The sequence below is a fragment of the Odocoileus virginianus genome, chromosome 34 (assembly GCF_023699985.2).
Source record: "Odocoileus virginianus isolate 20LAN1187 ecotype Illinois chromosome 34, Ovbor_1.2, whole genome shotgun sequence".
NCBI lineage: Eukaryota > Metazoa > Chordata > Mammalia > Artiodactyla > Cervidae > Odocoileus > Odocoileus virginianus.
Window position 1 is genome coordinate 23135120 of NC_069707.1, and position 72089 is coordinate 23207208.

Genomic DNA, 72089 nt, shown 5'->3' on the forward strand with positions numbered 1-72089 from the left:
CTAGTTACTACATAAAAGATGAATAAAGGGCACATAAATTTAATCAAATTAACCAGAATCTTATTGAATAACTCTACCATATAACCATTTCACAGTCTGATTTATTTTAGGTTACCAGACACTTGATAAACAACAAGAATTTTAAATGTACTTGGCTAAGGTCTGTCATTTACTTGAGAAAATAGAAAAATGAAATCTTAAACTATATCAGATTTTATGGTAATCATTTGAACTCTAATAAAATTCTAATTGGTTTACCAGTGAATTTTTTAGGGTTCTTATTATTGATGATCAATTTCAATTTGCTTTCATGTATTTCATTTCTCCCTTCATCATCTGTCTTTTAATATTGTGAAATCTGGTAATAATAGATTCATTTGAATTTTATGAACCCAGTGAATGTCTTTTTATGATGCCTTTTTCATTTTTAGAGAAAAAGACATTCCCAGCCTCAGAAGGTTATTTCTTTAAGCGTTATATGAAAGCTAGTAAAATTGGTTTAACTGTCCTGACCCTTTCAGTTTTAGTCAGTTTTCCATTTCACTGTCTCAAATAAAATTGCATCTCAAGTTTTTAGTAGCTATCAGAAGTTGAAGTACCAAAGATAAAAACTGAAGTTAAAGAAAACCTCAATATTATATGAAAACAAATCCTATGAAGGATATCATAGAAAAATTGCAATTATATTATCCATTTGGATATAAAAGAGTAAAAAAAGTTTTATTTTGTGACTACTCTGAAGTTCATACTGTAAAACCCCTACTCATTTAATATTTCCACATATTTGGCACATTTATAGTAATAGCTAGGAAGTCAGGATGGCCTAGTGGTCTAAGGCTCTGCATTCAAGTCACAGTCTCCCCTGGAGGCGTGGATTCATATCTCACTTCTGACAGTGTTCTAGTTTTGGGCTGCCCTGATAGCTCAGTTGGCAAAGTATATGCCTGAAGTGCAGGAGACCCCAGTTCGATTCCTAGGTCAGGAAGATCCACTGGCAAAGGGATAGGATACCCACTCCAGTATTCTTGGGCTGCTCTGGCGGCTCAGCTGGTAAAGAATCCACCTGCAATGCAGGAGACCTGGGTTTGATCCCTGGGTTGGGAAGATCCCCTGGAGAAGGGAAAGGCTACCCACTCCAGTATTCTGGCCTGGAAAATTCCATGGACTGTATAGTCCATGGGATCACAAAAGAGTCGGACACTACTAAGCGACTTTCACTTCCACTTTCACATTTTTCATAATAATATCAGCTGTGCACTTAATATGAGATATCACCAAGTTAATCGTATTAGCAGAGGAAGATTTTGCCCAACAAGACAATATTAATGTTTTTAGCACAGAACAAGCACTCAGTACAAATCAGCTATTCTTATTACTCATTTTAGGGCATTGCTTTGTTTTTAAACTGAGATTTCTTTCTTCCTAAATTGAGATTTCATTTATGTACAATGAAGCACACAAGTACACATTCTGGATGTACAATTCAATGAGTTTTATAAATAATTACATCCGTGTAACACACACTCAATCAAGATAGAGAATAATTTGATCTTCCTAGAGAAGTCTTTCTTGCTCCTTTCAGCAGTTCTGAGTAGAGTCAACTTCTCTTCAGACTCCCAGGCAAGAACACTGGAGTGGGTTGCCATTTCCGTCTCCAATGCATGAAAGTGAAAAGTGAAAGTGAAGTCGCTCAGTCCTGTCGGACTCTTCGAGACCCCATGGACTGCAGCCTACCAGGCTCCTCCGTCAATGGGATCTCCCAGGCAAGAGTACTGGAGTGGGGTGCCATTGCCTTCTCCGCAGTTTTCGGCTACTGTTAATAAAATGAATACGGTTACACTCAGTGAAAAGCAAGGAGACCCTTATAGCTAGATTTTAGAGTTTAGGCAAAGAAGTAGTGAGAGACAATGCTGGCAAAGCTAGAGTGGTGTCAATCATGAAAGGCTTTATTTGGCTAAAGGAGTTTGATTTTAATCCTCAAAGGAATGGGGGACCCTTTGAGAAAATAATGTTTCCGATAATCATTTCGGACTTACTACTCAGGTAACAATGAGTAGAAGTCATGGTTTTCTATAAGCTCTACTCTCAAAGGAGGAAAAAGATATTGCTCAGAATTAAAATATGTCAAATATTTTCTCTTAGTTAAAGCATAGGATATAGATGTGTTTGGGGGGAAGGGATTTGGTTTGGGCCCTCATGGGATGAGAAATAACTACCTATGCAAATAGAGATCAGTACTCAGCCATAGACTTAAGAGGATTACCCTGAAGAATTCTGGAATGCTCCCTCCAAGCTGCCTCTTCCTCTCCAGTACATTGCAACACAAATTCTAGTACCTCAACGTCCTCAGATTTGTATCTCCAATCATCTCTTTCTCCTCAACCCATGGAGACTGTCAACTTCAGTTTGGATTTCTCCTCCTTGTACTGCAGTTTGGAAACTGACTCCAGGCAATAAGCTAGAGTCATCATGAGACAAACCTCTATTGTTTCCTTGCTCTCAAGAATTATAGTCCTGTACTGTCAGTTGTCCAACCTATGAAATCAGTAAATATAAATATATAAAAAATATAGTTTTCTATGTGCTTGCAGCAAAAGTATAATTTCACAGCTCTTCATCCTTATGGAAGTAAACATTTTATTTTTGTAACCAGTACTAGGTTGGCTAATATGTCTATTTCCCACTGCAGTGTAAGCCATTTATCATTTCCAACTCTTTTGGGACCCCATGGACTGTAGCCCACCAGGCTCCTTTGTCCTTGGGATTTTGTCCATGAGATTTTGCAGGCAAGAATACTGGAATGGGTTGCCATTTCTTTCTCCAGACCCAGGGATTGAACCCACGTCTCTTACATCTATCTCCTGCATTGACAGGCAGCTTCTTTACCAATGAGCCACCTGGGAAGCCCTATCTAAAGTCTTACAAAATAGTGAATTTTGCAAGTTTCTAGGACTGCCTTAGAAGCAGATTTCAAGTCACATCATGTTTTTCTTAAATTGTTTTTGCATTTATACTAAATATGACTGAACATTTATACCAAACTTATTTTCTTCAGTACTTTGCCTCTGGTACCCACTGGGCAAAGATATTGAAGATTTTCATAAGACAAACATGCCCACTGATCATATTTATACTTCATTTATTTTGAACTTCTAAATGAAGCAAATATATGTTTCTGGAAAAAAATAATATCAATCACACATCCTCCTCAACGTGGTTTCATGTCTACTTTTTATAAAGCATTTTCCAATTATCACATTATTCGTAAAACAAGCTGATGAAGTACATAGAGGTGGTACTTTCCCTCCTACATACAAATGCTGAAACTGATATGCAGAGCTGGCTAAGCATTGGTCCCAGGAAGCAGAATATGTGTAGGAAGGAAGACTGAGTCAATAACTTAGATCTCCTGATGTTCTGCCTACCAATCTTTCAGTTCTCACTGTCAGCTTCGACAGACAGTATGTTCTGCACGTGACTGTATTCTCAGAAGAACTGACCATTCCCCCCATGCTGTCCCCCCCCACCCCCCCCGAACTATAGCAGTAGAGAGCAGGGTCACTGGCCTTCATATTCTGCAAAGAAAGTGAATTTAACCTAATCCAAAAATAAGTATGTTGTACTGTCAAAGCATTTTAAAAATTAATATTCAAAATACTCTACGACTTTATTATAATGGTTCTCAGAGTCATGTTTTATCTTCATAGAAAATGCCAAAGAAACTTCATCCAGATTGAAATGAGAAAATAATGTTAAGCTGAAAGAGGCAGAATAAAATAATATTTTTTTTTTATCTCTCAAATTAGGATTTATCCAACTAATAACATTTCAGTCTTCATGTGCATTTAGCAATACACTGAGCAGTGCATTCTTACTTTAGGGATTCTGATGAATCCTATGAAATAAGTGAGTTTGCTGGTAACTGCACAGCAGACAGCAGTTCATCATTTTTAGTAGTTAAATCTAACTAAGTGATAATATCAGGAAAAAGATCAGACCTATGAAAATTGCAATAAGAATTAAAATGGCTAATTTTCTTAGAACACAGCAAGTGTGTTTTGTTTTGAAGTGTATATAATTAGAGGGTCTTTAATGAAGAGAAAAATGTAGTTTATGTTGATCTCTTTCCTTTGAATGATCCCTCATTTCCTCCTTTGAAATTTAATAGTACTTTGTGTAATTTTGAGATATTTGTAACAAATTACACTCTCTACAGTAATTTATAGGTATTTCTAGACTCTCCCTAAATATAAGAACTTTTCTCCAGGTTGGGCACTTGCTGGATAATCCTTTTTTTCCCTATAACACCTTACTTAGTGTCTGGTTAAAAACATTTGACTACTGAACACATTATTCAAAATCATGCTTAATAAAATCTTTCTCAAAATTCCTCCCTTTAGAACTTTGCCTTCGTAAGAGTCTCTGGAAAGAGGGAGAAATTGGCCAGCACAATAAGTATAAATTTTACAGGATTGCAGGATAGAATCTACAGGTAAGTCTAACATCTGTCTGCAGAGGAGGCAGCTTGCCAACCAGTTTACCCTTGCTTTTCTGGAATGTGGCTTTTTGCTTTCTAAAGTTTAGATATTGTTAGTCAAGTTTTTAGTTTTTAAAAATTTTTCTGGGAGCACAGTTGATTTACGATTTTGTGCTAATTTCAGGCATACAGCAAAATAAAAGGTTTTTACTTTAACTCTTCTTGCATGTGTATACTCAGTTCCTCAGTTGTGTCTGACTCTTGAGACGCCGTGGAACCTGCCAGGTTCCTCTGTCCATGGGATTTCTCAGGCAAGAATATTGGAGTGGGTTGCCACTTCTTCCTCCAGGGAATCTCCCCCACCCAAGGATAGAACCTAAGTCTACTGCATTGCAGGCAGATTCTTTACCACTGAACCACTCTATCAGAGTCTTAAATCTTCTTATAGCTTTTCGGATATGTTTTGTGGACCCACATTAAAAATTAACCTGACCTGTGTGAAGAAGTGAAGTAGGATAAGTGTTCAGAATGCTTCCCATTGTCCCAGAGGATTACAGAAATGAAGAGAGCTCTCCATGAAGAAAGGCATGGCTGTGTAATGAAAAGCACAAGGTCTATAGCAGATAATATTCTAACAGACATCATTTAACAGACATAACAGACATCATCATAAAATCCTAATATTTTATCAATAAAGAATTTTTGGGGTGTATCGAGGACATTGTTTATCTTAAAAATCTTTGCACAATGTAATTATACTCTTAATCGTTCACCTGCTATAAAGACATGTTTACATGCTAAAGTAAACAGGCTTTGAAAGTGAAGTACCAGCAAAACAAGTGTTTGTTGAAAGGGAGAATTAGAAAGATCAAGTTCACTTCTTTTGAGATTTTACTGTAGGTCTGCTCTGGATAAGGTTGAGCATTTCATTTACCACTGGCTTCCCTTTCTGAGCCTTTATTCTCAGTATTTGAGAAGAAACCATATCTTATAATGACATTGAAGCTGCTGTTCCTCTCCTGGGAGCTGTGTTAACAATAGCACATTCCTTTAGCAATCACTGTGAGTGGCAAGGCATGGACGCTTTCCAGGTTCATGCCTTCTGGAAATGCTTTCCGGCATTCTCCTAGCGTCAGGTTAATCTGAAGCCTCTGTTAACACATTGTGTTGTTATTAGTATATTATAACTGCCTCATGCATATAAAGAGATAATATCAAGAGATGAATATGTATTCTAAAAATACAGGCCAAAAAAAAGTAAGGTTGACATTTTATTATAGTAGAATCTAATGAATCAAATTTACACTTGTCAAAAGATGGTAAATGGTCTTTGAAAAACATGGCAAAAGAGCTTTCCAACTATAGCAGAAGTCAGCTGGTGGCTGAAAGGTCAGAAATATCAGCCAAGGTCAAAAGAATTATGAGAATTACATTTTATCTTTTGCTTTTCATATGAACAGTGACTTACCTATCAGGAACTCAGAAGGAAGCTATATTTTGTATGGGTCTTAGTTTAGTTGATGTTATCTGTGAGTTGATATCAATTTCCTTGTTTGCTGAAATTGACTGGACAAAACATCTCTCTGCTTAATGCTGCAAAATGACACCTTAGTCTCTTTTATATTTATGAATACTTAATTTTGGTTGAGTTCATGAATAAAGAAATAGAAAATTGTAATTATTTTGGCTTTTTAAAAAGTTTTTAAATGAAGGCTTTAGCATTCATAAAATGTTCAGAGGGTTCCTATATCAATCGTTGTCACAGCAGGAAACAGATGACATACACAAATTGGAATAATTTGAGGAAATTTGAATAGGGGACTATTTATAAGGAAACCATGATGAATAATACAATACCCTTAAGCTCGTACCACATACAGGACAGGACCCCCCAAGGCCTAAAGTGGCAAGTAACTAGAAGAAGAGGCACAGAGGCTGGTGTAAAGAGGATTGTGTAAAAGTAACTGTGATCTTCAGGTGAGCGATGATGTCATCCCACTGTGCTCTCCTCTCCCTCTCTGAAGTGAGAGGCAGAGGACAGGCACTCGGACCCATTCTCATTTTACGTTCTGTTTTCCTATTCAGATGCTAACTGGTGGAACCCACACTTCATATCTGCTGAACTAGGTGGACTGAGTTGAGTGTAGGATAAAAGAATGAACACATTTAACAGGAAAGAGTACCTATGAAACATGCAATTTTCAAAATCAACTAGGCAGTTGGATATATGATTAGATTCTGGAAACCATGAAAAATATACAGACTGAGCAGATAGATTAGAGAATTAAATCTCCCCCAAATGATTTAGAGTTTATTTCTTCATCCATTTTGGTGTCAGGCATATTTTATACACTAGGAAAAAAAGAGCATTGAAGTAAAAACCTTTGGGGATACCGAGATTGAACATTTTTTTTTAGGTGGAAAGGAGTTACCAAAAAACAGTATGGAGAAAAATAGAGTCATCAGTATTTTCAGATGTCAAAGGTTGACAAAGTAAGATGAGGGTATTGAACTACTCATCAAATTTGGTGACTAAGAGCTGTAGGTAAACTTTACTAGAGAGATATTAGTGCAGAATTGTGGTAGAAGTTCCATAGTGCGTTGAAAAGTGACTGCCGACAGGTGTAGTCATAAATGCAGACTATTGTATAGTCATAATGGTAGACTGTTCTTTTCAGTGGCCTTACATTGAACTAAGAAGAGGATCACACACTGGAGGAGCCTGGGCGCTGTGCATAAAAAGAGAGGTGAGGCTCCTGTAAGGGGGAGGAGGTGGCAAGCACAGGAAAAGAACTATCGGTGAGGCATATTTTCATACAGGAAAGCAAAAGATCAGGTAATGAATTCAGGAGGAGGAATGAACCTTGCAAGAGGAGAAATAAGAGAGAAGGGATTGAGGTTTAGATACATTTACAGGTAGAGATATTGAGAAACATTAACGTCTAATAGTCTAATTGCTCTCTGGCAATGTTTGGAGATTTAATATAGTTGAAACTGTATTATAGGAATGGGAGGAGTTGACCAATTGGATAGGAAAGGGTTTCTGGGGACTTCTGAGAAGTTGTTATGGGCTGAATTGTGTTCAACAAAAATATTGCTGAAGTCTGAACCACAAGTTCCTATGTGATTGATTTTGGACATGGGATCTCTATAGAGGTGGTTCAGTTCAAATGAGGTCATTAGGGACATTTGTCAGGGGACATTTAACTTTAAGGAATCCAATATGTTGTACTTTTCTTCCTTTGTGTGCCATTTCTCAAGGATTCTCTGTTCCTTATCAGTTCCTATTAGGGGAACGAGTGAAGCTGCACACAGTTCTCATCACTGAGATCACGGGAAGGGGTACCTGCTTGGATTCCTTCCAGTAACTCCCTTCAGTGACTTTTTTCAACGTCAGTGGACTTAAATGTATTAGATTATCCATTTTGTTGCAACTGATGGAATTTCATTCTTTGTAATGGCTAAGTAAACATTTTACTAAAGATATATAAGATTGCGTTTCTGCTAATAAAATACCTTTGCTCCACTAGAGACCTGGGTCCCCTGTGTCCTTCTTTCTGTCTTCATTTTCTTCGGAGCATGGAAGCCTGCCAAGCTCACTTTCTCACTCGGGCTTTCAAGACCTCCTTGAGAGGATGCCCTGTGCCTTCGTGAGCAGTACAAGTCCTGTGCATGGACTTTATTGGTTTTCCACGTACCCCGAGAGATACTGCCCTCTCTCTCCTTTTCCCTCTTTCTTTTTGTTGGCTCTGGTCCACCAGGCCCCAGTCTATAAAGAAGACCACAATTAGGATGGGTTCTATTATGCCTACTAAATGCTCTATTGCTTTTTTGCTCAAGTGACATTGCTCAGTCTTGTCTGACTCTTTGCGACCCCAAGGACTATAGCCTGCCAGGCTCCTCTGTCCATGGGATTTTCCAAGCAAGAAAACTGGAGTGGGTTGCCATTTCCTTCTCCAGGGGATCTTCCTGACTCAGGGATCAAACCTGGGTCTCTGCACTGCAGACAGACTCTTCATCATCTGAGCCAGCAGGGAAGACTACTGCTTTTTTAGTTGTAGAATTTTCAAAATGTAGTAATGTCTCATCTTCTGTGGATGAGAGGGTAGCTAAAAAATAGCTGCAAATATTTTGCTACTCCTTCCATTGAGAGGTGGAATCGATTTCTTTCCCTTGAATTTGGAATGGTCTCAGTTACTTAACTCTACCATACAATGCAGCAAAACAAACTCTCCAAAACTTTTGAGGCAGAGTGATAAGCAGCTTTGTAGCTTCTGTCCAGGACTTTTGAGGTACTCACTCTCTGAATCTAGTTACCACAGTCTTAGAAACTGGAGGAAGTTGTGAGGAGATGTTTGTGGGAAAAGGAACTCAGGTTCCCAGATGACAGATCTCAACTAGTTCACAGTCCACAGTCAGCCTCAACTTGCTACCGAGTGAGTAAACCTCCAGCCCTCATTGTTACTGTATGAAGCGGAGGTGAGTTGTTCCTGCCATTTCCTGCTTGAATTGAAGATAGATGAACAAAATAAATGATAGTTGTTTTTCTAAGTCACAAAGTGCTGAGTTGGTTTCTGTTTTTGTTTGTTTTGCAGCAATGGGTAATTGGAACAGAGAGAATGTCTTCTTATGCCCCACAGCACAGGACTGCTAAATACTTCATCAATATGGCAGGTACCTGAATGTTTTTAGGGTTTATTTCCTATTCTCTTGTTCACACGTGACTTATCATCATGACAGAATACCTAACAGTTTCTGCTTACATCTCTAAATAATATGATGTCATCAGTTAGATAGCATCACCAACTCAATGGACATGAATTTGAGCAAACTCCGGAACACAATGAAGGACAGGGATGCCTGGAGTGCTGCAGTCCATGGAGGCACAGAGAGTCGAATATGACTGGGAGATTGAACAACCACAACTTCAGCATAATGGACCAGTGTGATGTTATAAAGAATGTCACATGGCCCGGTGAGGAAAACACAGTACCTTCTGTGAGAGGAAAGAGAATATTAACTAAAACATGTAGGACTTTGCTAATATTTTCTGGCAGAAAGCAGATTTGGGGGATATGGAAATAGGGAAAACAAGATATAAAAGTGGATGCAAGAAAGTTTTGTACTATAAAGCTGCTCTCTCACACCTCGTAATTTAATATCCTGTCATTGATACTTGGAGCTGGTCTTAATACAGTTGTTGGGATCATTTCTTGAAGCTTGGGTAAAACAATGGACCATGACAGTGATGTCGAGATGCTGAGATATAAAATCATACATAATAAAATGAACTATTTATAAATAAGCTAAAATAAGACAAAAACAAATAAATCATTATTAATGGACAGTTTTTGAAACTCATGGGATTCAGTATGTGGACATTTAATTTCCTCCTTTTTTTTTTGAAATTATTCTCTATTTTCTTTTAGTAGTGATCTTTTTATCTGTAATATGAGAATAAGTTCTTATTCCACTGCAGTTTTCAAAAGAGATGATCCCTTTGATTTTGCAGGCTATTTCCCTCAGTATCAGTTTCATTCCACAAAGCAGTGAAGAAAATGTGTCAATATTCTGTAGGCTTTAAATGTGTTCATGAGAAAGCAATGGGTATTTCAGTGTGATCATAATTTTGTCTCATTTCCTATCATAGCTGCAATTGGATTTAAAAACACTAAACTATTCTGAATCAAAATTATTTAGTCAATGATAACTGGATTCTCATTTTCTTGTATCACTCCTACATATTGAAAATATGCATTAAGTTGAAAGAAACAGAAGTGGAAATTAGAAGAGGAAAAGAAATGGAGAAACAAAACACATAGAAAATATCCTGAAATTAAGTCTTCATCTAGTTAAGCATTGAAAGTGTTCACTCATTCATTCATTCATATAACTATACTTTCTTCAGTAAATTCTCATTAGGTGCACCAGACACTGCGGATTGGTACATAAACAATATCTAAATGTTCCCTGCTTTCATAAAGCTACCGTCTAAGTGCAAAGAGAGCAACAGCCTTCTAAACAGCCTTCTTATATCTGTTCTTGCCTTCCAATAGCTCCTTAGTCTTCTCACAACATCATAAATGAGTGCTCCATTGAAGACACAAGTCAGTCCTCTATTCAGAATCTTCCAATGGATTTCTATCTCACAGAAAAATTCTTCTTGATTACTTGTTGCAGACTAACAAATCAACCCAAAATTTACTGGCTTAAAATAGTAGTCAATTATCTCTTATGTTTGGGATTAACTGGGGTCAGAAGGGTAGTTCTTGAGGTCTTTCATCTGGCTGAAGTCAAAAGCAGAAGGATTAGATTCATATAAGGCTTCTTGAAACTGGACACCCAGGGCAACTTCTTCAGTCACAGGCATTAGCTATGAATGGCTGGAGCAGCTATAAGCTGGCCAGGGTCTCTCTGAATATGCAGCTTCCCCGTTGGTTAGCTTTGGCTTCCTTAAAATATGGAAGTCCCAAGGTCAATTTGCTATCTTGGTTAACTTTCAGAATACTGAGCATTCCAAGAGACACAAATAGAAGCAAGACTTTTTAGGATTGTGTAATGAATGCCATGCTGTTGGTTACACAGGGCCAGGACACAGGCTACTGAGCAGCACTCTGCGGGGCTCTGAGGCCCCAAAGCCTTTTTGAGTTGGTCATTTCTTGATGACAGGAAATAGGTTTCATTCAGCCTCCATGACCTTCTGTGAGTTTCAATGAAAGGGAACGTGAAGTTGCTCAGTCGTGTCCGGCTCTTTGCGACCCCATGGACTGTAGTTCACCAGACTCCTCAGTCCATGGAATTTTCCAGGCAAGAGTACTGGAGTGGGTTGCCATTTCCTTCTCCAGGGAATCTTCCCAACCCAGGAATCGAACCCGGGTCTCCCACACTGCAGGCAGACGCTTTACCTCTGAGCCCCAGGGAAGCCCTGAGTTCCAATAAGTGGGTTCAAACCATTGCTAATTGGCCAAGGGAGGGGAAGCTTGAGACAAAGGAGGAACACTAAAAGGAAACAATAGTGCAGGGCAAAGACCTGATCTCCCCTCAAGGAATATATATAATAGTATCTTTGACCTGTTTTGCAGATACTGAAATTCCCACCAGGTGGGAGAAGTTATGGTATGCTGCTGGCAGGCATGTAGACCACAGATTGGTTGAAAAGGTTGATGATGCTCACTCCCACTTTTCTCACTCCCAACCAATCAGAAGAATGTCCACAAGCTGGTCAAGCCATCTTTGAATCATGTCTATAAATTTAACTATCCCTTCCAGGTGGGGACACACAGTTTTGAAGGCATTAGCCCATTGTGGCCCCTTTGGCCTGGCAGCGCAATTAAGTTATCCTTTCTGAAAGTGTTACTCAGTCGTGTCCGACTCTTTGAGAGCTCTTAAACCATAGCCCACCAGGCTCTCCTGTCCATAGACTTCTCCAGGCAAAAATATTGGAGTGGGTAGCCATTCCCTTCTCCAGGGGATCTTCCTGATCCAGAGACTGAAGACAGTTCTCCCGCATTGCTTGGCAGATTCTTTACCATCTGAGCCACCAGGGAAGCCCCACTTCAGCCAAAACTCTGTCTTTGAAATTTAACTCAGTGTCAGGGTACAGAAGGCTTCCTAGGTGGCGCGACTGGTAAAGAACTCACCTACCAATGCAGGAGACGTGGGTTTGATTCCTGGGTCGGGATTCAGGTTCAGGTTAGAGGGGGGCTTTACAAGTGAAATTCCTGGGAATCCTGGTTCCCTTTGGAGACTAACTCTCACAAGCTCAAAGCCCTTAAAATAACCTTTTAGAGTCCTTGTAATATCTGATCTCACTGCCTTATTACTTCAATGTATAATTCTTCATCACTTGCTCATTTTATTCAGCTTTCTTAGCCTACTCAGTGTTCATTGAAAATGCTACCTCAACAATCATCTCAAGAAACTTTAGACTCTTTCTGGAACACTCTTTCCTATTGTTCACATGACTTTTTCCCTCACTTTTACATTTATGCTGAAAAGTCACCTTCTTGGTGAGATGTGTTCTGACCACCCTACTTTAAATAGCTACCAATACTGTCAAATTATGTTCCTCCTATAGCGTTTCTATTTTCATCTTTTGCTTCTTTTCCATGTAACACCTGTCATACTATATATTTTTAAATATACATTTTTTAAGAAGAGCAACATACAGAAGAGCCATAGACCATGAATGTTCAGTCAAATGTATGTCCTGAAGTGAACAAACCAATGAAACATGCACCCAAAACAAATAAAAGAATATTGCTGCAACCTAAGAATTTCTTCATTTACCCACTTCTAATCACTGCTATCCCATCCAGTGGTAACCACTATCTTGATTTATAATAGTACAGATTTGTTTTGTCTACTTTTGAACTCTCTGTTTGGGATAAGACAGAGTTTATTCTTTACATTTATAAAATGTAGCATGTCAACTTTATCATATAAAAAAAAAGATAATGATATTAGCAAATTTTCTTATTAGAAGTTTGCCTGAGAAATTGTAGGGTGAAATAAAGCAACTGTTAGGATATGTACACTGAAAGTAGGTTTTTAAAAATGTGCTTTATGTGAAATACTGTATATGTTTATTTATATATTTTATGTGATAAATACAAAAGGAAAGGTGAGGTAGAAAGCAAGAGATAAAAACAAGAGAAGAGAGCAGGGACGATCACTAGCATGTGTTTTCTGAAGAGGCTGAAGGGGGTGAAATCCAGAGCACAGATGAAGTGCTTGCTTTTAGATCAGATTTATACTTGTGACAGTTAAAAGGCAGGAGCAACTCTCTGCGGATGCAATGAGGTCTAGAGGTGGAATAATGAAGAATCCCATCTGATGGTTCCAGTTTTCTATAAAAAGGAGAAGGCCTGAGCCTATGCTAAGTGTCAAGCGGTGAATTGTTCAGAGGCGAGAGACGGGATTAACCAGGGAGATGCTCTGGGCTCTATGACTGCTCCATTCAGGGGCTTGGTGAGTGTGCACCAAGTGTGGTCCCTGTTTGATGCCTTGTTCTGTGATTTATCCTTGTGGTGTATGGATAAATAGAGACAAGAGAGACAGAGGGCTCATTCAGCATGGTTGTTCATTGCTTTTGCTTGCTTATTTTTATATGCCTATATTTTGTTTTAAGGTAGTTTAGGAATGAGAGGAACAAATTAGGAGACTGGAGTAGTGGGCAACTATATCTGCTGGACTGGAAATTCCTGAGATTTTCTTAAAAGTACAGGGGCATTAAAAATATCTAGGAAAAAATTTCAGATTATGTTTCAAAGAACATAGAAAAGATTCGTTGATTGCATTCTAAAATAGGTGTTCTCTGTCAGCATCTTATTCTTTCCCTTCATAGTATGTAGCATTAATTACCATGTTTATTTGTCTCTGTGTTTATTCGTTTAATGTATGTGTCTTCTAGTATGATAAACTTGTAACTGTAGGTATCTGTTTAGTTGAGCTCCACTGAGGCGCAATAATATTTGTTGTGTTGAATGTATGGAGTCCATGTAAAAATTTTCCTCGAATATTAGCATGAGGGTCTGTTCATGTATAGCATCTCTTCTTGCCTCCTAAAAGTTTCCAATCACTGATTTCAAATCAGTGATAAACGAAGACGGTAGGTTTTGAAGCTTAAGTGATGTCATGCCTTAGAGTCTTCTTTCTCATTTGTAGAGAGTATGCATCAAGAAGAAAAGATTGCCATCCAAAATAATAAAAGTGGAAGCCATTTCTCCATTTCAAGAAAGTGAGGGAACTTAACTCAGGGGAAACTGTTTATGCAAGGTTAGGCGCTGTCTGCTGCTGCTGCTGCTAAATTACTTCAGTCGTGGCCGACTCTGTGCGACCCCATCCCTGGGATTCTCCAGGCAAGAACACTGGAGTGGGTCGCCATTTCCTTTCCCAATGCATAAAAGTGAAAAGTGGACGTGAAGTCGCTCAGTCGCGTCCAACTCTTCGCTACCCCATGGACTGCTAGGCGCTATCTAGTTTTAGTGAAATAAATTGAGAAAAGCAGGAATTTAATTGTCCTGTATAATAAAGAATTGAGAAATGGTGAGCAATATAATAGTCCCCAACAGTTATTTTGTGGGAGAATCATAAAGGAAATTCGATAAGAAATTTTGACTGGAAGAAATGTAGCCCTGAAATGGTAGTGTCAGGCAGGAGGCAGGGGGATCGTGGAGCCTATAGCCAGTTATGAATTTTCAGTGACAGTGATGAATAGTAACTTATGTGAGAGAGGTAGGAACTGATACCTGATATTCAATTTTGAATCATTGCTGTTGGTTTTTGTAATTTCTCTTTCATACTCAGAGAACCTAGATACTGTTACTAACAGCGTGTGTGTGTTTTGCTGCCTTAGGAAATTCAGGTGAAAAAAGCCAGGATTTTCTGTGTAAAGTGATGTTGTGAGAAGATGGTAGCCACAGGATTGGTGGAGAAGCAGCCAGAGGTTCTGCACAAAATTCTAATCAAGAGATTTTCACACTAACAAAATATTAAAATCCAAATACATATTGGGGAGATGACAGATCTTACAGTTAGGAGGGATAGGACAGGCTTATATTATTTTCCTTGACTATTTAAAGATGAGCTTTCTCAGAATACTTTCAATTAGAAGATGCTCATAACCAATTACCACTGTAGAATTTATTGCCAGGAACAAAGAAGATAATACCACTACAGCTGTTAGTATATGCAACACCTTCGTGCAAAATAGAATAAGAAGCACACTCTTTGGTGGATGAATTAGAAAAAGATGTCAATTTGGTATGGCTACATCTGCTTTAGAGGGTACAGTCCCCATCAGGGTGTGCAGATCCCTTCACCTCTGTGGCCAGGAACCTTTGTGCTATGCACAAACAGCACCCATTTAGCATAGTAGCCCTTGGGTAATGTAGTAGGTATACAGCAGAATGGTAGTGATGCAAATTATTCTGGATTCCACTAGGCCAGGTATCATTTGTTTCTGGAAATTAGAGCTGATATGCTGAGGATAAAGACTTTTCAATTTTCCCTACAATGTATCTTAATTTAAGTATGTGTGTTTGTATATGTGTGTATACTCATTCATGCATTTAGTCCTCTGCTTACAAAGTTGGTTGCTTGTATTTCTCTGAAGTTGTTGATGTTCACAGGAAATTTGACTCATCTCTACTAATTCTTTTAAATACAAAGGTATTCTACATTAGTCATTTTAATGGACTTTGTTTTAGAGAGGATCTCAGGGGGTATTTTATTTTATGTTATTCCAGGATAGCTTCTCCTATCTCACTGCAATCTCAGCTGCAAAGATAGCTAAGGCTCCTGAAGCTGGACTGACCTGAGGGCAGAATTCGCGCCTCTAATGTTTCATTATGCTCCAGCCTCCTGCAGATCTCTGTGTGCTACCCCATTGATTCCAGATAATGGATCTTCAGATGGAGTTTTGACTCTTATGCTTCTGTGACCTTGGCATACACCAGGCAGAGCCCAGATATGCACTTCTTTTCTACTGAGCCTATACTCTAAATTCTTGTGTTGCTACTGCTTTAGATACAATGTGGCTACATAACTCCTCTGCAGAATTAATGAAGTTTTAATTGTACTATGGGCTTCCCTGGTGGCTCAGAGGGTAAAGAATCCACCTGTAGTTCAGGAGAACTGGCTTCAATCTCTGGGTTGGGAGGATCCCCAGGAGAAGGGAATAGTTACCCACTCTAGTATTCTTGCCTGGAGAATCCCATGGACAGAGGAGCCTGGTGGGCTACAGTCCATTGGGTCACTCAGACATGACTGAGTGACTAACACTTTTATTTTTGCAATTATACTATTACGTGATTTGACATATATTTTCCAATTCCTTCTCCTAGAGTTATCCCCAATTCTTTTAATTCCTTGAAAAACTGGAATTTTTCAGAGTGAGAAATCGAAACAGCTTTTTCCAGGCATTCGGTATGTTCAACCTTCATGTGCAGGACACAAATTTTGGAAGCAAGTTTAATAATTAATGGGAAATATGCTTCTGGCTATGTATTAAAGTATATCTAAATGCATCTGAAGTCTCATCCTGCAAGGTAGTTGGAAAGACAGTTGTTGAACTTGAATAGTAAATATTGAAAATAGTGGCATTTTATAACATTACAAACAAAACATGATGACAACATTATACAGTTTAAACAAGATAAACAAATTCTTTGTATACAGTAATGGGGTTGATCGTTGTTTATCCAGTATTGGTTTCCTCTTCCTTTTACATAACAGAATGTTAACTTAGTTTATGTATGCATGTCACTCCTACAAGGTCTATACCTCAGGGAAATGTGATCCTAACCTCAATTCCAAGGAGAGGTCAGACTGGACAAAAAGAAATCCCATCTCTCTTCTTCAATGATCAGATCAAAAGTAGGTTTGTGACCCTGTGTTGTCCTGTAAAATATGAGGTTAGGTTTTCTGATATCTTTCAGGGAAAATTTTTTTTGTCTTAAGTCTCTGCAAACCAGTTCTCTTCCTCCTGCAAAATATGAGCAAGGGAATTTTACATACTAGCAGTTATTCTATAATCTGATTTTTACTGGGTCAAACAACCTTGAAATCTGACTTGTCTCTGAACTTGCTTTTATATGAGCTTATGTATTTCCTTACTGTTAAGCCTGTCCAGTTCAGTAGGACAAACATTGAATTCAGTAATGCATGAATAGCAAAACAAACAAATAAACTGAGAAAGATTATGAAAAACAAATAAAGTGTGGTAGAGAATTTAGTTTAGGGGTCAAAGAAGTCCTATTTGAAGGGATCTTGTTTAAACTGAGACCCAAAGTGTCATTTTCTAGGAAAAGATTCAGGAAAAGGATATTCCTTGCTAAGATCCCATGGTAGGAAATTTATTGGCACTTCTGAAGAACTCAGAGAAACTTAGCGTGACTCAATCAAGGGTAATGAGCAAGTAGGGAATTAGGAAACCATATAAAATGAGGCTAGGGCTATCAGCAGCAGTCAGATACTACAGAACATTTAAATTCTTGGAGGAACTGTGAATCCAATCATCAAATATCATAAGATTTTGTAAGCTAAATGGTGTGTTTCTTTTCTCTTTTTCCTTGACTGCACTGGGTTTTCTTTGCTTTGGGGAGGGCTTTCTCTAACTGCGGTATGTGGGGGCTCCTCTTCATTGTGGTGCCCATGCTTCTCATGGAGGTGGCTTTTCTGGCTGTGGCTCCTGGGCTGTAGGCATGAGGGTTGTAGTGGCTGTGGCTCATAGGCTTAGTTGCTCTGCCTGCATTCCATGGAATCTCCCCAGCCCAGGGATTGAACCCATGTCCCCTGCATTGGCAGGCAGATTCTTATCTGGTGTACCATCTGGGAAGTTCATGCCTTTCTTTTTTACATTGTCCCTGGCCTCATGTTAATAACCACTCTATAAGGAGTATCTTGTAGGCACGTACTTGAGCAAGGAAGGTAAATGTTCCCCCACTCTCCAAGGTTCCTACTGTTCTCTTTTTCTACTGGTGAAAACTCAGTGACCACATGTTAAATTTTCTTTTTTTTAATGCCAACTTAGGTAGTCCAATTTTTTTAATATGAGTGCAAAATTTGCAGTCCAATTTTTAGTTAACCTAAATCAGAGTTTACATTCAAATCCTGTTTGGGTAAATACGACAATGAGTTTTGTTATCTATGGTCAGGTATAAGCTTGACTATATCTTTTTTATCAACAATGTATTAGAGGTGTATTCCTGGAGGAAGGAATGGCAACCCACTCAGGTATTCTTGCCTGGAGGACTACAGTCTTTGGGAGTCACAAAAGAGTCGGACATCACTGATAGGACTGAGCACTCTAGAGGAATATGCTTTTGAGGAACCCCCAGAAGAACATGTAACTCAGAATAGTAAGCCTGCCTGATGAACCTGCTTTATCACTGTCTTCTTCTTGTCCTTGCATTTAGTCTGCCATGAGGACACCAGACTCTCCAAAAATAATGACTGGAAAGCAGAGGGAAGTAGGAATTACTAAGATTGGACCTAGAGAACTTGGATAGGTAAATGACTCTTCCCTGAGTGAAATGACCAGTAGAAGTCTAAAATAAGTGGCCATTGAAGAATAGAATATTAGTCCATTAATAGCAGATGAAATTTGTAGCATCTTGGTCTGTTGACAGGCTCCCCTTGTGGCTTAGCTGGTAAAGAATCTTTCTGCAATGTGGGAGACCTATGTTCAATCCCTGGGTTGGGAAGATTCCCCTGAAGAAGGTAAAGGCTACCCACTCCAGTATTCTAGCCTAGAGAATTCCATGGACTGTATAGTTCAAGGGATCACAAAGAGTCAGACCCGGCTGAGCAACTTTCACTTTCACGTCACTGGTCTATTGACAGTGGCTGATATAAAAAGTCTGTATTTGATGGGTAAGATAGAGTAGCCAGAATTCTCAGAGAGGTAACACTTAAAAATTAAGTAGGCAAGAACTTTATGATTTAGGGAAAACCACACAGATAGTGGGGAACAGAGTTTTCTTCCAAAGAGAAGGTGATGTCAGTTTAGAAAGATTGACAAATAGATTGCAAATCAGTCAAGGCTCCAAATCCAGTGTGGAAAATTGAAAGGTAGTGAGAAGCTGAGATTGAAGAGGAAAAGTTAAAATTTTACACAACCTCCTGTTTGTTCTGCCTCAGTAACAGCTTGTTCCTTGCAAAGTCTGGATCATGTAGGTCACGTAGTCTTGGAAAGTGGGAACTTACAATACTAGGAACTGGAGCTTATCTCACTCACCCTTGTCCTGCTCTTTGCAATCATCCAGCCCCTGAAATCCTGCTTAATCATGCCTGTCCCTGTAAAGGTCAGGGATCCTCCTCCCTGTCTGGACCACTGTTCCTGCCCATGAAACCCCTTAGTTTAAATTAACCCATTAACAAACTAGTGTTGCTCACTGTAGCCTGTCTATAAAAACTCTGTAAACCCTTTGTTCAGGGCTCAGAGCTTGGCGTGTTAACTCCAAAGTAATAAATCTGAGTTCTCCAATTCTCTGAGTGTGGTGCTTGGTTTCTGGATCACTGGTTTTTGCAACAAGATATCCACTAAAAATAAAGGGAATAGAAACAAATTGTAATTTCTTACTGACTTCTTCATTGATCAACAAATTAAACATAATCTTTGATACACATTGAAAAAATGTAGCAATCAAAACAATTACAGCAACAAAAAGCTGTCACCATCATCATTACTGTTACTAAAGCTATTAGCATTCCCACTTTTAATGCTATGCACATTGCAATAATTATCTCTCTCACAATAGAACTTCGTGGTGGTGAGTGTTCAGTTATCCAATACTCACAGGAAGGAAAAAAAATCCAAAGCAGATTCTTTGAGGAACATCCTTTATTACCTTAGTGAGATAAAATATACATTCTTTAGCCATGTAAGATGTATATTTTGTACTTGCAGGACAAAAAAAAAAAATCAGAATCAAAATTTTGAGAACTTACCCATTTCTCTGTTTCATAAATAATAACTTCTAGAAGTTGTCCTACAAATCTCAGATCCTGAATTAACCTGAAGGAACACTGACAGCATGTGTGTGTGCCCAGTTATGTCTGACTCTTTGTGAACCCATGGACTGCATCCCTGCAGGCTCCTCTGTCCATGGAATTTTCCAGACAAGAATACTCGAGAGGGTTGCCATTTCCTACTCCAGGGGATCTTCCCAAACAGGGATCGAATCCATCTCTTGTGTATCATGCATTGGCAGGCAGATTCTTTACCACTGTGCCACCTGGGAAGCCTTTGGTATGAGATAAATGCTCTGGGTCCTTGAATTCAGAGCATTTGATAGTGGTGTCATATAGGTTGACAAAATTCATTTATTTCCAACTGACCAACGGTCACTAGGCACAAAGAAATTAGGGGACTTCTCTGTTATAATGAGGGGTAACAGTGACTATATATTTATAGAATATTAGAATACAAATCAGAAAATTCTAATTTTTTTTCCAACGGTAATAAAAATTTCTAGGACCTGTGTATTAGGTGTTAAAAAAATGGATTCCCCAAATTTAAAATTCCTTTAAGGTAATATCTTAGTTCCTGCATAAAGAGTGTATGAGGGAAAAAAAATTATTCACAAAAAATTGGGTCAGGCAACCTGAATCCAGTGAACTGAATATATTGCTGGCACCTGAATCCATGACCAAGCTGCTTCTCATTTATGGTTTCTATTACCCGTGGCCTCTCCTCCTGCTCCGGCAAAGTGTGTGGCTTTGAAATTACAATTTCAAATGAAGCTAATAATAACGTGTTTTGCTGAAGCTGTTTCTAGCAAAGTGTAAAATTCCACATTGATCGACCCTGTTTGAGTCAGTGAAAGCCAAAAACAATCAATATGACATAAAAGATACCTACATTTCTCTTTTGAATTTGAATATTGCTGGGTGAAGAGAGTCAAAATAATTTCCCCATGTTTTCTGGTTGGGCAAGTATATTTTAAGACTTTTTTGCTTGAATTACAAAGTAACAGTAGCAACAGTGCATACCTTAATTCTGTTTTGAATAGCAGGCTTAGTGCCCCTTTGGAAGCAATGGAATGCTCTAATTGGTTGGAGAGGTTTCAGAAATATATTCAGTAACTGACTTGTGGACAGCTGTAAATAATTCATTACAAAGCATCCAATTATTTTTGAATTATCCCAGTACCTTAAACATGGATGAGTGGGCCTATTGTAGATGTTGAGGAATAAATATTTGTCAAAAGAATTTAAGCTACACCTAAAATTAAGATTCTGTATTTAGTTATTTACATTTATTCCTTTATATATTGGTGATGCCCAAAGGCCAAAGAGCCACAAGTGGACTAGTCAGGGCATGAAGATACTAGTAAATTTTATAATATAAAAATAAAATCCTGTTTAATTTACACTATTCTTGAAAATTATGTAGTCTCACATGAGAAGAGATGATTTGTTTTCTGTGAAAAGTAGACTCATTCAAATAATAGAGCTAATATTATGGAAGCTCCTTTACCTCATATTCAGTTTAATCCTTTTAATCACTAGAGTGGGCACTCCTTAATGTAGTAATGGAGTTTTACATTTATACAGCACATGGCTCTGAGCTCCCCTGGTGGCTCAGCGGTAAAGAATCTGCCTGCCAATGCAGAAGACATGGCTGCAACCCCTGGGTCAGGAAGATCCCCTGGAAAATGAAATGGCAACCCACTCTAGTATTCTTGCCTGGGAAATCCTACGGACAGAGGAGCCTAGTGGTCTACCATCTGTGGGGACACAAAGAGTCAGACAGGACTTAGTGACTAAACAACAATAGCACATGACTTTATGCATATACCTTTATTTAATATCACCGTGAAGAAATGGCATAGAAAGACCTTTTACCATTTTTGACTTGAAAAATGTTACCATTTCCCTATCATCACTTTTTTCCCATTTATAATCCAGAGATACAAGCCCATATACAACCTGTGGCCCTTTTCTTGTGTATTTATCCTCTGGAATGTAGTCTTTCCATCGCCATTTAATATGTGACCAGAAGATACACATGTAACTGTTTAATTAAAAAGAGCCTCATTGAGTTGATAATTCTTTCCTTTTGATATGATTAATTGTAATGTAATCATCTTTTGTAATATCTGTTTAGATGATGTTACTCAACTTTTTACAAACTATGTCTCACATTCTGCAAGTTTACTTATTAATAAATTTTATTTTAAAGTTTTCCCAGGAAAGATATCAATGCATTTATTTACAGATATTTTTTAGGACAGTCTGGAATGATGTCTGAGATCTATTAAAATGAAGTATAAAAAAGAGACAAATGGAAATCCTGTGAGAACTTAAAATTATGCAAATTCAGAAAAATATAACTTATGGTATGTGGGAAAGAAAAATATTTAGGAATGTTTGATTTATTATATGCTCCATTTGCAAGAACAAATGTTTGTGTTAATAGGGTAATGGTGTTGCCAATAATGTTCACATGATCTTAGGTTGTACTCATAGAAACTGTGTTCAGAAAAAGCCAAAGGGGTATTGGTTATCCAATACCACAGTTCTGGAGCCACACAGCACAGGCTTTAGGGGACATACTTTGAAATCACATTACTTAGGTATCGGTCTTGTCTCATATAGACTATTTATGCCAGCTTAAATGGTTGAGACTTCCCTGGTGGCCCAGATGGTAAAGCGGTAAAGCCTACAATGTGGGAGGCCCGGGTTCAATCCCTGGGTTGGGAAGACCTCCCGGAGAAGGAAGTGGCAACCCACTCCAGTATTCTTGCCTGGAAAATCCCATGGAGGAAGAGCCTGGTAGGCTATAGTCCGTGGGGTCGCAAAGAGTTGGACACAACTGAGCGACTTTTCACCATTAGATGGGTTAGTTAATAACATCTTTAAGATCCAGTTTTCTCGTCTTTAAATTGGGATGATATAATAGTATTTTCTTTAGACTAATGTTTAAAAATTAAGTGAGATAATCTATATATTAGTATGTTTATTTACTCAGTAATTTAAAAGTATTAATACTGAAGAAAGTAAAACGGTCTCCCAATTTGTTGTTGTTTTTTTTGACTAGAGAATCCTGTTCCCTGGTAAACAGATACCCTATGTAATCAATTTATTGATGAAATGCTTTCTGTATGTTTTTATCTTCAAGTGAACTTGGCTTTTACTGCAGCCGTCTATGAGATTGCCTGGTTTTCTGCATTCCACTATCTGTGGCCTAGAATTCACATTAAGAGCTTCCCTCACCATTCAACCCTCATCTAAATATTCTCCCATATTTGAGAGTTTTGCATTCTAGCTAGACTGCTACTAAGTCACTTCAGTCGTGACCGACTCTGTGCGACCCCATCCCTGGGATTCTCCAGGCAAGAACACTGGAGTGGGTTGCCATTTCCTTCTCCAATGCATGAAAGTGAAAAGTGAAAGTGAAGTTGCTCAGTCCTGTTTGACTCTTTGCGACCCCATGGACGGCAGCCCACTAGGCCCCTCCACCCGTGGGATTTTCCAGGCAAGAGTACTGGAGTGGGGTGCCGTTGCCTTCTCCGTCCAGCTAGACTATCTTATCCCAAATGTTCTGTAGTAATGTGATTCCCTGATCATCACATTTTCTCATCCTTTGATGGTTTCTCAAGCAAGTGGCCATCTTTTTGGGAAAAGTAATACAAGTTCATCTTTTATTCCCAAATTGTTCATCTACTTACATATAAAAGATATTCTTCTGTTTCTCACTTTGTTGCAGTAAAAGGTGTGTAGAAAAAAATTGATCAAGAAATTGAAAAATGATATGGAAATTCTCTGGTGGTCCAGTCACTAAGACTCCAGGCTTTCACTGCTGAAGGTTGGGGTTCTATCCCTGGTTGGAGATATAAGACCTCACAAGCCATGCAACACAGCCAAAAAACAGAAAAAAAAAAAAAAAAATGACAGCAAAAAGAAATTGAAATATAATTTATTACCAATCTTCAAATGATCCATAATAATCTACTCACAATAAACAAAATGGAGAGCTAGATTTATGCTTTGCCAATTCATTAGTTTGCCATTTAATGGTTTCTTATCTCTAGAATTTAATATTACAGGATTTGTTAATGAAAATCTGGTTCAGTGAAACATACAGTTACTTTATCCATATTTCTTTTACATTAATATACTTGAAATCTTAGACTTATGCTTTTGTATAAACTTTTAAGTTTATGCTCTAAAATTCTACGGTAATTAGAATGAATAAGTATGACATTGCCATAGCAATATATAATAGAAATTAATTCAATCCTAATCAATTCATGAACTAAAAAAATACATCATTTAGAAAATATAATACAGCACATATATAGACCTGTAAAACCATGATCAAAATTAATATTGGAATATGTATAACAATCCAGTTGGAAAACAACTGAGTTTCTAGACTTCAAAATTTAATTACCCTGTGAATATTTTATATTTAATTACCCCTTCAATATTTTATATGTATCAAATCAGACCAAACAACAATTAAAAAGGATAATAACTATGACCAGTTTTACTGGAATACAATGCTAAACATGTGAAATTTATATAATTGGCCATAAAAATAAAACAAAAAAACCCTATATGATCATCTTAGAAGACACAGAAAAAACATTTCATTGAATTCAAAATATATTTCTGATAACAAACTTTTGAAAAATTGTGAATAGAATTGGTTAGAATTGATTAATAGAATTGATTAAGACATCTATGGATAACTTACAGATAACATCATATTTAATGGTGCAAGGCTGAAAACTTCAAAGATCCCATGTAGAGCATGTTTTTGGATATCTTCTTCCTGCTTAGATTGTAAAGCCAAATATGCCTCTCTGTGATTATTTAATGGACTTGATTCATGCAATACTTCTCTGCATGGTAAGGATTAATTTAGAAAGCTAATAAGCATCACATATAGGGCATAATTATTTCGAAGCAAAGCAGGAAAATACTTTTTGAAGAGAACTGATTGCAAATGCACCAATTTGAATTAATTTGCTTCATTTGAACTCTGTTATACTTTTTGAGATCATTAAATATAAATAATGTACTAATCTTAATTCTCATATTGGGAGGGTCCTGAAATGGAAAACTTTAAGTCTGAGCAGTCTTCACATTTTTGAGTTTTATTCTGAAAATTTTATATCTTTTAAATGGGAATAGTAAAAGTAAAATCTAAAATTTAACTTTAATAATGGTCTAATATGTATTCTCTTATTAACCCACGACCAAAGGTTGAAATGAAACAAACTAGCATTCATCTAAAAGAAATAATAACTTTTATAGCACTCTTTATAAAGTACTAAGGTCATATATAAGTTGCTTAAGCAAACTAACCCAGAAATCAATGATATTAAATGGAATGTCATAATACACAATGCATTACCATGATGTACATTACTTGAATTTTTCTTCTTTATAATTTCAGTCCAAAATTCATAATTAATGCAGCAAATCTTGAGAGCTGCATGAAATATAAAAGAGCTTCTTTGGTGATTTTTCACAGGCATTGTTTTTCTTTTTTATAAGACATCTCATTACACTTAGAGAATTTATTCTCATTTTCTGCTTTCTCTCACTATACATATTTTCAAACAATAATGGAATTAAAGATTAAGCCATTCTTCTGCTTTTAAGTATGGATTGTTTTCCTTTCTTGAATTGCCTTCTCACTCACATTAATAGTTTCACTTTTTTCAATGACAGCACAGTGCATACTTGCTCTTAAAAATGTATATGGCAACTATTCTTTGCAGGGGCTATTCTTTTCCTTATTGCTACATTTCACTATTAAAAATCTAAATTTCTCTGGAATAGTATGTAGGCTATCTCAAAAGTAGTGCTTGACATTTAGGTTGCTAAACGTTCTGCCTAATATAAATAGTGCTGCAGAGAACATTGGGGTATATGTATCTTTCTGAATTATGTTTTTTCCCAGGGTATATGCCTAGTAGTGGAATTGCTGGGTCATATGGTAGCTCTATTTTTAGTTTATTAAGGAACCTCTATGTGTTCATAGACAGATGAATGGATAAAGAAGATGTGGTGCATATATACAATGGAATATTACTCGGCCATAAAAAGGAATGATATTAGAAATCTCATTTGTAGAGATGTGGATAAACCTAGAATCTGTTGCACATACTGAAGTAAGTCAGAAAAAGGAAAACAAATATCATATAAATGATAAATATATCATAAAATATCATATATGCATATACATGTATATATGCATATCATATAACATATATGCAATATTAATGCATATGTGTGTAATCTAGAAAAACAGTACAGATGAACTTATTTGCAGGGCAGGTATAGAGATGCAGATGCAGAGAACAGACTTGTGGGTGTGGTGGCATGTAAAGGTGGGTAGGATGAATTGGGAGATTGGGATTGACATATGCACTACCATGTGTAAAATAGATAGCTGATGGAAAGATGTTATATAACACAGAGAACCCAGTCTAGTGTTCTGTGATGACCTCGGGGAGTTGGGTGGGGGGAGTGGTAAGGAGGCCCAAGAAAGGGGGGATATATGTGTGTGTGTGTGTGTGTGTGTGTATCTGATTCACTTCATTATACAGCAGAAACTAACGCAATACTGTAAAGCTACTACACCTCAATTGTTAAAAAAGTTAAAAAAAAAATAAAAAGAAAGCAGAAAACAAAGGACAAGAAAAAAAGGTAGCGCTTGACTTTAGAGCAAGAGCAAACAAATTACAGCCTGAAGGCCAAATCCATTCCACTTTCTCCTGTTGCACAGTAGTGAATTAAGACTTATTTTTATATTCTTAAATGGTTAAAAGAAATGAAAAGATAATACTTGGTGAAATGTGAAAATAAAATGAAATTTGAAAACATATCTATAAATGAAATTTTGAATCCTTAAAATTACATGTTTGTGGAAATTTTCTTGTTCATATATGAGCTTTTCAGCATATCTTTGATTTGTTTCTTGACCAGCAAAGCCTAAATATTTAACAACTGGCTCTTGACAGAAGGGAAATTGATTGCAATTTTTATGAAACACTATTTTTTATATCAGTTTTTAAAAATGATTTCAGTGACTGAAGAAAATATGCATTAATATTTGGGTTCCAAATAGGAAAAGGAGTACGTCAAGGCTGTATATATTCACCCTGCTTATTTAATTTATATGCAGAGTACATCATGAGAAATGCTGGGCTGGAGGAAGCACAAGCTGGAATCAAGATTGCTGTGAGAAATATCAATAACCACAGATATGCAGATGACACCACCCTTATGGCAGAAAGTGAAGAAGAACTAAAGAGCCTCTTGATGAACATGAAAGCGGAAGTGAAAGAGTTCGCTTAAAGCTCAACATTCAGAAGACTAAGATCATGGCATCCGGTCCCATCACTTCATGGCAAATAGATGGGGAAACAGTGGCAGACATTTTCTGGGCTCCAAAATCACTGCAGATGGTGACCGCAGCCATGAAATTAAAAGACGCTTACTCCGTGGAAGGAAAGTTATGATCACCTAGACAGCATATTAAAAAGCAGAGACATTATTTTGCCAACAAGGTCCATCTGGTCAAGGCTATGGTTTTTCCAGTGGTCATGTATGGATGTGAGAGTTGGACTATAAAGAAAGCTGAGTGCTGAAGAATTGATGCTTTTGAACTGTGGTGTTGAAGAAGACTGTTGAGAGTCCCTTGGACTGCAAGGAGATCCATCCAGTCCATCCTAAAGGAGATCAGTCCTGGGAGTTCATTGGAAGGACTGATGTTGAAGCTGAAACTCCAATACTTAGGTCACCTGATGCAAAGAACTGACTCAGTGGAAAAGATCCTGATGCTGGGAAAGATAGAAGGTGGGAGGAGAAGGGGATGACAGAGGATAAGATGGCTGGATGGCATCACTGACACAATGGACGTGACTTTGGGTAAACTCCGAGAGTTGATGATGGTCAAGGAGGCCTGGTGTGCTGTGGTTCATTGGGTTGGAAAGAGTCGGACACGATTGAGTGACTGAACTGAACTGATGGGATCTTTTATATCTAGAAATGTACCATGCTTTCAGGTTACCTGCTGGCGACAGGATATCTTCTTTCCAGAAAGTTTTGTAACATAATTATTTTCTAGAGACAGTTTACTAGACATAAATAAATTGGACTCATGAACTTACAATCATTGGTTTGTTTTCTAGTTCTAAAAACAAAAATTTTTTTCCCTCTTCTTATTCATTTCATAATGTCTTCTTCCTACTCTCTCCTGAAGTTTGAAACATGTGATATCTGTTCTTCTTCCATTGAAGTATCCTCTATAACCTACTTTCAGACTTCTTGTTAAATGTGTCATCCACAAACTAGTAGGATTATCTAAAATGCATATATGGTCATTATTTTGCAATGTTTCAATCAGTCCAACTGCTACATCTGAATAAGTCTCTTTCCAGCCTAGTTTTTCACTATTCTCCAAAAAAAAAAAAAAAAAATCAAGTCATGTGGAAAAACCTGGGACACCTAGACAATGCCATATTTACTTTTGCCTCCTGCTTTGAATAAACCACCCCCCCCCCCCCCCCCCCCCGGCTGGGTAAGATTACACTGTGGAGATCTATTCATTCTTTATGACTTTGCACAAGGACCATTTCTGATGTATCTTACTCTTCACCTCTGCCTTGGCTGAAATTAGTAATAATATTGAGGGCTTATTCAGCATTCCATATTAAATTTACAGCTTTTGTAATATTTGTAATGTTGTAATGATTGAATTGCTCATCCAGTTTCCTTTTCACTAGTGTGAAAATTCCTAGAAGACATAACTGTGACGTAACTTTCTCTGTAACATTACTTACAAACCACCTTAGCTTTCCTATTGTATGGATCAAACCGCAAAGTCTTTTTTATCCCCCCACCTGTACTTTCGTTTTGTTGAAAGATTTCCAGTGACTCAGATAGAATGGGTCTATGGGACGTGTAAAAGTGGGTACTTTTTAAGAAAATACATCTGCAATGGTCTGAAAGCTAGTATCTGCTAAAAATTTGTATGATGAATCCTAACATCCAATCTGTTGGTACTTTAAGGTGGGGCTTTTGGGAGGTGATTAGGTCATGAGGGCAGTTCTTTAATGAATGGGATTAGTGTCCTTATAAAGCAGCCATGAAAATAAAAGACGCTTACTCCTTAGAAGAAAAATTATGACCAACCCAGACAGCATATTAAAACATTACTTTACCAACATATGTCTTTCTAGCCAAAGCTATGGTTTTTCCTGTAGTCATGTATGGATGTGAGAGTTGGACTGTAAAGAAAGCTGAGTGCTGAAGAATTGATGCTTTTGAACTGTGGTGTTGGAGAAGATTCTTGAGAGTCCCTTGCAATGCAAGAGGTCAAACCAGTTAACACTAAAGGAAATCAGTCCTGAATATTCATTGGAAGGACTGATGCTGAAGCTGAAACTCCAATACTTTGGCCACCTGATGTGAAGAACTGACTCATTTGAAAAGACCCTGATGCTGGGAAAGATTGAAGGCAGGAGACGGGAACAACAGTGAATAAGACGGTTGGATGGCATCACCAACTCAATGGACATGAGTTTAAGCAAGCTCCAGGGGTTGGTGAGGGACAGGGAGGCCTGGCGTGCTGCAATCCATGGGGTCACAAGGAGTTGGACACAACCAAGCAACTGAACTGACTGAAAAGAGGCTCAGAGAGAGGTCCTCTGCCCTTTCACCACATGAGGTTAGAGTGAGAAGATGACTCTCTATGATGAACCCAGGAACTTTCTAGACCAGATGACTAATCTGTCAACACCTTCATCTTGGACTTCCCAGGCTCCAGAACTGTGAGAAATAAGTTTCTGTTGTCTATAAGCTATCCAGTTTATACTATTTTATTATGACAACCCAAACAGACCAAGATGTCTGAGAAAAAAAGTGTAGAATCTTTATGCACTGCTTGTCAGAAACAGAATAAAATAAATTTATAAATTCATGTTAGTTGTGCTGTGTCATGAATTGATAAGGTGGTAATAATGGGCCAAGCATTTAAAGTGTCATCCTTGGAAATCAAGGACTGTCTAAATGTGGCACAGTATGACAAATGAGTCAAATTGATGAATTGAGCATATCTACAGTGTTTTATGGGAAGTTCCCTGGTAGCTCAGACAGTAAAGCGTCTGCCTACAATGTGAGAGACCTGGGTTCGATCCCTGGGTCAGAAAGATCCTCTGGAGAAGGAAATGGCAACCCACTCCAGTACTCTTGCCTGGAAAATCCCTGTGGATGGAGGAGCCTGGTGGGCTACAGTCCTTGGGGTTGCAAAGAGTTAGACACGACTGAGCAACTTCACTTTCTTTGTTCACATGTACTCATGTTTTTCCACTAAATATTATATGTATAATATATGCATTATATGTATAATATATGTATTATATAAAAATATGTGTATAATATGTATGTAAAATATACATATTATATATATAAAAGAATAAATATGATACACAATATACATATAAAAGAATTGAGGAGTACATTGACTTCTTTTTACTTAAAATTTTTTTTGCTTGCTAGATTATTATTATTTTTTGCAGATGATATAAACAAAACACTTAAGAGGACTGTGATGAATTCCCCCAATTGCTTTGGCTATTTGGGGTCTTTTGTGGTTCTATATACATTTTAGTATTTTTTGTTGTTGTTCTATTTCTGTGAAAGATGCTATTGGGATTTTGATAGGGACCGCATGGAAACTGTAGGTTGCTTTAGATAGTATGGACATTTTATAACCTTAATTCTTTTAACACATGAGCATGGACTATATCACCATTTCTTTGTGTCTTCAATTTTTTTTTTTTAGCAGTGCCTTATAGTTTTCAGTGTATAGCTCTCACTTTCTTGGTTAACTTTCTTCTTAGCTATCTTAATTCTTCTTTGTTGTGATTGTAAATGGGGTTGTTTTCTTAATTTCTCTTTCTTCTAGTTCAAACTATGACTTTTAAAATGCTCCAAGTTTAGTGAATGGTCTTGTTCCCTATATCTGTGCTTAAAGCTGACTGTCCTGGTGGAACACACACACACACACACACACATACACACACACTCACACTTTTTTCAGGTTTAGTGGAATGCTTTTAGTGCTTGCTTCCTCTCTTTCTTTTCTTCACAAAGTAAATGTTTATTAGCTTATGGAGAAGTAAGCTTGTTTTCTAGAGTATTCCCAAACACATTTCACTCATCCAAAGCAGAATCAGCCTCAAGTATATTAGCCAAATGTCTTAATCTCCTGATTAAGTTGCTTGTTTGTGCCTTTAGCAATAAATTAGTGGCAGGAGAGGGATTAGAACAGACACTCCTGAGATGCTTTTCTACCTTCTGCTTCAGTTAGAAAGGAAAATAATGAAGATTTTCTGTTCAATGTTTGCGGGTAATTAGACTTTCTATTATCTAGATACTAATTGGTTTCTTATTCAATCTATTCACTTAAGGTGAAATACTAATTAAATGCTTTCTCTTCATGAATTTTTCCCTCGGAATTTTTTTCTGAGGACAGTAAAACAGCTAATGAGTGGCAAGGTGTTCAGAGTACTTAATGGATGCAAATCAATATATATGAGAAGTTTATTTACTTTATTAGGGTTTTTTCAGATAACAGATGTACCTTGGTTTACATTATTGCCATTGTCATGCTCAGTCATGTCCAACTGTTTGTGACCTCAGAGACTGTAGCCTATCAGGCTCCTCGGTCCACCAAATTTAGGCAAGAATATTGGAACAGGTTGCCATTTCCAACTCTAGGGGATCTTCCTGACCCAGGGATTGAACTCATGTCTCTTAAGTCTCCTGCATTGCCAGGCAGATTCTTTACCACTGAGCCGGATTTGCAATTATTAAAAATCTCTAGAGTTTCTAACAGGCCAAATACGCCATAATAGAACAGGATTAAACCCATTGATGTATGTGAGTGAGGCTTCCTACTCTCTGTATATCTTCCCTGGCTTCTTGGTCCCACTGTTCTCTCTCCACTTCATTACTGTGCTTGAAAGCCCAGCAGGCATGTCTATTCCTGCTGTGAGTGTGTGTGCGTGTTCCAGCTCCTCAGGAGGCAAAGTCATACTGCTAATAACTTTGTCAGTGGCCATTCAGAAAAGATGAAGACTGCTGCATGCCTATACTATCAATGGATGTAGACAGTGTTTAAACGTGTTTTTGTGAAAAGATGCTCAAGTTTCTTTAGAAGGAAAAAGTGGTTTCTGAAAAACGTAGGCCTTCTTTGTATGGTGAAACAAGTAGAAGAGTATGAATTTTTTAAACTTTATATTTTGGAATAGCTTAACTCATAATATTATGTTTCAATGTATAGAGCTTACTTTTGTACTGAGCTCTCCTTTCATTCAGCTTCCGCAATGATAACATCTAAGGTGAAAATAGGTACGTTTTAAAAGTCAGGAAATTGACATTCATACAATGCTATAACCAAACTACAGACCTTATTCCGTTTTCACCAGTTTTTTCAAGCACTTGCTTTTGCTTTGTTTTGTCCCCTGATTTGCAACATGTTAGAAGTTTTATCATATGTACAGTTCCATATAACCACCACCCAAATCAAGACGCAGACTCTTCCATCAATGCAGAGAAAACCTCTACTCCCTCATTCTCTCAGTATAAAGTTGTCATTTTGAGAATGTTATATAAATAGAATCATGTAGTATGTAACCTTTTATGGTTGACTGTTCCCACTCAGCAAACTTCCCTAGAGATACATTCAAATACTTGAGTATATCACTAGTTATTTTCTATAATTGCTGACTAGTATTCCAGAGTTACGGACATTCTTTTTTTAATTCATAAAGTTTTTTTTTTGTTTATTTTAGAAGGACATTTGAATTATTTATAAATTTGGTTATTACAAATAAAGTGACAGTGAACATTACAGGTTTTTGTGTGAATATACATTTTCATTTTTGCCGGACTCGATATCCAGGAGTGAAATCACGGAGTTGTGAAATGATATTAAAAACACACACACGTGGGGAGAAGAGGGAGGGCGGGGGAGGGAGAGGCGACCCGGGAGTCGTTGTGGGCCGTGGGCCGGACCGGGTCCCGGGAAGGCGGGAGCCAGGGCCGGGCCGAGGGGCTTGGCGGGCCGTTAGCGGGCCGCGGCGGCTGTAGGGTCACCTCCCCTGCCGGACTTGCGCGCCCCGGCGCTCGGAGCCTCCGGTGCTGTGCCCACCCCGCTCCAGCTCTCGTCTCCCGACTCCAATTAGAGCAACCGGACGGCCATGGAGGCCGAAGAGACGATGGAATGCCTTCAGGAGTTCCCTGAACATCATAAAATGATCCTGGACCGATTGAATGAACAGCGAGAGCAGGACCGGTTTACTGACATCACCCTGATTGTCGACGGACACCATTTTAAGGCCCACAAGGCTGTTTTGGCTGCTTGCAGCAAGTTCTTCTATAAATTCTTTCAGGAGTTTACTCAGGAAACTTTGGTGGAGATAGAAGGTGTTAGTAAAATGGCCTTTCGTCATTTGATTGAGTTCACATGTACAGCAAAGTTAATGATACAAGGAGAAGAAGAAGCCAATGATGTATGGAAAGCAGCAGAGTTTCTACAGATGCTAGAAGCTATCAAAGCCCTTGAAGTCAGAAACAAAGAAAACTCAGCTCCACTAGAGGAAAATACCACAGGGAAAAATGAAGCAAAAAAAGAAAGATTGCAGAAACTTCAAATGTTATCACTGAGTCATTGCCATCTGCAGAATCTGAACCTGTTGAAATTGAGGTGGAGATTGCCGAAGGCACAATCGAAGTGGAAGATGAAGGCATCGAAACGTTGGAGGAAGTGGCTTCTGCCAAGCAGTCCAGTTTCCTCTGATGATTCCGCTCTGGCATTGTTGGCAGATATTACCAGCAAGTACCGCCAAGGTGATAGAAAAGGGCAGATTAAAGATGAAGACGGCTGTGCATCTGACCCCACAAGCAAACAGGTAGAAGGAACACATGAAATCACACTCCACTGAGAGTTTCAAGTGTGAAATATGCAATAAAAGGTATCTTCGGGAGAGCGCGTGGAAACAGCACCTCAGTTGTTACCACCTGGAAGAAGGTGGAGTCAGTAAGAAGCAGAGAACTGGGAAAAAAATACACATATGTCAGTACTGTGAGAAGCAGTTTGACCACTTTGGACATTTTAAAGAGCATCTTCGAAAACATACAGGGAAAAAACACAGCTCAGAGTTATTCCTTGACTGTGTCGGTTCCACGTGAAAAACCTTTTGAATGTCCAAATTGTCATGAACAATTTGCTAGAAATAGTACCCTCAAATGTCACTTGACTGCATGCCAAACTGGAGTGGGAGCAAAAAAGGGGAGAAAGAAGCTCTATGAATGTCAGGTCTGTAATAGTGTGTTTAACAGCTGGGACCAGTTCAAAGATCACCTGGTGATACACACTGGAGATAAACGCAACCATTGTACTCTGTGTGACTTGTGGTTTATGCAAGGAAATGAATTAAGGAGGCATCTCAGTGATACTCATAATATTTCAGAGCGCCTGGTAACTGAAGAAGTTCTTTCAGTAGAAACACATGTGCAAACTGAACCTGTGACGTCAATGACTATTATAGAACAAGTTGGGAAGGTGCATGTGTTACCACTGCTCCAGGTTCAGGTGGACTCAGCACAAGTGACTGTGGAACAGGTCCATCCAGATCTGCTCCAGGACAGCCAAGTGCATGAGTCGCACATGAGTGAGCTTCCAGAGCAGGTCCAGGTAAGTTATCTAGAAGTGGGGCGAATTCAGACTGAGGAAGGTACTGAAGTCCATGTAGAGGAGCTGCATGTTGAACGGGTAAATCAGATGCCAGTGGAAGTACAAACTGAGCTTCTAGAAGCAGACTTGGATCAAGTGACCCCTGAAATCATGAACCAAGAGGAGAGAAAGCCTACCCAGGCAGATGCTGCTGAGGCTGCTACAGAAGAACACGAAGATGCTGAGGCTTTAGAGACCAAATCAACAGTGGATTCCCAAGCCGAAAAGGCAGGAAATGAGAACAGAACACCTATGCCAGTTTTAGAATGAAATAACAAATGCATATATTTTTAAAGTTATCTGTTGGGTTTTTGAACTGATGATGGGCAGTGTGACTGTCCTTACGCTAACAGACATGTGGACCAAAGTTAAACTTTCCTGTTGTGCTGAACTGTTTCTATGGAAGCAGACTGATTTCCCCCCACTTTGCCACAGAGGAGGGATCTTTCCCATAACTGAATGGGAAGCTTTGAGAAGTACATTTCTAGAAAACTTAAAATGGATTATATTCTTATCATATAGTTGGGTACGAATGTATATTTTCATTGTGGTAAGAGTTCTTACTCTCTTTCCCTGGTCATGTCCTTCCTCAAGTTCCCCCCCCCCCCCCATGTTGTAAAATCAAATGTAAAATCATTAGAATACAAGTTTATGTATTCTAATGCATGTTAGAAAACTTGAATATATAGGAAACAAGACTGCATGAAGAAAAGTGCATTGTTACTGTGCAGTTAAATTTTGGCTTCTGGCTTCCTTTAGCTTGAACAACATCCTTGTCTGCCCTGATGGATAGTAATAGATGTCATCTCTGCAACAGAAACAGAGTGGTGGTGGCGAATTTCTAGAATGTTTAAAAAAAAACACACACACACACACCCATGTGCCTTTTCAAAACCAACTAAACTTCTATAAAGCATCTCTAGTTCTTTCAAAATTTGTGTTGTAAGCAGTGTAGGTGATGCTGTAGTACTTTATATATTTTTTCCTATAATGACAGCTACCAATTCTTTTTCACTTAGATTGAGAAAGTTCGTTTAATGGCAGCTGAAGGGCCATTTTCAATTGGGAAAATTCATTTATATCTGTGGTAAACTTTATTTTGATGAAAAGTTGCACTAGTAATTTTACCACCAGATGAAAACAAGCTGAGCATCATTTAAAAATTAATGTATTTAAAATAAAGTACAGAGAAAAACATGTATATAATATATCAATCTTTGTTTTGAATGAATCTTTTCCCCCAATCCTTAATGTAAAGATTTTGTGCTATAACTTTTAAAGCCATACAAATAAGAGTACTAAATTGTGGACTTAAAAGTAGGTGTGTAAATATTTTTAATCAGTATTACTTGGAAAATAAAATATAACAACTACAGAAAAAAAAAACATACACACACACACACACAGGCACAGATACATCTCTGAAGTATGTCAAGATATGTGAAGAAGTATGGTCATGAAACTGTCTTGCAAAAGCATTTAAGTTTTAATAAGCACACTGAATGTTATTTTGCAAAGATGTCCAGCTAGACTTTCTAAAGCTTTCCTGGTGGTTCAGACAGTAAAGAATCTGCCCACAATGCAAGAGACTCGAGTTCAATCCCTGGGTCAGGAAGATCTCCTGGAGAAGGAAATGGCAACCTATTCTAGTATTCTTGGCTGGAGAATTTCTAAGCACACTCTATCCTTTACCACTTTCTGAAGTGGCCTCAGAAGAAGCGTTACAAAAACTTGTTCACAATTTTGGAAGTATAAAAACAAAAGGTCCTTCTGCCAAGAAGTTTCTTTTTTCATATTTGTGTTTAGTGCACATGGAACTGATTTTTGATATCGTTTCATATATGGACTTACTCCAGACCCTAGCACTGATAATTATCAGAGCACAATTTTTTAGAATATTCCATCCTTTTATGCAATGCCATTTCATCACATACTAAAATTCACTATTCACATTTCTGTGTTTTGTATCTATTCTAATACTATACTTGTTTAATATTTTCACTAAAAGGTATCACAAACTTTAGAGTGTCCAAGATATTAAACTTTCCTAAATATCAATATGACATTTTTATGCATATTTCTATGCTTGCACTGTAATTGAATAAAATGTTGCAATTTATTCCATAAGCATCATGCTCATCTTTTATTAGAGATATGCCTATGATACATATACATGCAAATGCCACACACACATATACATAGACACAGATGTGGAGAGAGAGAAAATGATTGAGTTGAGAGACTTAGTTGAATGGAGATTGGAAAAGAGTTACTGTGAAATATGGAAACCTTTCAAAATTATGTTTCCAACTTTGTTGTTGCAGGTAGAGAAACACTGATTTTTGTATACTGATTGTATATTTACCAAAGTTGCTAAGTTCTCTCATTAATCATAAAGACTTTAGATTCCATTAGGTTTTCTATACAAACAGTACAGTTCTGCTTCTTCATGTATAATCTCTATAATAGTAGATCTTTCTTTTGATATGTACACTGGCTATTCCTCTTTATCTTCTGTACATGTTTCCTAGAGATGACAAGCTCTCCTGGTTTCCCCCCTACTTTTCTGGCATCTTATTCTCTGCTTCTTTATTCTTCCTGTCTCTTAGTGCTGGATGCTTCAGCAATCAGACCTTTGGGTTCCTCTCCCTTGTATCTAGATTCCCTAAGTAAATCATTTAATCTCGCTGCTTTAAGCACATAGGAACACTGGTGACTTTCAAGTTTATAAGTGTAAGTTAGTGTCCTTTCTTGAACATGAGATGTGCATGATCACTATTTATTCAATTTTTCCAACTTATATGTTTATTAAGGATCTGAAGCTTACTATCTTGGAAAATGAAGTCCAAATACTGCTGAGCTAGAACATGGGCACGTTGAAGGGTAAGAGCAGGTAAGGACCAGACTGTGAATTTAATTACAGACATTATGAAATTTCCGTCTTTGCTCTAGAAACAATGACAAAATATTGACATGTTTTAAGAAAGGAATAATATTTAAATTTGCCACTTTAAAATTCTAGTCATAATATGTAGATTCATGAGGCACATTAATAGATAAGAAATGCAGTTCAGAGACTATCAATAGTCTGAGTGAGAAGACTTCAAGAATGAGCTTATGGTTGCTGGGGGGAAGGATGAAGGGAAGGGGTATTTAGGGGGTTTGGGATAGACATGTGCACACTGCTATATTTAAAATGGATAACCAGTAAGGATCTACTGTGTAGCACATGGAACTCTGCTCAATGTTATGTGGTAGCTCAGATGTTGCATGCTATAATTTGCTGATTTATCACCTTATTTTTGCATTAATGCCATACTACTTTAGTTACTGCATTTTTAATATGTGTTTTACTATTTGGCAATATAGTTACTTATTTTTTGTTCTTTTTATTCAAATGAAAAGCCTATTTTTACCATTTACTTCCTAGAGCAGAAGTTATAAGGCAAAACATTTTTCTAGATATTTTTAACCAAACCAACATTTTCAAGTAAGTGTATTTTACATAAAAATTGGATTACTGATTTCTCCAGAAATATCAGAAGATCCAATAATACTATTTCCCATATTTCAACAATTGGCAGGAAGATGATAACATGTATGTTCTGGGATACATGTATTGTCTGGGATACCCTGGATTATAACCCCTCCCAGGAATATTAATTAATGGTGTCTCTTTTTCACTCTTATGTGCACTGGGTAGGAAAACAAATTGTAGGTTTACTCTACCTTTGTATATTGTAAATACCCCTTCATTTGTTTTCATAAATGCTTGGACATTACAAGAGTTTGCATTCAGGCATATTTTCCCAGATGAACATTACAATAAGTTAGTCAAGTTCCTCAAATCCCACTACATTTTTCAATGGATATGTATTGAATTATGTGATTTGGGAAGTGAGACATTTGTTTTCATTCCCAATATCACTTCTTCTATAATTCTTGAATTTAGCTATGAGATATGATTCAAATTCCAAAGGTAGCTCTTTATTGGCTGAAGTTAATCAGATCCTGACATTTTCCTGACCATATTGAAAAGTTGAACACATAACTCAAATTTGACCCAGTAGAATGTATTTCAGCATTTTTATTTGAAGTTTATGAAAGACATATCTCTCCTAAGCCCCCCTCACCCTATTCCCAGCCCCGGCGTGAACAGACTCCTACAATCCAGGGAGCACTGGGCAACTAACTTATAATCAGGAAGGGAAAAACAGACCTTAGAATAAAGCTAACAACACACAGGGCAGAACATAAGATCGAAAAATGAACTGTGACTTTGGATATAAGTCAATAAATCAAGCCAATCTTGAATTTCAATTTTCTTCTGGACTTCCAATTACATGAGCCAACAAACAGCTTCTTTCATAAGGCCAGCTTGATTTGATTTTATTTTGATTTTCATATTAAGTGTTCTGATTAATACAGGAAGAAGTAATATAATTTTTGTATGTTATCATTCTAGTCAGGAAAAGAATATGACATTTATTTGCATCTTTTCTACATGTTTAGTAAATGCTTATCTGTTTGCTTTTCTATATATCTCCTACCATTTTACTTATTCTGGTTTTCCTGGAAAGAATTACCATTTTGACTAAATTGTCAGCATAACCTAAACTTCACGTTTTATATACACTAGCCATATTCTAAACCTAATGAAGAAAATCATTGGTTAGGGATTCTTTCAAAATTCCAAATATAGTTCACACATCAAAAACAAAGTAAATGTAGTCAATTTTCACTTCTGAACTATGTACATAAAAAGCTAAGTTTGACATATTATTTGAAAAAATTGGAGAAAATATCTGATAAAGATTCATGGCTCACAAAACAGGATATTATATTGGAAATGATTCAAAATAGATTAGCAAAATTTTAAATTTCTACAAAGTGATTCTTTTTTTAAAATTTTATTTATTTATTCCATTTATTTTTATTAGTTGGAGGATAATTACTTTACAATATTGTAGTGGTTTTTGCCATACATTGACATGAATCAGCCATGGATTTACATGTGTTCCCCATCCCGATCCCCCCTCCCACCTGGCTCTCCATCCCATCCCTCTGGGTCTTCCCAGTGCAGCATCCCTGAGCACTTGTCTCATGCATCAAAGTGCTTCTTAAATTAAGCCTTCAGTTCAGTCACTCAGTTGTGTCCAACTCTTTGCAACCCAATGGAGCACAGCATGCCAGGCCTCCCTGTCCATCACCAACTCCTGGAGCTTACTCAAACTCATGTCCATCGAGTCATGATGCCATCCAACCATCTCATCCTCTGTCATCCCCTTCTCCTCCTGCCTTCCATCTTTCCCAGAATCAGGGTCTTTTCCAATGAGTCCGTTCTTTGCATCAGGAGGCCAAAGTATTGGAGTTTCGGCTTAAGCATTAGTCCTTCCAGTGAATATTCAAGACTAAGTTACTTTAGGATGGACTGGTTGGATCTTCTTCCAGACCAAGGGACTCTTAAGAGTCTTCTCTAACGCCACAGTTCAGAAGCATCAATTCTTCAGCGCTCAGCTTTCTTTATAGTCCAACTCTCACATCCATACATGACTACTAGAAAAACCATACTCTGGTTAGATGAACCTATGTTGGCAAAGTAATGTGTCTGCTTTTTTAATATGCTAAGCAGGTCATAGCTTTTCTTCTAAGGAGCAAGAGTCTTTTAATTTCATGGCTACAGTCACCCTCTGCAGTGATTTTGGAACCCAAGAAAATAAAATCTGTCACTGTTTCCCCTTCTATTTGCCATGAAGTGATGGGTCCAGATGCCATGATCTTAATTTTCTGAATATTGAGTTTTAAGACAACATTTTTACTCTCTTCTTTCACTTTCATCAAAGACTCTTTAGTTCTTCTTTGCTTTCTGCCATAAGGGTGGTGTAACCTGCATATCTGAGGTTGTTGATATTTCTCCTGGCAATCTTGATTCGAGCTTATGCTTCATCCAGCCTGGCATTTCTTATGACGTACTCTGCATAGAAGTTAAATAAGCAGGGTGACAATATACAGCCTTGATGTACTTCTTTCCCGATTTGGAACCAGTCTGTTCCACAACCAGTTCTAACAGTTGCTTCTTGACCTGCATACAGATTTCTCAGGAGGCAGATAAGGTGGTCTGGTATTCCCATCTGTTGAAGAATGTTCCAGTTTGTTGTGATTCATCCTCACAGTCAAAGGTTTTGGCATAGTTAATAAAGCAGGAGTAGGTGTTTTTCTGGAACTCTCTTGCTTTATCGATGATCCAACAGATGTTGACAGTTTGATCTCTGGTTCCTTTGTCTTTTCTAAATCCAGCCTGAACATCGGTTCACATACTGTTGAAGCCTGGCTTGGAGGATTTGGAGCATTACTTTGCTTGCGTGTGAGATGAGTGCAATTGGGTGTTAGTTTGAGCATTCTTTGGCATTGCCTTTCTTTGGGATTGGAATGAAAATTTACCTTTTCCAGTCCTGTGGTCACTCCTGAGTTTTCCAAACCTGCTGGTATATTGAGTGCAGCACTTTTACAGCATCATCTTTTAAGATTTGAAATAACACAACTGGAATTCCATCACCTCCACTAGCTTTGTTCATAGTGATCCTTCCTAAGGCCCATTTGACTTCGCATTCCAGGATGACTGGCTCTAGGTGAATGATGACACCTTCACGGTTTTCTGGGTCATGAAGATCTTTTTTGAATAGTTCTGTGTATCCTTGCCATCTCTTCTTAACATCTGCTTCTGTTAGGTCCATAGCATTTCTGTCCTTTATTGAGCTCATCTTTGCATGAAATATTCCCTTTGTATTTCTAATTTTCTTGAAGAGATCTCTAATCATTCCCATTCTATTGTTTTCCTCTATTTCTTGGCATTGATCGCTGAGGAAGGCTTTCTTCTCTCTCCTTGCTATTCTTTGGAACTATGAATTCAATTGGGTGTATCTTTCCTCTTCTCCTTTGCCTTTAGCTTCTCTTCTTTTCTCAGCCACTTGTAAAACTTTGTTAGCCTTTGCCCTGCTTCATTCTGTACTCCAAGGCCAAATTTGCCTGTTATTCCAGGTATCTCTTGACTTCCTACTTTTGCTTTCCAGTCCGCTATAGTGAAAAGGACATCTTTTTTGGGTGTTAGTTCTAGAAGATCTTGTAGGTCTTCATAGAACCATCCAACTTCAGCATTACTGGTCGGGACATAGACTTGGATAACTGTGATTTGGATAATGGTTTGCCTTGGAAACGAAAGGAGATCATTCTGTCTCTTTTGAAATTGCATCCAAGAACTGCATTTTGGACTCTTTTGTTGACTATGATGGCTACTCCATTTATTCTAAAGGATTCTTGCCCACAGTAGTAGATATAATGGTCATCTGAGTTAAATTCACCCATTCCAGTACAGTTTAATTCACTGATTCCTAAATTGTGAATGTTCATTCTTGCCATCTCCTGTTTGACCACTTTCAATTTACCTTGATGCATGGACCTAACATTCCAGGTTCCTATGCAATATTGCTCTTTACAGCATCGGACTTTGCTTTCATCACCAGTCACATCCACAACTGGGTGTTGTTTTTGCTTTGACTCTGTCTCTTCATTCTTTCTGGAATTATTTTTCCACTGTTCTCCAGTAGCATACTGGGCACCTACCAATCTGGGAGGTTCATCTTTCATTGTTCTATCTTTTTGCCATTTCATACTGTTCATGGGGTTCTCAAGGCAAGAAAACTGAAGTGGTTTGCCATTCTCTTCTCTAGTGGACCACGTATTGTCAGAACTCTCCACTATGACCCATCTGTCTTGAGTGGCCCTACCCGGCATGGCTCATGGTTTCATCGAATTAGAACAAGGCCATGGTCCTTGGGATAAGTTTGATTAGTTTTCTGTGATTGTGGTTTTCGTCCTGTCTGCCCTCTGATGGATAAGGACAAGAGGCTTATGGAAACTTCATGATGGGAGACACTGACTGAGGGGGAAACTGGGTCTTGTTGATGGGAGAACTATGCTCAGTAAATTTTTAATCCAATTTTCTGTTGAAGGGCGGGGCTGTGTTCCCTCCCTGTTGTTTGACCTGAGGTCAAACTATGGTGGAGGTAATGCAGATAGTGGCAGCCTCCTTTAAAAGTTCCCATGCACACGTTGCTGCACTCAGTGCCCCCAAACCTGCAGCAGGCCACCGCTGACCCACGCCTCTGCCAGAGACTCCTGGACACTCATGGGCAAGTCTGGGTCAGTCTCTTGTGGGGCCCCTGCTCCTTTCTCCTGGGTCCTGGTGCACAGAGTCTTGTTTGTGCCCTCCCAGAGCCTGTTTCCCCAGTGCTGGGTATGTTCTGGCGGCTCTATGGTGCATTTAATGGTGACCTCTTCCAAGAGCACACTTATGTCATCCCCAGGTCTGCTGCATCCAGAGCCCCTACCCCTGTGGCAGGCCACTGCTGACCAACCTACACAGGAGACGCTCAAATACTCAAAGGCAAGTCTGGCTCAGTCTCTGTGGAGTTTCCCAGTACACACAAGTTTTGGTTTGAGCCCTCTGAATGTCTCTGGAAGGTATGTGGTTTGATTCTAAACGTGATTTCACCCCTCCTACCGTCTTGCTGAGGCTTCTTTGCCCTGGACGTGGCGTATATTTTTTTGGTGAGATCCAACATTCTCCTGTCGATGGTTGTTCAGCAGTGAGTTGGAATTTTGGAGTTTTCGCAGGAGAAGGTGTCCTTCTACTCCACTAGACAGTTCTAATCTTAAATTTAGCCTACAGGTGAAAAATAAAAGACTTTTATAAATATCAAACATACTGACAGATGGTTTAAATTTATCTTCATATCTTAGCTTTTGCTGATGGAACATTTCCTAAATTGCTACTGTGAAGACAAATTAAAAGCTTTGCAAAAACTTGTAAAAATTGTTTAAAACACAAATTCATCTGAAATATAAATTCCTAAAAGGAAAGTGCTATACTAATGTATGCAAACATAGTGGAAATTTTTTTGTTGAATCGATCTTTTGGTGACATGATCATTTGATGAGCAAATATTTGGTGAAATGATCCATTTGTGCTCCTAATAACATACTCTTTGTTCTAAAGCTTATTGTAAAAATTCCTAATTTATGTCTTTAGCTCTGTATTGGTATTTAGTAACAGTGTGATTGATATTTTTAATCGAGATTGCATAAATTGTATAATAAATTGCATAAATGACCTACATTTGCTTTTGAAATATCTATGAAGCAATCTATGTTTCCTAAGCCATGTGCAGTTTGTAATAGAAATATAAAAACTTTGAAGCTTTACAGTGGATATCTAATTCTGAGTATAGTTTTCTTTCCATTTCCTAACTCCACAGTAAACATGACAATTTAATTTACTTTTAGAATCTATATCCACAAGCTAGATGCATAAATGTTTTAGTATAATTAAAATTGGCTTCTGAATTGCAGAAAGAACTAAGCTACAGTTTGGCCCAGTTCTTAGGAGATGGATTAATTATACACAAGAGACTAATTATTTTTCCCATTTTGATATTTTAAATTGTAGTGTAGATTCTGTGCCTTGGGGTAATTAAGCAATTGTTTATTTTTAAGGATTAACCCAAATGATTTACATGAGAGGACTATACCCTGAGAAATATTGCTTTGCTTTAAAGGCAGCAATGCAGGAATGCTAAAGTTTTATTGTCTTTTTATCTTAAGCATGATATTTACTTGGCTAAATACTTGCAGGATTTCTTAATTATGACCAAGTTTTATTTTAAAAATAAATGCTGTAAACATGTCCAGTTTAAATACCAATATTAATCAAATGTAAATAAGTCAATTATACAACTCATTTAAATTAAGGTCATCAGAAATCCTCAAAACATTTTCACATAAAATAACGGGCAACCAAACTTAAATTTATCTAATTATGTATGTTTCTATAATTTATTTCCATAAAAAGGGTATATAGTGGTAAAATACAATATCTTTTGTTTGGTTTGAGCTTTTGAATCTTGCTTGCTTTCTTTAAAATTGCAGATGTGAATTTCTCACTTTGTATTCTTTTGAAAGTTGTGTCATCCTGACAAGAGGCTGAACCTGTATTTATATTCTAACTATAATAATAATGTAGTGACATTATTCAACAGCTTATCTTCAAAGAGCTCAAAGACTGTAGATAACATGTTATCACACACATCATAGCATTCTTGTGAATTCTGATGCTTTCTTTTCTTTTCTTTTTGTTTGAATTAAATAATCTCAGAATAGGGTGTTGAAAATGAAAACACTTCATATTGGAGCTATTATGAAGAGCTTGGTTCATTATTTTCTTAAGCTCTAAAAAAGAATATTTGAATTTCTAGGTTTAATCAAAAGTTACAGAGACATTTAATTTAAAAAAATCCAATTAATCTAATCCAACCTCTCTCATACTGCAGGTTGACCTTTTACTTTATTCCATGAACAGTGTCACTGAGCTACTTAACTTCCTTTATGTCAGGAGACAATCTCTTCCAGTGCTTAATAGTTATACCTCTCTAAAATACCTTTTTAATAGTGTGCTAAAATCTGTTTACATATACATTTTGACTTTTGGGTCCCATTCTTTACTAAAACACAACACATCACTCTTTGATCACAATTCCAGGCCAATACTTATGCTGGATTGGGCCATTTCCTTTAGCAAGTAAAGGCCCTAATGGCAGGGTGTAACTCACAGAGGGACTGGGTTTACAGTCTTTGGATGTTCATAGACAGCAAATAATTATTTAAGAATGAGAGAGATTTTGAAGAGAGGATGTTGCCTTAAGAGAACAAATTGGACACAGCAGATTCTGAGTATCAAGAAAAGATTTGCATAATGACCTATGACAAAGAGAATGAGGACCTCATCCAATAAGATAATAATAAGAGTGAGAAAAGCGAAGAGTTTGGAACATTTTAGAAATGACTTGAGATGATGACTCACTAGTTGTGGGGCAGAATCACAACAAAGATGACTGATAGTTGGAGCCTGATTGACACTGAATTACAGTGATATCAAGAGTGTCTCATGTATTCAATAATTACTGAAAATTCATTATATAAATATACACAAAACTCCCTGCTTAGAGCTCTCAAATAGTTGCTCATCGCACATAGAATAACAAATAAATTCCCTACCATGTTCTGTAAGCTCTACATAATCTTACTATTCTTCTCGACCTTTTTGAAATCATCTTATGCCATTGAGGGGCTTCCCACGTGGTGCTGGAGGTTAAGAACCTGCCTATCATTGCAGGAGATGCAAGAGATTCAAGTTGGATCCCTGGGTCGGGAAGAAGATACCCTGGAGTATGAAGGGCAACCCACTCCATATTCTTGCCTGGGAAATTCCATGGAGAGAGGAGCCTGGTGGCTACAGTCCTGCTGCTGCTGCTGCTAAGTCACTTCAGTCGTGTCCGACTCTGTGCGACCCCAAAGACGGCAGCCCACCAGGCTCCCCCGTCCCTGGGATTCTCCAGGCAAGAACACTGGAGTGGGTTGCCATTTCCTTCTCCAACGCATGAAAGTGAAAGGTGAAAGTGAAGTCGCTCAGTCGTGTCCGACTCTTAGCGACCCCATGGACTGCAGCCTAACAGGTTCTTCCGGGATTCTCCAGGCAAGAACACTGGAGTGGGTTGCCATTTCCTTCTCCAACGCATGAACGTGAAAGGTGAAAGTGAAGTCGCTCAGTCGTGTCCGACTCTTAGCGACCCCATGGACTGCAGCCTAACAGGTTCTTCCGGGATTCTCCAGGCAAGAGTACTGGAGTGGGGTGCCATTTCCTTCTCCGAAGTTGTGTCTGACTCTGTTGCAATCCCATGGACTGTAGCTGGCCAAGCTCCTCTGTCCATAGAACTTCCCAGGCAAGAATACAGTCCACAGGGCTGCAAAGAGTTGGACATAACTGAGCAACTGAGAGACAGAATACACATGCCACTGCAACCCATAGTTACTGTCTTCCATCCTCGCTAGTTTTATATATTTTACAAGTTTACATCCTTGCACATTTTATGCAAGCTTGTTACTATACTAGTGTTTAATAGATTTTCTGTAACCCATCCTTGAAATACTCCTTCCTGAAATCTCCATGGTTATTCAGGTCATAGGTAAAGCATCATTCTTCTAGAGAAGACTTTCTTAACCAACCATCTGCATTATTAGTTTACTTTGAATTAAACCGTGGTGTTACAGTTTTTTAGTTTTGTTTTTATTTTTTTAAAAGGCATGTTTCATGCATTTATATTTTTCAATTCTTACTCATATCTTTTATTATATCTAATACATCTTGTTATGGGAAGTTGCTGTCCCAGAACCATCCACTTTCATACTTGAATCCCAGTTGAGTTGCTTTATTAACATAGTCCTTTTTCTAGTTTTTCATGATTGCTTTATGTTCATTTTCCCCCTCCCTCCCTTTTGGTATCCCATGACTTCCTCTCTTCATTGGATAAATACTATAAGAGAAACTCCAAAGTGAATACTGGCTCAAATACATTACAAGTTTATTTCTTGGCCACATAATAGCACTGAGAGTATGAAAATCTTGGTGGAAAGACATTTTCTGTATTATCTTTCAAGGACCTAGATTGATGAGGTGTTGATTTTTCAGGTGAATCTGCAATAACATTCATACAATAGGAGCTATTTTCCCATCACCGATAGCAGAACTCTGGGCATAAGCCTTAAAGTACTCTTCTTTCTTGATGGTTCTTTATTTTCCCCTTCTCCCTTAATCTTTGTCTCTGCACACACACTTGCTCAAAATGATCTATAGGCATCATTTTTCTTTATTCAGGATGATGTGCACTGCCACGGAACCTTCTAAAGTGAGTGTCCTCATACATTCTGTTTACATTATCTGGGTGAAAATCAACATTTTATTGGAATATACTTGCTTTACAATGATGTGTTAGTTTCTGCTGCACAACATCATGAAATCAACCACACACACACACACACACACACACACACACACACATATATATATATACATATACATATATTCCCCTTCCTTTTGAGCTTCCCTCCTAGCACCAAGCTGATTTTTCACAAAGTCAGCTGAGTTCACCACTTTCTTTGATGATGAAAGAATTCTAGACCACCATTGGCACAAATTGCCTATGATCGATTGAAGTTGGAACCAAAAGTTTCCTCATTTGTGCAAAGGCTAGTGGTCAAAATATGAGAGAGATCTTTGGAGATTATCCTTGGATTCATTCCTACTTCCTGAAGTATAAAGTTCAGATATTTCACTGATCTGTATACGATAGGCTCTGCCTCAAAGATGAATTTCACCACTTATTTTAAACAGACAAACAAAACCTAAGTGGTAAAGGAGATTGTGTACAATATTATATTTACAATTCCTTTTGGGAACTTTAATTGTTACTTTTAGGATAAGAAGTATTTTTTTTTCTGCTTCCAGTTTATTTTAATATTTTCACCATTTGTTTGAAGATAAAATTACATGTAGACAAATGCATAGGTCTTAAATATGCAATCCACTGAGTTTTATTGTATTAATAGCATGAAGATACAGAAAATTTCCATCTTTCAGAAAGTTTCATAAAGACTCTTTCCAGTCAGTATCCATACTTACACCCACATTTTTTAAAGATCGATGTTAGGTTTATAGCAAAATTGAGAGGAAAGTACAGGGGGTTCCCATATGCCCCTGGCCCCCACACCAGTGTAGCCTCTCCCATGGTCTGTATCACTCACTAGAATGGTACACTTGCTACAACTGATAAATATACATTAATATATCATACTAAAAATCCTATGGACAGAGGAATCTGGCAGGCCATGGGCTCGCAGAGTCAGACATGACTAAGCACATACGCACACACACCCAAAGTCCATAGTTTATGTTGTGGTTCGCTCATGGATTTCTCCAGGCAGAAATACTGGAGTGAGTTGCCATGCCCTCCTCCAGGGAATCTCCTGCACCCTGGGATCAGACCCTCGTCTGTTACATCTCTTGCACTGGCAGGCAGGTTCTTTACCACTAATGCCACTTGGGAAGGCCTGTGTAGTCTATAGGGTTTGACAAACCTATAATGACATGCATCCATCATTATAATATCAGGAGGAGTATTTTCAACGCCCTCAAAGCCCTCTGTGCTCCACCTCTTCATACCCAGCTCCAACCCTTGGCAAACACGTTTTGTTTTGTTTTTTATTGTCTCCATAGGTTTTGCCTTTTTAGAACATCATAATGTCTGTAAAGGTCTTTGATCTACTTAAAAATATGATTGCTTTCTTATTGTTGAATGTTAAGGTTCTTTGTATATTTTAGATAAAGCCCTTTATTGTATGTGTGTTTTGCAAAAATTTTCTTCATCTGTGGCTAATCTTCTAATTTATCTGACATTATTTTTCACAGAGCAGATGTTTTTAATTTTTATGAAGCCCAACTTATCAATTATTTATTTTATGAAACATGCCTTTTGTACCATTGAGTTTTCCTTTTTATTATTATTTTCTTGTAGTTTTTAAAGATATCCTGGAAAAATTGCTTTGTCATGTCTATATGTATTATGAATGACATTTTTCTTAGTGGTAAGCAGATGTTTAAATTTTAATGAAGGTCAATTTATCAATTTTTTCTTTTATGATTTATTTTTCATGTGTCCTTTGTGAGAAATCTTTCCTATCCCCAAGCTATTGAAGACTTTCAACTACATTTTTCATAAAACTTTATAGTAATTTTATGTTGAGAGTTGGGTTTGAAGTTCATATTTTTCATGCATCTATGCCGTTATTGCAGCATTATGTTGAAATAGCTTTCTTTTCCTTATCATGTTTTCTTAGGAGTTTTGTTGAAAATCAATTGGTTTTTCATTCATGAGTCTATTTATGAACTCCATTATGTACCATTGATCTATTTGTGTCTTTGTATTTTGTTAGTACACTCTTTTGATTACTGTAGGTCTATGAGAAATCAGCTTAAATTGCATTCCTAGAGGTTGTTTCAATTATTCTAAGCTTTTAGCAGTTATGTGTAACTTTTGTCAATAAGTGAATGAAAAGAAAAAGAAATTGGAATTTTGACTGAGACTGCATTAAACATATAGATTGGCTTGACATCTTAATAATATTAAGCCTTCAAATCCATCAAAATGGCATATTTCTCTATTTATTTAGGTCCTTTTCTCAGCAATGTCTTTTAGCTTTAAATTAGAGTTTTCTACATATCTTGTTAACCTTATTATTAGGTATTTTATTTCTGATATTACTCTATAATAATTGTTCACATTTTGTTTCAAATTCTTTGGGGCCAGAAAATAGAGCTATATTTGGCTTTGTATGTGGATACTGTTATCCTATGTCCTAATTTTCAGATTGACTTTTTGTTGTGTATTATTTAATGTCTTCTATGTAAATAATGACAACCCACTCCAGTACCCTTGCCTGGAGAATCCCATGGATGGAGGAACCTGGTAGCCTACAGTCCATGGGGTTGCAAAGAGTCATACACGACTGAGGACTTCACTTCACTTATTCATGTAAATAATTATGTCATATGCAAATATAGTTTTACTTCTGCTTTTGATATAACTCAATGGGTAAAGAAGTCACCTGCAATGCAGGAGACACCGGAGATGCAGGGTCAATTCCTGGTTTGGGAAGATCCCCTGGAGGAGAAAATGGCAACCCACTTCATATTCATGCCTGAAAAATTCCAAGGACAGAGGAGCCTGGTGGGTTATAGTCCATGTGGTCACAATGAATCAGACACGACTGAGTGACTAAGCATAGAGGCCTTGATATTCATGTTTTTTATTCAATTATTTTGATGCACTTCAAATGTCAGTTTTGACAGAGCATGGTGAAATGAAACATCCTTGGCTTCTTCCTGAATTTAGATGGAAACTATTCAATCTTTTCCTATTATGTATAACGAAAACTTAAATATAAGAATTTGTGGATTTTTATCAAATGAATTTTATTAAAAATTTCACTCCTATTCCTAGTTTGCTGAAAATTTGCAACACAAGTGGGTATTGAATATTTTCAACATTTTTGAGATAACTTGATTTTTCTCTTTTATAATTTTCTCTTTTATAATAATAAAATAAAGCCAATAAAAATTATGTCTCCAATATTTTCATATATATGTATATAAAAATATATATCTCCATATGTATACACACACACGTATATGGACTTCCCTGGTAGCTCATGGTGAAGAATCCACCTGCCAATGGAGGGGACACAGGTTCGATCCATGGGTCAGGAAGATCCCCTGGAGAAGGAAATGGCAACCCACTCCAGTATTCTTGCCTGGGAAATCCCATGGACACAAGAGTCTGACAGGCTATGGTCCATGGGGTGGCAAAAGAGTCAGATGTGACTTAGTGACTAAAACAACAACAAAATACCTATGTATATATAGAAGAGCCTGGAAGGCTATAGCCCATAGGGTTGCAAAGAATTGGACATGACTGAGCAACTAACTTACTCCTTGGAAGCTTACTCTTTGGAAGGAGAGTTATGACCAATCTAGATAGCATATTTAAAAGCAGAGACATTACTTCGCCAACAAAGTTCCTTAGGAACTTATTTCCTAAGTTCCTTAGTCAAGGCTATGGTTTTTCCAGTGGTCATGTATGGATGTGAGCGTTGGATGGTGAAGAAAGCTGAGTGCCGAAGAATTTATGCTTTTGAACTATGGTGTTGGAGAAGACTCTTGAGAGTCCCTTGGACTGCAAGGAGATCCAACCAGTCCATCCTAAAGGAGATCAGTCCTGGGTGTTCATTGGAAGGATTGATGTTGAAGCTGAAACTCCAATACTTTGGCCACCTCATGCGAAGAATTGACTCATTTGAAAAGACCCTAATGCTGGGAAAGATAGGGGGCGGGAGGAAAAGGGGACAACAGAGGATGAGATGGCTGGATGGCATCACCAACTCGATGGACATGGGTTTAGGTAGACTCTGGGAGTTGGTGATGGACAGGGAGGCCTGGTGTGCTGCGATTCATGGGGTTGCAAAGGGTCAGACATGACTTAGTGACTGAACGGAACTGAGCAACTAACATTTTCACTTTTTTCATACATATATCAAACATTTTCAGAAGTTGAATCTTTCAGAGGAAGAGAGAATCACAACATGCCACAGGGAACAATGAGTTCTTGGCTCAGGAGATTGCCCAACTATTCTGCAGGATAGATTCTTAAACATTCTCCTAATAGAGGCATCAAGTCCTACCAACTTCAGTTTCTTGCCCACTCTAAATCCATTTCAACTCAAATTTCAATTCAAAATGGAAAATATTTATTCAATACTTAGCACAATGATATTTGTACATGCATGCATGCTAAGTCCCTTCAGTCATATCCGACTCTTTCTGACTCTACAGACTAGCCCACCAAGCTCCTCTGTCCATGGCATTTCCCAAGCAACAGTACTGGAGTGAGTAGCCATTTCCTTCTCCAGGAGATCGTCCCAACCCAGGGATGGAACCTGAGTCTCTTACGTCTCTTGCATTGGCAGATGGGTTCTTTAGCACTGCGTCACCTGGAAACCTTACAGTGATATTCAGTACAAGTTAATGCTGGTACAGACTTGTTTGAATGACTCTAGTAGAGGCTCTAATTTTAGCCCTCCAGTACTGATTCCCAGGAAGGACTCTAGAATTCTTCAGCAAAGGAGCTGCCACCTTTACCACATTCACAAAATTGGGAAATAAATTAGCTGCTGTCCAATTGCTGTTCACTGCATTGTATCAAACTTGATCTCTAGATTGGAAGTCTGCCATGCATATTATCCCAGTTCTATGTTAATAAAATGTCATGTATACAATGTCTTCGTTTCCTACCCAATCACTCAATTTAAGTTTCCCACAAGTACACCTCATCTGCTTAGCATTCCAGCATCTTCACAGTAGTGTAGGAACAGATATTGAAAAGATAATCTATCATACCCACTATGGAGGTGTGCTCTTGAAATCTCCAGCTGTCCCAGTCAAAAGGGAAAAAGGTTTTGTCTGGTGGAAATGTGGGAAAAGATCAATAGTCTGTCTTCTCTTAGTGGACACTTTTTCATCAAGAATCATGCCAAGAATCATAATCTGTATGGGAAAATAATCTGAAAAATAACACATATATGTATAACTGAACCACTTTGCTATATACCCGAAACTAACACACCATTGTAAATCAGCTATGCTTCAACATGAAATTAAAATTTTTGAAAAAGAATCATGCCCTTGTGCTTTGTCTTTACCTGTTAAGAATACATCCCAAGTCCTGAGCCAGAACTTTCTTCTGCAAAGAATATTTCCTGGCTTAAATTTCAGTTAGCAAAGTCAGCCATGCTTCAATTTAGAAAGTAAATAAATAAAAAATGTCATCGAAAAATTCAGTTGGGAGTTACTAATTCGAACTACTATTTTCTGACTCAGGAATTTTTTTGAAAAACATATTTTAAAAGGCTGTGGAATGAACACAGGATAAAAATCAACCCAGACATTTTAAAGCTTAAACACTGGGTAGATAATAGAACCTATAGCAGAATGAGGGAAGATGTCTGTTCTATTTATCCCTTTGCAATGAAGCCCATTTTTTTTTGGTCAAAAATTTCATTCAAAGCAGGTAAATCTATAACTTTATTAGATATTATTATTTTGTGGATAGAAGAGTTTATTCTTTTATTTTGCAAAATAGAGAAATGAATTAAGGGAGTATGGCTTAGAGATTAATGCCATTTTTATTGTGTTATAACTAGAAAATACACAATATAGTCTCTCTTCAGAGATTTTATAGCAATGCCTCAAAGAAAATAAAGTGTTGAATTCATGTGGGATCAGCAAAGGTAATTAACTTCAGCATCTTTGTAAGGATGTGAAATAAAGTGGAAATAGAATTGTTAGATTTTATAAGGCAGGGATGTATTAACTTACCAAATAAACATCTCTATCTTGTGTTTTTCATGACAAAATTGAGATTTTTGAAGCTCTTGAGTGAGAACATTGATCACAAATCAATAAAACCAATTATAGTCTTTTTTCAACTTTCTTAGATTGGGGACTTTTGCATCACATAATTGTGCCGATGAGCTGAAAAAGAATAAGAGTGAGTAGTTTTATTTGATATATTTTATGATATAAATAGCATTTCTGTGTTTCAATAAAACATTTATTGTTCTACAGATTTTATAAAATCTTTAGACATATTTCCCAAAGCTTCTAGTTTTCTAAAGATGGAAAATAGAATAAATGGAGACAGAAATACATGAGCAATGTTTTGGGAAGGAGAAAAAAATGTGTAATATATTTTCATTGAGATTTACACGCTAGTAATCTCTTACACTGACTCATTGGAAAAGACCCTATGCAGGAGAAGGCAGAAGGCAGGAGGAGAAGGGGATAACAGAGGATGAGACAGCTGGATGGCATCAACAATTTGGTGGACATTAGTTTGAGCAAGCTCCAGGAGTTGGTGTTGGGAGGGAAGCCTGGTGTGCTCCATGGGGTTGCAAAGAGTCAGACACTACTGAGTGACTGATCTGAACTGATTCTCTTTTACTAACAAAATGTGCCCATATGATGCCCTAGTAAGCCTGAAATATGCCCCAGTAATAAAATGATACCTATAAAAACTTGAGTTTATTCTGAGTGTATAAATTGAAGTGTTAAATGTATGATCCTTATTCTACTGTATTAAAGACTTTAGTGGGATTAACAGATACTCTTTTTACCAAGAAACAAAAAAAATATTAGGCTTTGATTTGCTTTATTGGTGGCAGCATTGCCATTAAAAGCATTTTGAAAGAGAAGTCTTATCTTCGGGATGTTTCTTTAAAGACAATTTTGTCATTATTATTGTGCCATTGGATATCAGGAACTTTCATCAACATCTGGGAACTAAAAGGAGACTGTGATGTAAGATTTGTCTTACTAAACTGGTGTAAAAGAAGGAAACCCCCAGAAATAATTTTCAGACTCCAACAGCAAAACATCTTCTCTAACTTCACTCAGATTTACCCCATCTGGGCCAGAATAATCCACAACTGATAATCAATAGAAAAAGAACAAGCAGAGCTCTCTTCATAGATGACATGATTTCCCTTTTAACAATTGCGGTTTACCATCATCAATTAAGTCCTTTTTCTGAAATAATTCAGTTGCTGATAGGTATTTCAAAGGTTTTTAATCCTTTCCATCTTATATATCAGAGGGGACAATCAGATTCTATTAAAGAGCAAGATAAATTGATCTACAGAGAAATTTAGCCATAACAGAGGTATAATAGAGGTATAATGAAGCAAATCTTTTGGAAGGAAGAAAAATAACTAGGTAAATATAGGGTCATATGTCTTAAATTATTTCTCCCTAAAGAAGGACCTTTGATTCAAACAATGTAAAAATTCGAGGAGGGACAAAATAAAAAGTAATCTCCTCTGTCTCTCAGGGCTATAATATTAACATAATTGACACATTCAATTCCATAATATCTTCCTGCATATTTCCTTCTTATTCCCACAACTCACTTAAATGAGCTTAGTAAGAACGGTAATATTTTCAACAGATAATTAAATGAGACATCAGAGCTGGTTTTGGTGATAAACAACAAAGACAGCAGAGATGTGGAGTCAGAAGATCTGCATCTGAATTGTCTTTGTACATCTTCCTGTGGGCATCCTATTTTCTCACAGAGTAGGAAGTTCACTGCTCTGTCTAGTTTTAATATTACAGGGCATGGCATCTGGTCCCATCACTTCATGGCAAATAACTGGGGAAACAATGGAAACAGTGAGAGACTGTGATTTTTGGGGCTCCAAAATCACTGCAGATTGTGACTGCAGCCATGAAATTAAAACTCTTGCTCCTTGGAAAAAAAAAATCTATGATCACCTTAGATGCATGTTAAAAAGCAGAGACATTACTTTGCCACCAAAGGTCTGTCTAGTCAAAGCTATGGCTTTTCCAGTCGTCATGTATGGATGTGAGAGCTGGACTATAAAGAAAGCTTAGTGCCGAAGAATTGATGCTTTTGAACTGTGGTGTTGGGGAAGGCTCTTGAGAGTCCCTTGGACTACAAGGAGATCCAACCAGTCCATCCTAAAGGAAATCAGTCCTGAATATTCATTGGAAGGACTGATGCTGAAGCTGAAACTCCAATATGTTGGCCCCCTGATGTGAAGAACTGACTCATGGGAAAAGACTGATGTGGGAAATGATTGAAGGCAGGAGGAGAAGGGGATGACAGAGGATGAGATGGTTGGATGGCATCATGGACTCGATGGACATGAGTTTGAGCAAGCTCTAGGACTTGAGATGGACAGGGGAGCCTGGCGTGCTGCAGTCCATGGGGTCACAAAGAGTCAGACACGACTGAACGACTAACTGCTTGATTACAGGGCATTGTTTGGTTCACATCTGTAATGGTTGGAATCTATGTACCAAAAGAGTAGGATGCAAGGGTGTAGATCTCTTCCTTGTCTTTCTTCTGCAGGATGAAGTAATAACATCCAGGTATTGTTTCTCCATGAAAGCAGGTTGAAATCTCTCACAATCCTTCACAATGTCCTACTTGGAGTTAAGTAGTTACGGTAATATTGACACCAATTTCCAGCTTGTCATACTTCACTCTATATCTCATATCTATATCACCCAATACTAGATGAAGACTTCTCTCTTAAAAGTCTAAGCCATCTTCATGGCCTGTTCAAGCCTGAACCTATCAGGCCTTTAGGACTAATAGTTAACATTAGCATTTTAGGACAAAGTTGAATGGTAGAGTGAGGCTCACTAATATTCTATGCATTGAGTTATATGGCTTCAGCCTGGGATCATTTTTGCCTCTCATTTGATAGCAATTGCAATTTCTGAAAAATAATACACACTCTAAGACCAAATAGGAAGGTATGATTGCATTCTGAGGAACAATATTAGAAAATTCTGGGTTTCCTGGCCTTAATATGTAGTAGCCACAATTTCATCATTTGTTTTTACACTGGGGGCCGCAGAGTTGTTTTACACCAGTACCTTTTAATTCATACATAAATTTTTAATAACCTTGGCCTTTATGTTGAGAACTGAGTAGTTTAAGAGAGGTAACAGAAAATTCAGAAGAAAGGAGAAATAAAAGAACCATATAAAAAGATTAAAGAAAGAAAACATAGACTTGAAGATTTATTGGAAAATAATTATCCAGACATTGTCAAATTATGAGCTGTCATCCAAAACCTAAATGTAGATCTGATTCTATAATTAATATTGGCAAGTCACTTTTAAGATGTCAAGTTTTCACTATTTTGGTTCAAAATGAACTTTAAAAATTGTGATCTCTATTCTATAAAATAAACTCAAACAGCATTAAGATAAAGTTCAGAAGATGACTTACAAGGATATCAAAATGAAATGCCTTTCTACTGCTCCAAGCAGAGAAAAATTGTGGTGTCTGTTTTGGTGAAGAATTTTGAATAACTTGAAGAAAACATCCATCATATTCAGAAGCCTTGACAGTTTCTATTGTGATTTAAGGCCTGGGGGCTTTCTTTAGCAATTCCAACAGTTATTTACAAGTCTGGTGCTGCATAGACAGCGCAACATTGCTCTGGGCTGATTACGATGTAATAGCTTATACCAGGGTGTCATTAATAAGTTATTCTTCTCCTTGTATTCCTCAAATCAAGCTACTTGAGTCTGCTTATTCTATTGATACTTCTGAACTGTTCTCTATTTCTTTCTGATTTCCCAGGCTGTTAACTTGGTGTATTTTGCTTGAATTCTGCCAAAAGCCATTGTTACTCTCTCACCCAAGTTCCATCATTCTAATTTCAGAGTTATATTGAATTACACGTGGGTTGCTGCTATGGCAGGAATTGATGAGTGTTGGGTTATTATTTGTTTCCCAGCTAAATAAATGATACATTGCCCTAAATAATGCTTCAGTAACTGAAGTAGTTAAAATAACTTATTTAGGATACTGGACACTGGCAATACCTACTCTGTGCCAGCTGAACTGAAATTGTTTCAAGAGGTCATGAACCCCTGTGCTCCTCGTAAAATACTAAAACCATAATTGCTAAACAATCCAATAGATTATTCTCTTTATTCTCCCATTCTTTCAATTAACTTGAAAAGGTAGCAAGTTTTTAAATAATCATATTGCATCCCCGGCCACAATAACGGAAATTGTTTGTACATGGCATTGACAACTGTCTGAATCTCTCTGAACTAGTCAGGTATCTGTGATGGAATGCACAGTAATTCCCCAAGGAGCAAATCAATTGTCATCTGTGTAGCTTGAGTTTAAATCAACTTATTTGTCTAAGATTCCTGGTTAAGAAATATGAGTTCATTAAGAACATTACAAAATAAATTAAGGTAGCAGATCTTATTAGGAGAGAAATGCCTAGAAGACTCACTCTGTTTTAATGAAAATATTTTCTATTTGACATCTCAGTTCAAGCAGAAAATGATAATCTTATAGACAAAGAAACAAATGTGGGTGTGCATTCACATCTTCTTTCTAATAATTCCCTATAGTATAGTTTTGTTGCTTTATAATAATGGGCTTTGTCATGAAGGAAAATTTTTTTTCTCAGCTTTCCCACTGTGATGAAATACAATTATTTTCTAATAAAGTGTAAATATAACTTTGGCTAATATTAATGAATGCTAAAAACCCCCAAGATCACCATATGTTCTCAATTTCTCTTATTTCCACAGAAATCTTTCTGCTGCGAATGATGAGTAGAGAAAGTAGACTATAAATTTTAAAATCATAACATTTGTACGGTATAACTGTTGGCTGAAGCATAGAGCTGAAGCCATCAGCTGACTCCTGGGTGATAATATTATAAGACACTAGTAAGGATTGAATTGGAATTCTTCCTGAAAACGTTATGAGGGGAATGTTGACACAGAGCTGACTAGAGTATTTAGCTAAGTTTTAAGTTAGAAAAATGTTAGCTTTTCAGATCATGTTTACTTTCCAGGGAGCAGGGAATGGGGGAGGAAAAAGGAGCAAGTTTCCTTTTGAGTGGTAAGAAGAGCTCCAACATCTTATTTTCTTAAATTTTCTCATCCACAAACTCCTATTCAGAAATACAAATTAAATATTGCCTATTCTAGTTAAATTGATCAGAAAATCTCATCTCACATGCTAGTAAAGTAATGCTTAAAATTCTCCAAGCCAGGCTTCATCAATATGTGAACCTTGAACTTCCAGATGTTCAAGCTGGTTTTAGAAAAGGCAGACGAACCAGAGATCAAATTGCCAACATCCGCTGGATTATCAAAAAAGCAAGAGAGTTCCAAAAAAACATCTACTTCTGCTTTATTGACTATGCCAAAGCCTTTGACTGTGTGGATCACAATAAACTGTGGAAAATTCTGAAAGAGATGGGAATACCAGACCACCTGACCTGCCTCTTGAGAAAACTGTATGCAGGTCAGGAAGCAACAGTTAGAACTGGACATGGAAAAACAGACTGGTTCCAAATAGGAAAAGGAGTACATCAAGGCTGTATATTGTCACCCTGCTTATTTAACTTATATGCAGAGTACATCATGAGAAACGCTGGGCTGGAAGAAGCACAAGCTGGAATCAAGATTGCTGGGAGAAATATCAACAACGTCAAATACACAGATGGAACCACCCTTATGACAGAAAGTGAAGAAGAACTAAAGGGCCTCTTGATGAAAGTGAAAGAGGAGAGTGAAAAAGTTGGCTTAAAGCTCAAAATTCAGAAGACTAAGATCATGGCATCCAGTCCCATCACTTCATGGCAGATAGATGGGGAAACAGTGGAAATAGTGTTAGACTTTATTTTTTTGGGCTCCAAAATCACTGCAGATGTTGATTGCAGCCATGAAATTAAAAGACACTTACTCTTTGGAAGGAAAGTTATGACCAACCTAGACAGCATATTAAAAAGCAGAGACATCACTTTGTCAACAAATGTCCATCTAGTCAAGGCTATAGTTTTTCCAGTGCTCATGTATGGATGTGAGAGTTGGACTATAAAGAAGTCTGAGTGCTGAAGAATTGATGCTTTTGAACTATGGTGTTGGAGAAGACTCTTAAGAGTCCCTTGGACTGCAAGGAGATCCAACCAGTCCATCCTAAAAGAGATCATTCCTGGGTGTTCATTGGAAGGACTGATGTTGTAGCTGAAACTCCAATACTTTGGCTACCTGATGCAAAGAGCTGACTCATTGGAAAAGACCCTGATGCTGGGAAAGATTGAGGGCAAGAGGAGAAGGGGATGACAGAGGGTGAGATGGCTGGATGGCATCACCGACTCAATGGACATGGGTTTGGGTGGACTCCGGGAGTTGGTGATGCCAGGGAGGCCTGGTGTGCTGCAGTTCACGGGGTCACTAAGAATTGGACACGACTGAGCAACTGAACTGAACTGAACTGAGAATTCCTCCTACTGGGTTGTTTAAGCTAGTCTTGGAGATACTTTCAATTAAGACAGATGCCAACCTGATAGTATCAGTTATGGAAGCAAATGATGAAACTATGCTGATACTCGTGGTTTTCTAATACAGAAATATGTTTCCATCACTGAAGATGCATAATTAGTATGTAAGCATCTGTGTGTTCTTAGTTGCTTGTCATGTCCGACTCTTTGTGACCCCATGGACTGTGGCCTGCCAGGCTCCTCTGTCCATGGGTTGCCAGGCAAGAATACTGGAGTAGGTTGCAATTTCCTCCTTCAGAACAAATGCCTTGCATTTTATAATAGTTATAATTTGTTTAATTTTCTACTGGTAAACTTCTATGTTGTTGACAAATTTATGCTTTTTTATGTTTTAATATTCAAAGAAGGGAAAACTTTTATGGCTGATAAATACAAATTCTCAATATGACAAAATGGAGGTAGTTTAAAATATATTATTTCACCTACATATCAATGACAAAAATGAAAAATTTTACCCACATTAAGTGTACATGAAGACAGAGCAATGGGTACTCATTTGTGATTATGGTTGATGAAAAACATCCATTTATTTGGATACTTAAGACCTCCGGCATGAGATTAGGTACGTAATTATAATTTATTCCTTATGAATCCAGTTAAACTACCTTGTTCTAAAGTGAATAAGTATTAAAATATACTAATGAGTTTTTTAACAATAAAGAAAGCAAAGCATGAGAGCTGTTCATTATCTTGAACTAGAAATGTCTGTGTGTATTTTTTAATCATTGAGGGAAACCGCTAACTTTCATTCCAAAAAACTGTATTAAATTATCCTCTCAACATTAAAATGTACAGAATGATGATTTTTACCACATTCTTGCTATCAGGAACTATTACAGTATTTTATAATTATTGCCAATGTAATATGAGTAAGGTGTTACCCCATTGTGGCTTTAATTTGCATTTCCTTGTTACAGGTGAGGCCACATGTGTTCATGCATGTTAATTTGGCAGTTGTACAATATTTTTCTTCTCTTGATTATCTATTTATTTGCCAAGTGTCTCATGTTTAATTTTGTTAGACATTTTAGAATAATTTTTATATTTCTCTTGTGTATTATCTTTTAACCCTTTTATTATATCTTTTGCTGCATAGATTTTAAAATATGATTAAATAAACTTTCTTTTTAATCTTTGGTTTCATATATTTTAAGAATATTTTATCTATTAAAAACTCCAGATTATTACAGTTTTATCCTGCATATTCTTCCTTTAATGCCTTTTAGTACTTTTACAATTTTATGTTATGCATTTTGACTTTTAACCAACTGAAATATGTTTTTGTGTGTCGTATGAATTAGATATTTAACTCAATTCTCCACATATACAATAAGTTTTCCAAGGCTAGTTTTTGAACATTTGTATATTATTTGAAATTCTACACTGATCCTGTATTAAGCATCTTTCTGTATATACATGTACATATATGTGTGTATATGTGCCCATGTATGTATATATAAACATATATCTTTGTTCTGCTATGGTTACTTTATTTTTTTACATTTTTTTGGTAACTATATTTTAGCATCACTATATTTTATCATATGATTTTATTTAGCATTGTTGTTGGCATATTTGGATATTTGATAAGCTAGAGTGTTTTCTTTTTATTCCGTTAGCACTTTGCAAGCTATTTCCTTTTGAAGACTTGTGCCTTTCATTAACATTGAGAATTGGTAAATTAAGGCCTTCATTAGTCTTTTAAAAATGCTTTCTTATTCCTCTTTGTACATTTTCTCTTCCAGGTATTCTTTTAGAGTTAGAAGTTTACTTAGAAGGTCTTGTTTGAAATACTTGAGAAAATATTTTAAATGTGAAAGAAACATTTTAAATGTGAAAAGAAAATAAAATTTATTACATTAAGTGTTTCATTGCATTAATTTGGCATATATTCTATTATTTGGCTTTCTAATGTGTTCTTCATTATGAATTTGGACATCATGGGTTTGGACATTTCAAAACAGATTATTAGCAAATCTTGTACAGACTTGTGTTGTAAACATCCACTTCTTCCTTTTCTTCCTCCCTCATATATTTGCATTTTTCTACCATTACTCATGAATAAAAAGTTAGTGGGTTTAAAAATTGAAATAATTTATAGTACCTAACAATTTTCAACTGGTATGTTGTGCTTATATGTTGTATAAATTACCAACTGTAATGACTATTTATTCCTTTCCAATATTTAAAAGTCTTATTTTTTATCCTGTTTTACTGTACTGGGAAAGGTAAAACAGCATAGAACTTTGGTAGTAATGGCAAATAAATAGATTCCCTCAGAATGGGAGGAACTATGAGTATTTGCAAAGGACATATCTGATAAAAGACTACTATCCAAAATATACAAAGAACTCTTCAAAATCAATCATAAGAAAGTGAACACCTGGGTTAAAATATGGACCAAAGACCTTATCAGATAGTTCACCAATGATATATAGATGAAAAAAATCATATGAAAATATGTTCCACATCGCTTGTCATCAGGGAAATGCAAATGAAAATAACAGTGATCTACTAGTGCACAACTGTTAGAATGGCCAAAGTCTGGAACACCAAATACATCAAATGCTGCTGAGGATGTGGAAAAACAAGAACTCGCCCTCATTAGTTGGAATGAAAAATGGTACAGACACACCCTTTCAAAGACAGTTTGGAATTTCTTATAAAAGTAAGCATCCTCTTGCCAAATGATCCAATGATCAGACTCCTTGGTATTTACTTAAAGTAGTTGAAAAGTTATGTCAACACAATAACCAGCACCAAGAGGTTTATAGTAGCTTTATCTGTGATTGAAAAAACTTGAAAGTAATCAAGATGTCCTTTAGAAGGTGAATACACAAACTATAATAATAAAGCAAGCCATGAAAAGACATAGAGTAACCTAAATGTATATTGCTAAGTGAAAGAAGCCAAACTGAAAAGACCACATACTTTATGATTCTCACTATATGGCATTCTGGAAAAGACAAAACTATGGAGTCTGTAAAATGTTGCCAGAAGTTAATAGGAGGGAGGAGTGAATAAGTGGAGCATGGAGAATTTTTAGAACCATGAAGCTATTCCGCATGATGCTATAATGGTGGATATATGTCATTATACATACATTTTCCCAAAGACATGAAATATGCAATACCAATATAAACTCTAATTAAACAAAGGACTTTGATTGATTCATCAGTACAGGTTTATTAATTGTAACAAATGTACAGCTGTGGTGGAGGGTGCTGATATGGGGGGAAGCTACGCATTTGTGAGACAGGGAGTATATGGGAAATCTCTTTGCTGTGAATCTAAAACTGCTCTAAAAAAGGATCTATTTAAAAAACAGAATTTTATTAATGAAGGAAAACAAAGAGAACTCTTTTTTTCTAGACCCTATTTGGAATACATCTGTGAAAGAATGTTTTTCATGATGTTTGTTTTTCATTTGTAGTAGATGGGTTTTCCCAATACTTGTCATTATTTTTACTGCTTTTTCAGGTCATAAAGCTCTGAAGAAGCTCAGAAAAAATGGAAGGATTGTTTGTTCTATAATTTGTTATTGTTAGATTATTTGAACTTGGAATTTCTAATGAAAATAGCATGCACTTAATACTGAATATTACTAATATCCTTGTTTTGAAATTTTACTGCATAACATGTAGTATGCAGTGTCATATTACACAAAATTTGGTGATTCCAATGAAAAGTGAATAATTTGAAGGGGAGAAAAATTTCAGTCCATTTAGTGGCAACATCAAAATTAATGATATTTTGTAGTCACAAAGCCAAACATCTGTTTTCTGTATTTGTGAGTCTGTTTTGGTTTTGTTATAATTGTTCTTTTGTTTCATTTATTAGGTTCCACATATGAATGAAAACATATTTGTCTTTCCAAGGGTATCTTTATACAATGTAAGTCTATATAGAAATGAAAATGGATGACTACTAGTACTGTACAAAACTACTAGTATTGTACAAATTACTAGTATATTCAACTACATGAATGAATATCACAAGCATAATTTAGAGTAAAAGAAGTCAGTCACAACAGAGCATGTACTCTATTCATATAATTTTTTGCAGTAGGCAAAACCAAATCAGTTAGGATAAAAATTAGGAAAATGCTTACCTTTATCAAGGTACAGTAATAAGTGAGTGGAGAAATGAGTGTAAGCCTTCTGCTTCTACAAATATTCACTTTCTAGATGCTGATGGCTTTTACAAGGGTAGATTTACCAAAGAAATAAACTTCATATTTTACCTTTTTCAGTCTCTTTCATTGCAATAGTTTACCGGAAAAGAGAAAAATAATACACATTGGGTAATTTGGCGCTGCAAATAATAGAGAAGGGAGCCATTCAATTAACTTAATCAATGGCAAATTAATTTTTTCCCTGGTGGCTCAGATGGTAAAGAATCTGCCTGCAGATTTGATTCCCGGGTCAGGAAGATCCCCTGGAGAAGCGAATGGAAACTGACTTGAGTATTCTTCCCTGGGCAATGTCATGAACAGAGGAGACGGGTGGGCTACAGTCCATGGGGTCACAAAGAGTTGGACATGACTGAGCAACTAACACTTTGACTTTCACATTTTCATTACAAATGGACACATGTTATGGTATCTTTGATGAATGTTAGTACACTTTTAGTAACAGAAAACTTTAAAAAGTAAATTTTCAATGATTTCTTTGAAACAAAAGGTATATTTGCATTTTCTGGCAAAAAACTGCTGCAAAAGTAATTAGAAAATCAAGTAGATTTAAAAACGTTTGGAATTCTCTTACCTACTTGTGAGCTTATGCTGGAATTTGTCCTTACATTCGTGTGCTATAAAAATGTTATTTGACTCAAATATGAAATTGCATTGCTTCTCATCCCCATTATCATGCCTCACTTAAAATGCATCTCAAACTTGTAATGTCTTTTTAGAATTTTTATCTTGCAGCTAGCTATGGCATTCATTTAGAATGATACAACTTGTGAACAGCAATTTTGACATTCAGATTGATAATTTCTCTGCTCACAGGAGCTTCTAAGTTGTAGGCATAAAGTTATGTGTGTTTTAGCATCATGGAAACTTTCATTTTATGAAACTTTATAAGAAATCAAAATCCAACAAGCTGTTGTAGAAAAACCTGGAGAATTATGACACAAATAAGAAGAAACAGAAACAGACATGGTTATACTTTACCTTTTTCAACATGAGCTAGCTTGCTGCAACACTAATATTTATCATTTTAGCAAATAAAAATATAAAAATAGCTAATAGCATATTTAAAATGTAAATTATCTGAAAGAAAACACTATCCAAAAACGTATGCTCAAAGTGTAGGAGGGTCATGGTCATCTTTGCCCTCTGTGTCTCTACCTTATCTTCCCTCTGTTTATTCAAATTTCCCCATTTTTATGGATACCTTTTATACAGGATGAGTGCCTACCTTAATGAAGTCATTGTGACTTGGTTACTCGGCAAAGGCTTATTTCCAAGGCAAGTTACATTCTAAGCATTGAAGGTAAGACTTCAACACATCTTCAACACATGGAGGAAATGATTGAACACATAATATGGGCATCTTTAATCCTGTCTATTTCAGTACTACATACATATCAGTAAGTTTTAATGCTCTGTCCCTATCCCCTTTTCTAGCGTAGTCTTTGATTGCTAGGGTGGAACATTATTTTGTCATGTCAGCCTTGTTCTTAAATATCCCCAATTCTAAACACTCTTTTATTCCTACTCTTTTATTCATGTCTTTAGGCCAAACTTCTATCATCCCATATTTCCACTATTAACTTGCTTAACAATAGGTCTTCATCTACTTTTTCCTCCATCTGGTCTCTTCACTACAATTAGGAATATCTTTCAAACAAAAGTCTCAGTAAGTTACCCATGTACTTAAAATTCTTCTAAGGCTCCCATATCCTAAGGATCAAGAATAAAGACAAACAAAGATTGGTAGGGTCAAGTAGAAGAGGCCCTTGTCTGCCACTTCAGCCTGCAATGAATCGACTCATTCTCTTCTCTTCAATAACTATGAGAGGTCCTCACAAAATGTCTGGTGCACAATCCTGTCTTCTACCACGTATTTTTTTTTTTTCCCAGAAATGCTGTTCTTACCTTTCTTTCTTCTTTAACTTGGTAAACTCCTATTCATTATTCTAATCACATTTCTAACTTCACTTCCTCAGAAAAACCTTCCCTACCTTTCAAATCAATGAATTTCATTTTTCATGCACTTTCATGAAATGCAGAGCTTTCTCCCAGAAAACTCAGTTTTCTTTTGAGTTTTTGTCAGGTAACTATACTTTAATTAATGTGATTATTTGAAAAAAAAAGTCTCTATTCCACTAAACTGTGTAGTTCATGGGATCAAATACTGCCTTCTTATCTTCGGTAGGCACAGAGTTCATCATCTAGTCAACATAAATATTTCTTGGATAATCAACACTTTTGACTTTAATTATGACACAGGATTTGTGATCACTTCAGTTGAATGGATCAGGTTTATGGACACAAATCAGAAGAAGACAAGAGCTGATCTGGATTAATGTTTTCCATCCTAAGTAGTTGGAGCCTGTGGTATACAGCAGAACTCTGGACAGCTGGACGGTTAGGGCTAAGCTGAATTTACAAGATGTATTGGTTACATGTCTGGTTGGCTAAAGTCAATATTGTTCAGACAGAGCATACTGATCTGTGGGAAAAAAAAAAAGAAAGAAAAATGCAACAAATGTGCCAAGAGAAGCAGAAATGTAGATCGTGTAGTACTTGAGAAAGAGAGAAGCTTGTTTCTGATTTTTTTTTTTTTAAATTTCCAGCTCTAATCCCCTTGGCCGTGTTTGCTGCATTTATATTCTATGAAATTCCCCTGTTTGTTCATGTCATGAATCCCCAGTGGAGAATAATTCTGTTTGAGTAACCATACAAGCTTTGACTCTGCCATTTCATATTCCAATTTTCAAATATAAAAATGAGCATCTAAAAGAAAGCAGAAGAAAAATATAAACAAATATTTCTAAACCTGGAAAATAAATATGTTTAGAATTATATTTTTCTAACACAGGATAGAGTTCATTTGAGAATGATTCAGAGATGAACAGATTTTTTTTAACTTGTTAGTAGAAAGAAAATTATGCTTTTCAATAAGTTCTTCATTTCAGAATGCTTTACAACTACTTCATACATTTACTTAAAATTTTCTGAGATGCAGTTGACATTTCTTTAAAAATCTACATCTTCAGTGAAATATTATTTTGATTTTGGTGCTAATGATATTCAACTGTTTATTACTCTCCACATGTACCCAAAGATCCCTTCCATAGTGTCTCCTACTGAGCACAAAATATGCTAGCATAGTCATTAGTGTTTCTAATTTAAATCCATTAAGAAGAGGAAGATAATATTGAAGATGTTACCAATTTGCAAAATAACCTAATTTGTATGCATTTTCCACTCTATCTCTCAACTATAGCTATGTTGGCAGAGCACTAAAATCAATTAAAAAATTTCTTTCAAAATATCATGAGACTATTTAAGGTAGATAGACACTTGTGATTCAGCTATTCTGTAGAGCTAAAAGAGGAAATATTGGCAGTTTTGCACATTAATACATAAAAGATGTGTACACACACACACACACATGTAGTATAATGCTCTCCTTTCTGTGCTCTCTTAAATCACCATTTGAAGTTATTTGCTCATAATACTTTCAATTTGTACCATATTTATTTGCTCCATGTTCACCTCAGAGATGCTGTCATTTAGATTAAACATTTTTCTTTGCCAAATTTTTAAAAAATGTTTAAGGTTTTCAGGTATTAATAGAATTTTAAAGATTTTTCAGTTTTTCATTCATGGGAATTATAGGTGATGAAAACTGTACAGAAGAAAAAAACAATATGCTCTAGGATTGTAAACTTCTCAAAAAAGAATTGTAAGAATTAAAGTGTGGCCTGTGACAGGCAATGATTTATCTATGTTATCACCTTATGCCAAGAGGCCATGGTCCCTGACCCTGAAAGCAATCAATCTGTAAGATTTACAGAATTAACAAGTTTGAAAATCTTGTTTCAAATTAAGGTTGCATTTCTGATTCTACCTTTAAAAATATTATGCTGAATGACCTTGAAAGAATTGCTTATGTTCTCCAGTTTTATTTATTTTCTAGGAAAACAATATTTGTCATTGAAACTAAATTATTTTAAAAATTGCCTGTATATGTAGATTGATGCACTTGGTGTTTTATTTTATTATTTATTATACTGCCTTAATTTAGGATATATGCAGAATTCTTTCTATTTTCCAGATGAGGATGTATTATGATGTTTTAATGAGACACAGGCAAATTTATTCTGGATTTTAGTTTAACAAAATATACTCAAACCCATACTGGAGGCAGGGACATCAAGCAACTCACCATGACACTCAAGTAAACTCACCAGCAGCTTATTTGTTTGCTTCTGGCATTAAAGCATAATGCACTTGGAAAATGAAATACTTTTTCTATTAATATTAGATTCATCTTTTCATTCACATGAGATATTGCATAATTGATACCTGTATTTTAGCAATACTTTAAAAACATCAAAAATAGTTTTTTAACAATTGAAGTACATTGACATATGAAATGCAGAAAAAATTTTTTACAGCATAAAAAAGTTAATTTTTGTGTCCTCTTCTATTTAAGCCTCATTATGTAGCTCCAGATTCAGGCTGGAAACAACCACCTATGAAGTTTTGAGGAGAACAGGAAGGTAGCCCTGAGGGGGGTAATGAAAAGGGGTGAGGAAGTTTGCTGTATTTCATTCAGTATGGCCTGATGCTTTCCTCCTACAAAATACCAGCTTTTTTTCCTTTTAAAAGTTGTTTAAAGTTTGTTTATTCTATAATTTCAACTCAAATCTCTACTACTCCATACAAATATCTCTGAGTCTCTCGATGCTATCCTCATATTTTTATTTATTTATTTTAAACTTTGTATTTTGTATTGGGATTTTATTTTGTATTTGTATCCCAATATAGATGATTAACAATGTTGTGATAGTGTCAGGTGGGCAGCAAAGGGACTTAGCCATACATATACATGTATACATTCTCCCCCAAACTCCCTCCCATCATCATCTTAAAAGCTAACATTATTGCCAGACCTTCTTTTTGTTTTTTTTTTTTAAGATTTTTTTGATGTGGACCATTTTTAAAGTCTTTATTTAATTTGTTATGATATTGCTTTTTTTTTTTTTTTAATGTTTTGAATTTTTGGGCCTTGAAGTGATCTTAGCTCACTGACCAGGGATTCCAATGCACCGCCTACAATGGAAGGCAAAGTCCCAATCCCTAGACCACCAGGGAAGTCCCTCATGCCAGACATTGTTATAAACACTTTTCAGATGTTAACTTACATAATTTCTACATGTATTCTGAAAGTTAGGTCTTTATTTTATAGATGAGAATGTGGGAACTTTTGAAGGCTAAATATTTTGTTCCCAGTCTACTAATTAGAAAATATTAAAACTAGAGTCAGAATTTAAAGAACATATCCAGACTCTGTACACTTAATCCTCATGTTTAAAATTTCTCTTTTCCTTTGAAGTCTTAAGGTAGGTATTCAACTTGCACATTTATTCTATCTGGTGCTACTACTTAACTTCTCATACATCTTACTCGATGAAGTAAAGTGCATTTTTCTTGAGTATAAGGAACCAGAGATCATACATTAATGTTGCAAGAAGCTGCCATTTCTTCTTGAGTCATGTTAGTAAAGGGGCAACCCAGACACTCTGTTTGACAACTGACCTCCCTCCTCAGCATCTCCAAAATTTGAACCAGCATTTTTCAATCTTGGTGCTGATGTCATTTCAGACTACGTGATTCTCTGTTGCGGGTGCTTGCCTGTGCACTGTAGGCTGTTTATCTACATCTCTAGCATCAGCAGACTAGATGCCAATGACACTCCCCCCTTTCCCATTCAGACTCGTGACAAAATGTCTCCCGACTCTACCAAATGTTCAATTTGGCATAAAATCGTGCCTGGTTGAAAACCACTGATTTATTTAGACAGATATTTCTTGTCTTTTATATGGAAAATTTTCCCTTTTTTTTGTAAATTCTGCTTCTGTCATCGTATAATCAAGTTCAGCCTTCTAGAGAAACGTATCTCCTGTCTTCTTATTCATTTTAATGGGTCCCATGAACCATTTTAAGATATATATATATATATATATATAAAGAGTGCCCTTAGTCTTGCCTCCTCTTAGGGTCAAACATAAATTATTTCTTCAACTTTTTTAAGAGAACATGTTTCCATAGCTTTCAATATCTTGCTTTTCCTCCAGTTTAGGTCTCTTCTTCAAATACCATCACATTGGATGAATTTTGGGGGACATACACATTCAGACCACAACAAAGGGAAATTAGCATTTTGGAGACAAACATACCGGAAATCATTGGATTTCAAAAAGATACAATGTTCCTGAGGATATTTTCATAAAATTATAAACTATTATGGATTGATTTCATAATGAAATGCAAATTTGGCCTACTTTATGTTGATTGGGAAAAGACAGATAAACCAATGGATGCATGATTTCTAGTTTGTATAAATCTTAGGCATGAAAGAGAGATACACTGACTTTAGTTGTGTGCTAAATACTACATTCTATTCAAATGATTTTTAAAAACTAATCAACTGACTTGAAAATACTATGTTATCTGAAATAAAATAATTTTCTCAATGGCTCCTAAAGTGATTGTTTTATTCCTTCAATAAGTTATTTCTATATTCCCTAAATGAGATTTATTAATTATTGAAGAAATATTTATTAAATAGCTACTATGTACTACACTAGCTTTGATTTTCTCAAAGGATGAAGGAATGCTAAAGTAAAACCTCTGAGCTAAGCAAGATGAGGATGCCACTTGCCTCAATTTTTTCCTTTCTTGTGTTTTAAACAGTGGAGTCAAGATCAATTAAAAAAAAAAAAGATTCAAGAGGAGGAGGAGGAGAAGAAGCAGTCTTGGCAGAACTTATTATCGTGAGTTTACTAAGGAAACATTAAAAAAACTATTAGTAGTTGATAGTTTCGAATCTGTTAACTGGGTTACCTGAGCTAAACAGTTTATTTTTTATATTCTTTTTTTACCGAGTGAACTCGAAAGAATTGAAGGAGGGTATGGTAACCCACTCCAGTATTCTTGCCAGGAGAGTCCTGTGGATATAGAAGGCTGGTGGGCTACAGTCCATGGGGTTACAAAGAATCGGACACGACTGAAGTGACTTAGCATGCACACACACACTCAAAAGAATTATTTTTTAATTTTGGGACATCACTGGCTTTGTTTATTTTGTTATTTATCTTTTATGTAGATCATTAATAAATGTTTGAGGAATACAGGCAACGAAAGGACCATGAAAAATAAAATTTTACATTAGTTAACTTATTATTAGTTATTAGTTTATTTAATTAGTTTAATTATTAGTTATTTACATTAGTGATCAAGGGAAAATTTCACATTTTTATAACTACACTCAGCATCCAGTCATTTCAGTAGTTTGTAAGTACTTACTTTGTAGCAGACAGGTGAAATTATTTCCAAATTGACATTTTTAATGTCCTTTAAAGAATGAGTAATTGGATTTAGAAAATTCTGCATCCTTCTGGGTAATATTCCTTGATCTTTGTCTATTAACAAGTATCATTTTAAAGGTAGGTGATGTGATATGTCATCTTCAGTCATGCAACATATCTGTAAAATATCTACCAAAACATACTTAAACATCGATCAGACATATTTCTCCTTTCAATTATTATGTAGAAGATATAGAGGCTTCTACACAGTAAGTAATTTCCATTATTTAAACTAGGGAAAAGGTTATTACAAAAACAGTATTTTTAGAAGGCATTAGACAGAAAAGGGATCTTTCCAGTAAGGGGATGTGCACTCCC

General features: G+C 36.7%; 1 pseudogene; it reads left to right on the plus strand.

The window, feature by feature from the left end:
- Window positions 1-32997: 32997 nt before the first annotated feature.
- Window positions 32998-35115, plus strand: LOC139033000 (zinc finger protein 131-like; annotated as a pseudogene).
- The last annotated feature ends 36974 nt before the right edge of the window (window positions 35116-72089 follow it).